Source organism: Pinus tabuliformis, chromosome 8 (assembly GCF_031772625.1).
Source record: "Pinus tabuliformis cultivar Carrire ecotype Pingquan chromosome 8, CPIR1, whole genome shotgun sequence".
NCBI classification, from domain to species: Eukaryota; Viridiplantae; Streptophyta; class Pinopsida; order Pinales; family Pinaceae; genus Pinus; species Pinus tabuliformis.
Genome location: NC_142294.1, coordinates 1008696180 through 1008768268, shown reverse-complemented (window position 1 = coordinate 1008768268; position 72089 = coordinate 1008696180).

Genomic DNA, 72089 nt, shown 5'->3' with positions numbered 1-72089 from the left:
AAAAAACCCAGAGCTGACTCACACCTCTGCAAATATCTATATATAGATCTCTCATCCCAGAGATCCAGAGGTGGGAGGCTGGAATTTTGTATCTTGTAAGGAAGTGCTATTGTTTTCTTGGTGCAATATCATAGTGTTGGGTGATCTAAGCTTTTCATGAGGTGAAGAAGGGATTTCTTGCTAAGAGGATGATGCTGGGTCAGAACAATTGGTTGTAATCCTCTTTTCTCTTTCTTGATTACCAATAAAGCTATTCAAGTTTTCCTCCACATTCTTGTATGATTGATGTTATATGCATTTGTGTGGTCAATATATATCTGGTCCTATATTGTTTATGATAATAGATCTATGTTCTTGGATAGTGTTATGCTGCTTTTATTCTACAGGTGCTCTTTGAAGCTGGGTAGACGGGGAAGCGAGTGGCAAAGATCTATCAGAAGGGAGAGGAATCGAGCGAGGAACCAAGCGCAAGACAGAGGTTGGTATCCATATTCCCCTCTTATCTATTTCTCATAAAGGAAAATGAAAGTAGTTTTAGTTTATTTGTTTCTAAGGTAGCTACCAGCCTTAGTGGGACTAGCAGCTCTGCATAGACACTATTTTTCCCGATAACAAAATGGCGACTTCGGTGGGGAGTGAATAGATTGTTTGTTTGTCTATATTTGTTTACTTTATAAACTTACAGACGAATCCTGAAGTCAAGCCAGCTAGCCTTCGAACTGCATTTTCTATGCAAGTGAAAAGTAGATCAATGTTGCTTCAGTTTATCTCCGGTTTTTGTTTATAAACTGAACAATCGATTTACAAGCTCTCTAATTGCCCTTGTGGTGGCTCTAGTAACCTCTTTAGATCTACCCCTGTGATTTATTTACTGATTACCACTTGGTCAGCCTAAATCCCTGAACTGTGCTGCAAATTGTGATCAAGAACTGGATCAAAAGTCTCGCACTGTACCATCGCACCCTCTCTTCAAGGATCTCAGTATGCGTCGCACTTCCCGTGTGTTGTAGGTGGGATGCATACTGGAATCCCTATGTAACAGGTGCGCTGATCAGAAAGGGCTAATTTTGCATTCAGACTTTGGTTTTTTCACTCTTTTAAGCTCTATTCAGGAGTTTTGTTGTCTGTAATCAGTATACCTCTGTTGGAAACCCCCTTCCTTGCCATTATTCCGCCTCCATTGTGCAAAGAACTGTAAATGTTTTTATGTATTGTGAGCCATTTTCAGTTCTCTTTTACAAAGAAGTAGCATAATTAAACTGTCGTTTCTTGATTTGAAAGTATCGCAAGTGTCGTTTTCAGTCATAGAAGAGAATCCGATTGTTCTTGATAGTCGATTACACTGTTACTCTTGTATTTGATTTGAATTAGTAGTTTTTTCAAGTGTCAAAAGTAATTTTTCAATTCCAAAGAACAAAGTGTCATCATTGTCTTCATTTTGTCTTGAAAAGAAACTTGTTAGTAATGTCACTTTGAAAAATAATTCAGATTTGTGCTTAGCTTTCTTTTTATCGTTCACACATTAAGAAGGCTGAAAAACAAATACATGCATGTGCATTTGCATTTAGACTGTTTGTTGGTTTGATTTAGGACAGTGCATATAGTGTGTGCTCTCTGCTCTATGTTGAAAGAATATCGTCTCTCTTTCCTTAGTAGCTAGGATTTTCAATGCAAAAATAAGATTAAAAGATTGCTTATCATCTTAGATTGCATTTTAGGAATTGTATATCTGCATCACGCAGTGAACCTGAAAGGAAAATTTCTTAAGCAAGATCAATTGTAAAATAAATTTAATGAATCTAAAAACGCTTTGGAACCTAACGCACAACATTTAGAAATCTAGGCTAGAGACGTATTACGACGTCGTAAAGCCTGGTAATTGTTGTTTTCATTGCTGGTTGGGTGATTCCTCCACTTTGAGACGATAAGTTCCAGTACAGACTTGTGCTCCCACGTACCGTCGAGTATATATTGGGAGACCACAATAGGCTTTATCCTTTATCCATAGGAAGCCATGTCTACCGCCCTATCGATCGCAATGCACTGAACACAGCATTCGGGAAGATTTACTGCCGTACCGTAAAAAGTATTCTGCAGTTTTGCGATTGGTTTGGTAATCCCTTTGTCTAGATTTCTAGATCAGTCTCTTTCGTTCCTTTTCAGACTCCTTAAAGGAAAAGGTCCATCTGAGCACTTGTCACTTCAAGCTCATTAAAATCGAAGGCGACTAGAGTCATCTTTTGTTTTTTCTCGACTCTTAAAAATTGAAAAAACAAGTTGTGTCAAAGCGTCTAAAATTCATTTAATTCGGAATCATTTTCCCCTTTATTTTGAGTTGATCAAGTAATCCACAATCGTGGAAGAAAGTCAATCGAAATCGCTAGAAAATCTTTTAGATAGACTAGATATGTCTGAACAACCGTCGACATCCAGGACTGTGTCATCTGACGCAGCAGCGACAGAGCCTCCTGCTGCTACTCCAACGATGTTCACCGGTATACCATCTGTCCCGGCAAGTTATCAACAACCATATTATAATGGTTATGCCCATCAATCTTATCAAAGTTACCAACATCAAATACATTATGCTAGTATGCAAAGACCCACTGCTCAGGCGATTCCATCTTATCCTGGGTATGCTTCGCCTAACCTGAATCAACAGTTGCCCTTTGTAGCAACTCTAGAATTACCATATCTAAACCGACTGACAAATGATCCAATTGCTTATGCCCCTTGGTGGCCAACAATTCCGCATAAACTTTCGTCAGATATTCCTAAATTTAATGGAAATCCGGGTGAAGACCCGTCGAATCATGTGATGACCTTTCATCTGTGGTGTTCATCTAACACTCTAAATGATGATTCAATTAACACTCTAACTGGTCCGGCAGCAAAATGGTATATCGAATTGCCTAGAGCTTCATTCGATAACTTCAACACCCTAGCCACAACCTTTTTAACCCATTTTTAGTTACCAATAAGGTATGAAACAAGAACAAATCTTCTTACCAATTTCAAACAGACAATGGCCACTCACATATCTGATCATATTCCAGAGTGGCGACGTCGTCGCAGAATGGTAAAAACATATGTTCCTGATCAGCTGCTATCTGAATGGTTTATTAAGTCATTATTACCTTCTATCACAGAAGATGTGGCAAAGGGAGGAGTCATCACTGAAGAGCAAGTTATTTCTCGTGCACAATATCTATACTTGATCTATACTCAATGTAGCACACTCTACGATAAAATACCTGATGCTCCTAGACCAAAATTTTCTGTTCCTCCCCCTCCTAAATCAAACAAAGACTCTCATGCTGGCGATGGCGTGATAGGTACGACAAGCACAAAATTGACAAAGGCTACATCTAAGAAAGCCCGTAAGATTTCTTATCAAAATGCAAATGAAGAACTTCTCGCCTCGGAGGTAAATTCCGTGTCGATTGACAATGGCAAACAACTGGAGCAACCAGGGGGCAAGAAGAAAAAGAAATGGAGAAAAAAGAAGCAGGATGATTCATCTCTTGAAAAACATTCTGCAAACCCTTCTGGGCAAAGGAAACCCCCTGTGGGGTGTCAGATATGTAATGAGGATCATCGGATGAGAGATTGTCCACATAAAGCTGAAGTTAAGAAACTCTTTAAGAGTTCAAAAAGCTGAGCAGTATTGACTGATCCGTTTCCAAACGCGAGAGCCAAACTGGTTGCTAATCAAAATGCTTCCCGATCCCAAGTTCTTATGTTGTCTATCTCAAAGCAATAAAATGATGCTTTGACAAGGAATAAAGATTACGAGAATCCACAGCTGTCGAATAACAAGGCTAATGAACAACCTAGTAGTTCGACAACAACTTTGACCGAAGTTGTGCCACCCATCATTCCTGAACCAATGATAAAGCCGCCAAAGGGAGTAGTACACAAATCGACATTTAATCCCCGTGTCAAAGTAGCATAGAACTATAATATAGTAGAGGACCTGGCCCAATAGCCGTCCGCTATGTCGACACTTGAGGTACCACAAAATTGCCTCTCCCAAAAGCAGGATCTATTATCAGTAATAGGTGGGATTGACCCAACGGATTCCAATCTTGTATCCTTTAATCACAAAGGATATGACCCTCAGTTACCAGCTCAACTAGCTTTCCTTATTCAAGTGAAAGCCCTCAAAAAACTGTTCATCGAACAATTATTGATGAGGGGGCATCTACATGTATTGTGTCAATGAGTTGCTAGAAAAATTTAGGCTCACCACCATTGTCGCGATCGTCAACGATGTTAAAAGCATTTGATGGACGAACATATACCCCATACGGGATTTTAAGTAACTTGCAAGTTGAACTAGGGGGCAAAAAAGTAGAAATTGATGTTGAAGTAATCGACAGAAACCTCGATTACAACATCCTACTGGGAAGGCCCTGGATATATGCCATGGCCACAATTGTGTCAACCTACTTTAGGAAGATTTCATTTCCCTTTCAAGGAGGAATTACAATCGTCGACCAACAAACATTTCTCCCCAACAGTTCACAAGTTACGGGAAGCATTCCAATGATCCATGGAAGCAATCATTCGCTTCAAAATATTGGAGTAGGCCTCCTAAAAGACCCTGCCTTAATGGGTACTTTTTCCCTACTGCCTCCGAGTAATCTGGTGGAAGTGGCCACAGTGGAAACCTGCAATATCAAATCTTCTATATCTAATGGATTCAGAAGATTCCTAAACATTTTGTCAGCATGGATCATCGCCATTTTAGAAATATTGTAGCAATCAATTTTCTTGGCCTGGGGGGCAAACCCAAATCAACACTCATCGAGTGTTTGGATAGATAGGTCTAAGGAATATGGTACCTCTTCAGATCCTTGGTCAGATGTACATTCTACAGACAAAGGAATCATTCAGTCAATGATGTTAGGAGAGGCACCATGGGAAGATTACCACCATTGTTCCCATCTTCAGGATTACAATGAAGATTATTCCAATGACCTTAATCATCCTTCAGTTTTTTATTTTCTATCAAATACTGTAAATACGGTGGATTTCTCAGGACAGTTCTTATCTCTTGTCGACCTCGTTAAAAAATGAAACAAGAGTCATGAGGATAGTTCTTTTACTGTGTCAACCTCATTAAAAAATGAAACGTCTCCCTTTCCAAATCGAGTCTTTGATTACGATCTCGTAAAATCAAAGTCGAGTCTTTCGAAGATCTCGAAGGTAAACCTTCATTGCAACCACCGAGATGAATGCAATGAAGCTTGGGGGGCATGCACCTCGATTTGCGTTATTATGCTGGGGGCATGCAAACTTATCACGAGCAGTGTTACTGCAAGGTTCAAGCTCGTTAAAAAATAAACCCACCTCGAGCAGTTTTAATGCAGAATTCAAGCTCGTTAAAAAATAAACATAAGCAATGAGCAAATTTTCCCCCAAAGTTTAATCTCATTAAAAAATGAACCAATTTCCAGTAAATAACCATCGTGAATGTATTATCATCAGCCTTTGAAGCCTTGGTCGTGTTCTCATCATCACCTCCACTCTGTATTGGCCGATCATTCACCTCCATTTGATTGTTTACCCTTTTTTAGGAACAGCTGCGAAGAGTGATCCTGTTAGCCATCCTTGTGACGCTGCCGTGATTGGAAAATTCCAAACCTTGCCTGGAATTAGCTGCTACCCGAATTTATCACTCGTTCCTCAAAAAACGAGTCTCCTTTAAGCTCTTTTCAACTGACTCGTAAAATATGAAAAGATTGCCGAGAAATTGGCCTCTCCTGCTCGTTAAAGTGGCCGGAAGTGTTATCCCTCCTTTAGATTTTAATCTTTTTGGACTTGAGGGATTATTACACAAAAAGATCGAGCGCTTGTTTTGTTCGGCTCATTAAAAGTACCGAAAATTCATCCCTTTTGTATTGTTTTATACTTTTTCGGACTCAAGGGATTATATAACGAAAAATGACTATTGGAGTTTTCTTTACATCCCTTTTCAGACTTTCTAAAATTGAAAAGGACTGAGTTATATTTGTCGTTAAACTCGTTAAAACCGAATAGCGACAAACTTTTCCATACAGACAAGAACGAGTTTCACTATCGCTAGGCTCGTTAAAACATAGTGATGGGTTTGCCCGAAGGGCAAATTATAGAACAAGCATATGTTATCCTCCTCAAGCTTGACAAAATAAAGAGGTACTGGTCAGCAATGACTGGGGAAAAATTTGGAAGAAAACTTGAAGAAACTTTATCGGTAGCAAGTCGCTCTTGAACATGACAGTTTCACTCTGCATCCGAGTCGAGTTGGGTTGTTCCATTCACTGGTCACATCACCATGGTTCCATCACACCATCCATATTTGGGGTTAATGTTACCGATCCATCATGTCAGTGTCACCGATATGTTCAAGAGAAGTCGCTCAGAGAATTCGCCTGTGTCTCACCCACTGCAATACATTTACGCTCCATTCTTTCATGACCGCCACCCTGAACCTTATATCACCAGATCGTTTTCACCTCCATTAAAATCATTTGCTCCGCTCCGTGTCATTGATGTGGGATTCAATAAGGCCCCCCTATGACAGATCGCTTCTTGTCGACATCAGCTCATTATCCAAGAAGTCGATCTAGGAACAACCCTTTCAGTACTTTGAAGCTTGCATGCCTCAATGGCAAGTTTCTCACTTGCGGCGACAGGTTTACATCAATGGCCTTCAACCGAGAGAATTTGCGTGGTGTTCGACACCAAGTCCCTTATTCACACCACGTGAATTGTACTGTAGTACCTTGAGGGTCATCATCATTATCGGTGATTCCTCTCGTGCCTGTTAATAGCTTACATCATTGGCTGGTAATCAGGCGATGTCTTTCCATGTTCGACTCCAGAACATCTCTCACATGGATCGACTTGTACTTTGAGTGAAGATCGAACGAGACTGAAGACCCCGGATCCAGTTTCATCCATCTGGGCTGCGATATATATTCAGGAAAATAAAGACATCAAATGTACATCATTACTGCACAGATAATCATCCAATCCAAGGGATGATGGCTCTACCAGAATCATCAGTCTGCACTCAGACGATTGTCTGTCTTATGTACATGAAAATGAATTTATAATGTTGAGCATGGGAATGCCCGCCTCAGCTAGATCATGAAAATATTATGAAGATAATGTATTGTATTGTATCTTATTACAGGTCACCTTCCAGCTCGAAAGAACTTCGGATCCTCATGATAAAGCATTTCACCCGACATCAAAAGATTAACGACCTCATGCTTTAGGGGCAACTGGTATAGACATTTTTGGGCACTGCAACCCAAATCATATATGTCCATAAACCAAGGGCTCCTAAGTCCCTAAAAGTGTTGTTCCATACCTTAAAAGAACAAGGTCAGCTGATTACATCATCTCCCAGAAGTTCTCCATGAAAAACTGCTCAGAACTGGTCAAAACTGGACCATCCCACCTGCTCCATGGTCAAAGTGCGATGCATCCCACCTAATGCACATGGGAGGTGAGATGCATACTGAAAATCCCTTCTATGGGGTGCGATGGATGAGAATACACAAGTGGCGGAGACAGTTTGCGAGGTGGATGATCATGGAATCTTCCAGAAACTTCTCCTATGACACTTGCCTCTCAGAATCGCCCAAGGATGAGTAAGAGATCAATGAGATCTCCAAGTGGAATCAAGAACTATTAGAGAGAAGACACTAATCAAAAACCCAGAGCAGACTCACACCTCTGCAAATATCTATATATAGATCTCTCATCCCAGAGATCCAGAGATGGGAGGCTGGAATTTTGTATCTTGTAAGGAAGTGTTGTTGTTTTCTTGGTGCAATATCATAGTGTTGGGTGATCTAAGCTTTTCATGAGATGAAGAAGGGCTTTCTTGCTAAGAGGATGATGCTGGGTCAGAACAATTGGTTGTAATCCTCTTTGCTCTTTCTTGATTATCAATAAAGCTATTCAAGTTTTCCTCCACATTCTTGTATGATTGATGTTATATGAATTTGTGTGGCCAATATATATTTGGTCCTATATTGTTTATGATAATAGATCTATGTTCTTGGATAGTGTTATGCTTCTTTGATTCTACAGGTGCTCTTTGAAGCTGGGTAGACGAGGAAGCGAGTGGCAAAGATCTATCAGAAGGGAGAGGAATCGAGTGAGGAACCAAGCGCAAGACAGAGGTTGGTCTCCTTATTCCCCTCTTATCTATTTCTCATAAAGGAAAACGAAAGTAGTTTTAGTTTGTTTGTTTCTAAGGTAGCTACCAGCCTTAGTGGGACTAACAGCTCTGCATAGACACTAGTTTTCCCAATAACAGATGGTTCGCTCCTAGGTGATTCATGCATCCCAAAAGTGAAGGAGCTAATCCCTTGATGAGAGGAGCTATCCCTTTGAAGGAGGGCTTTATCCCTTTGAAGGTGGACCTAGTAACTTCCCTCCATTGCACTATAAATTAAGGCATTGGGCTAGTTGCTAGAGAGGTTAGAAGCTGAACATTTTTTACGGTAAATGCTGGTGGAATTGAGACTTCCTAGTTAAACTTGGGAGGAGAGATCACATACCTTTTGGCTTTATTGGGAAGAGAGTGAAACTTTTTAAAGTAGAGGAGACTTCTTGATGGACCCTGGGAGGAGCTTGTACAGCATCAAGGCATAGGTTGTAAAGTTCTTCTTTGATTTAAATTAATACAATCACATTCATTTTTCTCAACAAATTGTCTTATGTGATTTGTTTCATGAATTCCTTGATCATCATGATAAGTATGCTTTATTATATTGGCTTTTCAGGTGCTATTTAATTTGTGTTCTTGTTTGTGTTTGCAGATTCTCTACGAGGGAGCTCATTTGGATCAACGGAGTGAGGCTTCCACAAACTTGCATTGGACCCAAGGTAGGCCTAAAACACTTGTTTGCCTTTGTTTATAAATTGCATATTTAGAGAAAGATAGAATTTGATTGGTTTGCTTGTCGCTAGATATCATTAGATACTAGGGAGGTCGGTCTTGTCAGTGAGAACGACTCATTTCATGTGACAAAATGGTGACTCCACTGGGAACTTGGTTTTTTTATTTTCTTTACTTTGACTTGAGAAACTGTGTTTTTGTTTCTTTTTTTGTCTTGTTGTGTGTGGAATTGGGTAGGTTTAGTAGATCTTGGATTATTTTTTGTTTTTCATACTTTTGGGAGAGGACCGCACCCTCTGCTTGTAACACAGTGCGGACCTGTCCGCACTTTTTCTTTACACAAAGAGCGGTACTGCACCTGTGTGGATTGCGGGCCTGCGGACCCTGTCAAAATTTTGAAAAACTTAAGATTTTCTCTTTCAGTCAGCTTAGGATTATTTTTAGGTGTTTTTGCCTCTTCCCAGACCTGCATGTGACTTGTCAGGAACTTTTCTTAGGTTAATTCCATTGGCATTAGGGTTTTAGGTGAAATTCCTAGAAGTTTTGGTTGTCAGGCTTGGTTTTCATTTTGGTCTTGTAGTAGCTTAGAGCTTAGAAGCCTTAGAAGCCTCATATCACCTTGGTTTTTTCTGACCTTCTTATGAATCTGACCGTTTGCAGAATCTACCTTTGTTGAGGAATCCATCTTGTGTTTCTCTTTGCGAAACTTCGAAAGGACTTGTATTAAAAGTTTTGAATTTCATTTTTAGAAAAGAAAACAAAAATTGGTTTTTTTTTTTACTGATTTGTGATTCTGGACAAATTAGTCCTTAGTTTTCTTATAGCTAAGTAAAACATCCTTGAAAAGAAATCTTGTAAGCTTTTACTTCAAATAGTTTTAGAATTTATAGATCTCAAGATTAGATTTTTCCATAGTTTTGAGTGTTTTATGAAAAAAATAAAAAATAACAAAAAAATCTCTTTTGGAAAAGTTTGTTTTTGTAGTATTTGAGTGTTTGAAAGAAAAAGGAAATTTTCGTGAGCATAACTAGTTGTCTCGTTTTTGAGTGCATTGGAAAAGACAAAAACCTCTTCTTTTGATTTGTTTGTTAAGAAAAAGATTTGTTTTTACAAGCATTTGCATTCTCAACTCTTTCCTAGCTAGAAATTCATTGAAGGGAAAAGATTGCTTATCATCTTAAGTGCATTTTTTAGTGATTTGGAGTCGAGTCTTCATACCATAAGTTTCATCTCCGCACCTTTTGACTTAAGAAAAAACCAATAAAAATAATGCTTAAAATAAAATCTATCTAGTAATCTTTCTATTTCTAGGGCTCTATATCACCAACATAGCTTAGGCTAGTATCTTGGAGTAGGGAGTAATTAACTCTCCAAGATAGTAAAACAAACAAGTAGTTGTATCTTGCGATAGGAGATAAAATCCAATTGTTACATTTATGCTCTAGGAAATATCCTCTTAAAGGAGAAGCACGAGATCATATCTGAACCAGTGTGGGAATCAATCCTTCCTCATTGGAAATGATAGAAGATATTCACGTATTAAAAACGGTAAACCTCATATTAACCATTGTCGAGGAGCCTGGGGTCACTTGTTGGTAAACCTTGGATTATGTCAAGGAGCCTTCAAGGGGATTAAGCTTGTTACTCTGCCCTTGCGTGCGTATCGGATCGTAGACTGTTCCTCCAGGTATATTTGTTTCTGTTGGTAACCATAGTGACCATATTCTATAGGATTCTTTCCTAAGGTGACGGTAGAGGGAAGATCCCACTGTACCTGGAGCAGACGTCGGCTAGACCCACTTGGATTTTCTAGGGGGTTCTCTTCACTTGAGACGGTCTAGTGGAGAAACTTGTGCCAGTCTATTCATTAAGAAGGTTGCTGAGGTAACTGTTCCAACCGCCATTTCTGTATTGAACTCTGCGACGTTGGATTTCATCACCAACTAGTGTTTTCAGTACGGAAAGTTATTGTTTGTGTGTGGTTTGATCTCCTAGATTCTTTAGGCGTGTGATTCAAAATTGTTTGGTTCTTTAGAGGCTTTAGGTGGTTTTCATTGAGATTTTTCTTTGTTTGCGTGTGAAGTAGTTAAAATATTTAATCGTGGCTGAATTACCGAGGAAGTCTCGTAGACTTCGGGGCCAACCTCCTGAATTTTCACCGAGCCAGCCGGAAGGGTTACGAGCCCTTGTAACTCCTAGAGACAGTAGAGTTGGGCCACCTGAAGAAGGAGAGTCTTCTTTAGTGGTACATCCTGATTATCAAGCTCTAGTAGCAGATTATAATCCACAATCTGTTTCTATTTCCGAAGTTACTGGTAGTTTTTCATCTACTAGTGATTTAGGTGAGGAACCTGAAATATCTGAACCTGAAACTGAATTTGCTGCTACGCCAACATCGGGATTTGCCTCTCCAACTTCTAGTGGTCCTGGTTCACCCAGGGTAGAAAGAATAATTACCCAAAATCTTCCTTCTGGACTTATAGCTATTGAAGAACTTGCTACTCCGGAAGAAGAAGGTATCCCTATCCCTGAAAATCAACTAGTTATAGAACTTAGGGAGTGTGAATCAATCTTTTACAGTCCACCTAGGAGCAACGCTTGGTATCTTTCATTGACCAATTTTTTGGAAAACCCGGGACTAAGTTTTTCACCACCTCGCATTCCTTTTCACCCAACACCTAGGGGTTATTATCCTCCGTTAAATATGTCAAGGCAGTCATCCATGTTTTCTCAATCTCCAGAAACCTTTTTATACGGCGGTCCTTCTGTTCCCTCTGGGTATGAGTCACTTACTGGTACTTTTTCGGGAGCATCTCCTCAACCTATTGAACAAGGGTTATTAACTGGAAATAATGGAACTAAGTCGTTGAGTGTAGAATATATTCTTATGATGTCAGGTACTATTCCTAATCCTCAACCTCAAGGTGGCCAGTTATCGCCTGGGGGGCACCCTCAAAGTCCTTAATTATCGCATGGGGGGCAACCTCAAGGTACCCAATTTCCGCCTAGGGGGCAACCTCAAGGACAGTACATACCTACGGGATAGTACGTTCCTCAAGGTCAACCCCAGACTCAGTATGTACCTCAAGGTCAACCCCAGTATCAATATGTACCTCAAGGTCAACCCCAGTATCAGTACGTGCCTCAAGGTTATCAACCTCAAGGTCAGTACCCAACCCAAGGTTTCCAACCACCTTCCGGTCAATCATTTGTCCAAGGAGCTGGAAATGTACCTTTGAATTATCAACCCTACCCTCAACCCGGTTATGGTCCTCAATATTCTCAACCTCTTATGGGTCTGTACCCCGGAATGAACTTAGTTTGGGATCCATATCAAACTCAACAGATCTTGCAACCGAATGTGCAGTTGTCATCTCAAACTGGACAACCCTTGGTTTTTGGTTCACCCCAGCAACCTGTCCAGTCTACTATTCAAACTTTTGCACCTTCTGTAGTTTCTTAGTCTGGGCCTAGTACGCCTCGTACTCCGCCTCAAACGACTGTTGCAACTGCTGCAACATCTGTTCAATCTACCCCACCTACTTCTGGAGTATTGACAACTCTGGTTTCTACTGTTCCTGTATCAACTCCTCAGACATCTTTACCTCAGTCTGGATCCACAATTCAGACTTCGGTTCAAATGCCTGTAGGACAACCTGGTCCAAGTACGGTTGTCACAAGTCAACCTCAATTTACTTATCAACCATACCAGGGACAGTACCAATTCGGTCCCGCTGTGCAGCAGCCAGTCTATCAATATCGACCATACCCTGGGTATACATATCAACAACCTCAACAACCCCAGTACGGACCGGTTAATCCTAGTTTTCCGGTAGGATATAATATCCCAAATGCAATTCCAATTCCTAGTTATCCTGGACATCCTCCTCCTGGGGCTGGTCTTATGACCCAGGGTTTCAGGGACCCTAATCGTCAGTTATCGTTTATTGCAACTTTTGACTTGCCTGACTTGTCGCGCCTTACGAACGATCCAATTAACTATCTTCCGTTTTGGCCGCTAATGCCGAATAAGTTGCCTAGTGATATTCCTAAGTTTGAAGGCAAATCAGGAGAGGACCCGTCGAACCATGTGATGACTTATCACCTCTGGTGTGCGTCTAATTCCATTTCAGATGATTCAATCCATTTAAGGCTTTTCCAATGCACTCTAATTCATCTTGCGGCCAAGTGGTACATTGAGTTACCACGAGCCACTTTTTATAACTTTAGTCAGTTAGCTACTTCGTTTTTAACTCATTTTCAGTTGCCAGTCAGATATGACAATGGCACGGAATTATTAAATTCATTAAACCAGTCAACGTCCACTTACATTTCATATCACATTCATGAATGGAGACATCGATGGCATTTAGTTAAGGTTTTTATTCTGGATCAGATCTTAGTTGAATGGTTTGTAAAATATTTATTGCCGAAGATCACTGAGGATGTAGCTAAGGCAGGAGTTGTTACTGAGGAGCAAGTAATTTCTCAAGCTCAGTACTTTGAATTAGTTTATACGCAGTCAGGTACGTTACATGAGAAAATCCCTGACCTTCCTAAACAAAATCAAATAATTGCAGCTCCTTCAGGGTCTCATGCTGCTGATGGTATGATTGGTACGGTTAATACCAAAAGTAAGAAGAAATCTTCCAAGAATTCTTCTCCTATCATAACTTTACCAGATTCCCCGACAGGAGATTCTTCCGCGGAAATCTCTGCCGATATTCATGTTGTAGAGTCATCTACAGCCAAATCAAAATCTGGCAGTAAGAAGAAAGGGAAGAAGAAAAATAAAACAGGCAAAAATTCGAAAGAGAAACCAAAAAAAAAAAAGGAATCAACTGATGAGAAATGAAAACCTCGTTATCCTTGTCTCATTTGTGACGAAGAGCATTTTACAAGAGACTTCCCTCATCGTGCAGAGGTTGCGAAAATTGTCAAAGGTTCCCAAACGCCTATTGTTTTGAAGGATCCTTTTCCTAGTCAAGACAGTAACATGATAGGTTCTTCCTAAAATGCCTCCGAAGAACCCATAATTATGATGTCCCATGTTAGGATTGCGACTCGATCGCATGATTATGGAAGTAAAAGTCCTGTTGATGGTAAAGAAGCAGAATCTTCTCATTCGAACCCATCAACTTCAACTCTCGGTTCCGATCCACTACAGATCGAGAAACCTAACCCAGATTTAGTAATCAAACCGCCCACCAAGGGTATACTTCGAAACTCAGCTTTCAATCCACATGCGAGAGCGGCTCAGAACTATAACATTGTTGAAGATTTGGTTTCACCTTCAGCAATGTCGGCTTTGGAAGTGTTGCAATCATGCCCAGCACAGCATAAATTTCTATTGTCGACTATAGGAGTTGTTGACATTCAGGACTCGAACCTTATAATTTTTTATCGAGAAAATAGTACACCATGCTTACCTCATCAAATGGCTTTCCAGATCCCAGTGTTAGTCAAAAACAGACCTTGTTATAGGACTTTGATTGATGAGGGAGCCTCAATGTGTATTATGTCAATACAGTGTTGGAGATTGCTTGGTTCTCCTACGCTAAATCAATCCCCGACGATTCTAAAGGCCTTTGATGGTCGTGGGTTTCATCCTTTTGGCATTCTATAGGATTTACCTATAGGGGTTGAAGGCAAAATTGTTAATCTAGATGTGGAGGTGGTTGATGCCCCTCTAGATTACAACCTTCTCTTGGGTCGTAGTTGGTCTTACGTTATGACAGCTATCGGTTCATCAGTCTTTCGGCTTATAAAGTTCCCTCATAATGGAAAGATCGTAACTATAGACCAGCTGACTTACTTTTCATCCGACCCAGCCTCTTCTGAAAGTATTCAGCATGTCGGCAAAACAACTATCCCGTATAAGGATGTTGGTGTAGGACTAGTTAAAGATTCTGGTTTACTAGGAACTTTTCCTTTTCCTCCTATCAACGCATCATCTTCTACTGCAACCATTCATATGATTTCATCAGACACTATTGTTTATGATGATCCTTGGATCATACCTTCCGAATCTGAGATAGACTCATTTGGTGATGTTATGCCTTTGAGTCCATATGAAATTGCATATCAGGCCACGCAGTCGTTTTCCGACCCTTCTTCAACCAAAATTGACTTAATGAATGTGGTCCATGAGGAATCACTTTCAACATCAAACTCGGATACAACAACATTTTCTGAACTTGTTCACACTGATGAGCAAATTTGTGAAATCCTATGTGTCGATGATTTACCATGGGAAGATCTTCATCATAGATCTTCGTTTTTACCTGAGATTGATCATTTTGAAAATGATTTTTCATCTATTTTTATGACTGAATATGTCAAGGAACCTCAGAATCCAATGAAAAATCCTGATTCAGAGTTAAATTTGGGAAACATTTCTCGAACTATTCCTATTGATATTTTGGTTAAGCCTGGAATTGTTGAAAACATTCATATAGGTGCCTCGTGTACAGAAAATGAAATTCAAACATATAAGGCCCTATTTCAAGAATTTTGCGACGTGTTTGCCTGGTCATATGAGGAAATGCCAGGGATTGACCCAGCAATTGTTGTTCATGAAATCAAAACTTACCCGGATGCTAAACCCGTCAACGTTTGCGTCAGATCCACCCGCGAAAAGCTGTTGCTATTAAAGCAGAAGTTGAAAAATTACTCAAAGTAGGTTTCATTTATCTGATTCCGTTAACAGATTAGGTATCGAATATTGTTCCTGTTAACAAAAAGTAAGGGACAATAAGAATATGTATCGATTATAGGGACATTAATTGAGCGTTGTCCAAAAGACAATTACCCAACTCCCTATATCAATCAAATCATTGATGATTGTGCCGGCAGTGAAATATTCTCCTTCATGGATGGTTTTCCGGATACAACCAAATAAATATTCTACCTGCTGATCAACCAAAAACGGCTTTCATTTGTCCATGGGGGACATTTTCTTATTGCAAATTACCTTTTTGGCTCAAGAACACCGGGGCAATTTTTTAAAGAGCCATGTCTTACGCGTTTCATGACATCAAGCACATTGTGCAACCCTATCTCAATGATTTACCTGCTCATTCATCGAGTTGATCATCTCATCCATTTACGAGCAATCTTTATAAGGTGTAGGCATTATCAAATTAGGTTGAATCCACACAAGTGTGTTTTCTGTATAGAAACGGGTCAGTTACTGGGGTTTGTTGTTTTGAAAGCCGGCATTCACGTCGATCCCTCGAAGGTTGAAGCTATTGTCAAATTGCCTCCTCCTTCGAGTCTTCACCAACTCCAAATTTTGCAAGGGAAAGCAAACTTTCAACGTCGATTCATTCCTAATTAGGCCAAGATCACAAAGGGTTTTACCCGGTTGTTGAAACAGAATACTTCATTCTTTTGGGATGAGATAGCTGATAAATCTTTTGATGCACTAAAACACGCGTTGACCCATGCACCGTTGTTATAGACATTTTTGTGCCTCGCGACATGGAGCATGAAATGTCAATAATTACAGGGATCCTCAGTCCCTAAACATGTTGTTCTTACCCCTAAAAGAACAAGGTCATCAAACAACAGCACTTCCAATCAGTTCTCCACCTGAAAACACTTCAAAACAGGCTAATTTTGGATCATGTCAGCTGCTCCACTGAGCATCTACGCTGGAATGCAACTGCTCCTCCTTGTACCTGCGCTGGAAGTCAAATCTAATGAAGGCTGCCTGCGCTGGGCGAGATTGGCCAAGTGGCACAGTCATTCTGCAAGGTGTCAACTGCCCAGGAAGCTTCCAAACTGACACTTGGTTCATGAGATTCGCCCTGTGATGAGTAAGAGGTACTTGATCACCATGTGTAAGCAAGGATCTCCAAGTGGACTCAAGAACTGAAGATTAACTGAAGAGGGAGAGGACACAAGGCAGCTTTATGTCAGTCTCAAGCTGACTCATCCTTTCTTCTTCTATCCTATATATAGAGCTCTTCTATGAGGTCTAAGGAGGCTGGAATTTTGTGTAAAGCAAGGAGGTGTTGTTGGTTTACAGTTAGAGCTATTGGGTGATTGTTTTATTAGAGGTGAAGAGGAGAGTTCTTGCTGCTGGGGAGGTGCTGCTGGATTGGAGCCATCATTGGTTGTAACCTTCTCAGAACCCTGTTACTTCTATCAATAAAGTTTTGCATGTTCTCCTATATACTTGTATTGCATTGATGTATTGTATTTACATGTATATTTGATTCACTCTAATCCATGCATCAGTTATGAGTACTTGTATCTTGTAGTTTCCTCTCTTGTTTGTGCAGGATCTATGTGTAGCTGGACCGGCAAAGAGAGCAAGGAGCTGGGAACAAGAGACAAAGAGAGAGGATAAGGATCGACTAAGCGAAAGACACCAGGTTGGTTAATCTCTTCTTCCTTCTCTCTGTACTTTCATAAAGGAAAACATCAAAGCTTTACTTTCAGTTGTTGCTAAAGACTGTCACCTTTAGAGTAGGGATAGGGTCATCCGCGTCGGATACTTTTCCCCACAACAAACTAGCGACTCCGCTGGGGAGCCTAGTATCTTGTTGGTGTTTGTAGTATTTTGCCATTCATTTCTTGAAGGAAAGAGTACCAAATCGAAAAGCTTTTGACTATATCAAAAGCGAAGTAGAGGGACTGCTACTCTTGCTCATTTGCTGAGCAAATTCAAGATTTGAAGAGCTGATCTACAAAAGACTCTTTACTCTTTGTGATAGCTTTTCATCCTCTTGATCATCCCTTAGCCTGTACTTGACCTATAGCTTTTTATTTCAGCAAAAACAGTGCATTTTTGAGCTTTTTATGACCCGGAAAACTTTGTAGACGTAACTCTCGTGTCCCAGAGCAGGCTGTCCACAGGCAGTCTGCATTACAGCGCAGGTACTCCCTTCGGGAACTGCGCTGAGAGTCAAACTGACAGACCAGAGCCTGCGCTGGTCCAGTTAGCCTTTGTCTTGCTCAGTTTTCCCATTGTGTCTTGGCCCTGTTTTCACTGATTTTTTGCTGATTGCTGGCTGGTCATTGTACTTGCTGTAAACCACTCTCCTTGACATTATTCCGCCTCAGTTGTGTGATGAAACTGTGAATGTTCTTTCAGTATTTCTTGTTTCAGTTACAGTTTCCCATTGTGAAGAGCGAACCAGTATAGTTGTGGCCTCTTAGATCCTGAACTGTAAAAGTGTCTTTGAGATCTTAAGAGCTAGTTTTATTACTGTTCATGGCTGTTTGAGTTTGTTTGTTTTTCATTTTATGGTTTGGATCTATACATTTCCTGTGTTTAAACAAGTCGATCATAAGGTGTCTTTTTTATTTTGGACAAGCTTGTTTATTTCTACTTGAAATTAGATTCAAAATTATACAACAGTTTCCTTTCTGTCTTACATCAACATTAAGGATAACGAAAAGAAATACATGCATTGTGCATTTTGCATTTGACTGTGTGTTTGACGATTTAGGAAAATGTGCATTTTAGTGTGTGTTCTATGATCTGTGGAAAAAGTTGTGTCTTTCTTTTCCCTCAGTAGATTAAGGTTTTCAAAGTTGAAAGATTGAAAAGATTTGCTTCTCATCTTAGATTGCATATAGGAAGTTGTATATATACATCTCGTGGCGACCCTGAAAGGCAAACTGTTAAGCAAGATCAACATTAAAATAAACCCAATTTACATAACAACGCTTTGTAACATAACGCAAACATCTAGAGGTCTAGGTAGAGACGTGTTCCGGCGTCGTTAAACATAGTGACTGTCGATCTCTACGAAGGTGGGTGATTCCTCCTGAGAGTCGGTGGCACTAACACGGACTTGTGCTCCCGCGTACCGTCGCGTATATTGGGAGACCCCTATAGGCTTTTATCCTTTATCCTTAGGAAACCGTGTCGGCCGCCCTACTGATCGCGATGCAGTGAACACAGCATTCACGAAGATCGACCACCCATACCGTAAAACGTATTCTGTGGTTTCGCGAAAGGTTTGGCACACCCTCTGCCTAGATCTCCAGAGCAGTTTCTTTTGGCCTTTTTCAAACTCTATAACTGAAAAAGTCCAACCGAGCATTTGTCACTTCGGGCTCGTTAATACATCGAAGGCGACTAGAGTCATCTTTAGCTTTTTCTCGACTCTTAAAACATGAAAAAGCAAGTTTGTGTCTAAAAGCGTCGTTAATAAAATTTATTTTAAGCGGAACATAATCACCTGTTATTCCCACGTTGATCTTTCAGTTGAAAAGTATGGAGCCCACCAACCAAGGAAGTAACCTTGGCGGAAGTCCAAATCCCTTCTCCTCTTGGGGAGATGTTGGTGCGCCTCATATGGCTACATTGTCACTTCCAGGATTGACAATTGGCCTACCTGTATGGCTCTTTTCAACTAATGTAGTCCAGATCGCCACTAATCTTGAGCAATCGAATCAACAGTCAGAACAATCTAGAACTACCCACCAGCCTTCCACTTCTTATGATACTTCCTCTGATCCTTCATCTTCGCAAGGTAGAGCTGGCAAAAGTCAGCCTCCCAAGGAGAAGAAGGAAAAGAAGAAGAGAGAAAAGAAGCAAAAGGAGCCTCTGGCGAAGGCGACTGGGGGCAAGCAGAAGAAAGCTGACAAAAACCCACACACTGCACCGACCGGGCCTAAATCGCCATGTGTCATTTGCAAAGGGATCCACTTCCATCGTGATTGTCCTTGTATTCCCCGGATACTAAGGGACTGGTCCCCAAGGTTGCACAATCCGGTAGCATCAACCTCTGGTTGTCATGTTGATTGCATTCCGTCAACTAGCGAGAGTGAAGGACGAAGAAGGGGACCAAGATCACCCTGTCTATTGTGTGAAGGCAATCATGCCATCCACAAATGTTCATTCTTAGATGAGGCAAAGAGAGTTTTGGAAGATCGTCCGGTATCACCGTTACGACTTCCTCCTGGATACCAAAAACTCGTGCCTAATCCCTCGATAGTTGAAAATCCAGCTGGCCCGCTCAAGTGGTCAGCTGAAGTGTCGGTCATTGAGAATGAACCTACTGAATCCAGACCAGACGAAAGTCTAAAGGTCGAAACGACAGTTGACCCGGTTCTTCCTTCAGAGGTTCTATCGTCCAATGACTCCGTCATTGAAGACCCGTCTTCAAATGACACCGTCGCCGAAGAGTCGTCTTCATGCGACACCCTCACTGAAGAGAATAAGGATGACACCATCCAGGTTCTTTTCATCAGCACCGACTCCGATGAGCGTCAGGGCAATGCGCCCATTCCATTATCGCAGGAAGGAACATCATCAGAGTCATATCCGGCCGTATATTCGGTCCCACCACCAAGCAACCTGGTTGTATCCTTTGATTGGAATCAACTAGGCAGACCCCGGTTACCAGCCAGTGTACCATTCAGAATCATTGTCCAGATCTATAGAATGATCATGGCTGGTACTATCATTGATGAAGGGGCGTCTGTGAGTATCCTTTCCTCTGTTGCTTAGAAAGCACTGGGTTCCCCAGCGCTTTTACCTGAGTTGAGAAATCTCTCAGGTTTTGATAAAGGAACCAGTCGACCATTAGGAATCCTCCCCAATGTACCTGTTACATTGAAAGGGAAGACCGTTAATTTGAACGTGATGGTCGTCCAAGGACCCTTGGATTATAACCTACTCCTTGGACGTGACTATATTTATTGCATGGGAGCGATAGTCTCCTCACTCTTTAGAGTAATGTGTTTTCCACACGAAGGAAGGGTGGTCAAGCTCGTAGACCAACTTTCGTTTCCGGGATCTCGCATCGCAAATAGTCAAATACCATTCCTAAATGGTCTGTTCACTCAAGATTCGCCTCCACCCCCAGTCCTCCTTCCCGATGAGTGCGAGTGATTCGGAAAGAAAGACTAGGACCCAGGGGGCATGCACCCTGGTCTGCGTCGGGCAGAAGAAACCCTGGGTATAAGGAAGAATTTCCGCAGAAGAATATGACTAGTCCGTACCCCGTCCGTGGAAGGAAGTGGGGTTGTTCTGGAATAGTGTTCTTTTGTTAAAGTTATGTGTTTGGCAAAAGAGTCATTCACCTTTGTCTAAAAAAGTGGGCAATGCCCAAGTAGGAATTCCCTTATCGCAACGAATAGTAACCATCTTTGAATTCAAGCCTCGCCCATTAAAACATAGGTTTTGAAGGATAAGCAGGGGCAGCCTACAAAGTAGGAGACTATATTGTTGTGACAGAGGGTAACCATCTTTGGACAACCCAATGATAGACACCGCCGAAGAAAGAGATTGATTTGCGGCAGCAAATAGAACCCTCTTCGGATAATAAGAAAGAGGCAAACCTCGTTGATAAAGGGGCAGCCTCGAAATTCTATCCTATACCTGGGGGCATGCAAACTTTTGGAATGCAAGCAAGGGACGACTATTTATTTTTTAAATTTTTAGGTCCTCCCTTTAAACCTGTAGGTCTAACCCTTTAAACTCGTAAGATTAGCCGTTTCCGACCTTGCATGAAGAAAGCCTGTGGGGCAAAAGTAAAAATTTGCCAAAAAAAAATTGGAGCATAGTTTTGTGAGATAAAGCTCCTTAAAAAATAGTTATCTCATAGGAGGCGTTCTTATTATGACTGGTATATCGAGCAGTTTTAGCATATAGTTCATGCTCGTTAAAAAATAAACGCAAAATTCGAGCAGTTTTATGACTGAATTTATGCTCGTTAAAAAATAGAAAAGTGTGAGCAAAAGTTTCCCCCAGAGTTCAAGCTCATGGAAAAAATGAACCTATCCCGGTAAATAACCTTTTGAGATTGTAAATTCATCAGCCATAAGAACCTTGATCGTGTTTTCATCCATCACCTCCATTGTTCATTTGGCCGATCATTCACTTCCATTTGTGTGTTTACCTCTTTTGAGAAACAGCTGCGAAGAGTGATTTCACCTAGCCATCCTTGTGACACTGCCGTGATTGGAAAATTCCAACCTGTACCTGGAATCTGCTGCTATCCCTGTTTATCACTCGTTTCTCAAAAGACGAGTCTTCTTTGAGCTCTTTTCACTGACTCGTAAAATATGAAAAGTTTGCCGAGTTTTGGCCTTCCAGCTCGTTAAATGACCGGAACGCTATCCCTCCTCTAAATTTTAATCTTTTTGGACCTGAGGGATTATTACACAAAAAGATCGAGCGCTTGTCTTGTTCGGCTCGTTAAAAGTACCGAACACCCATCCCTTCTGTATTGTTTTATACTTTTTCGAACTTAAGGGATTAGATGACGAAAAAGGAATTATGGAGTTGACTTTCTGTACCTTTTCAGACTCTCTAAAAATGAAAAGGACCGAGTTTTCTTTGTCGTTAGACTCGTTAAAATGATTAAATAGCGACAAACTTGTCTTTAGACGAGAACGAGTTTCCCTATCGCTAGGCTCGTTAAATCTTAGCGATGGGCTTGCCCGAAGGGCAGGTTATAGAACAAGCATATGTTATCCTCCTCAAGCTTGACAAAAATAAAGAGGTACTGGTCAGAAATGACTGGGGAAAAATTGGGAGAACATCAAAGTTTAATGGTAGCAAGTCACTCTTGAACATGACACTTTTCCTCCGTACCACATCGGGTTGGGTTGTTTCATTCACCGGTCTCATCGCCATGGTCCTCGCCAAACCATCCACATTTGGGGTAATGCTACCGATCCATCGCATCAGTGTCGTTATATGTTCAAGAGGGGTCATTCTGAAAGTGTCAACCGTGTCCCATCCACTGCCATACATTATCCTTCATCCATTCATGATCGCCACCCTGAATCATATGTCACAGTTTGTTTTCACCTCCACTAAAATCATTAGCTCCGTTCCGTGTCATTGATGTGGGATTCATTAAGGCCCTCCTTTGACAGATCGCTTCTTGTCGACTTCAGCTCATTATCCAAGAAGTTGATCTAGGAACAACCCCCATCAGTACTTTGAAGCTTGCATGCCTCAATGGCAAGTTTCTCACTTCCGGCGACAGGTATACATCAATGACCTTCGACCAGAAGATTTTGCGTGGCGTTCGACGCCAAGTCCTTTATTCACGCCACGTGAATTGTACTGCAGTACCTTGAGGGTCATTATCATTATCGGTGATTCCTCTCGCGCTTGTTAACGGTTTTCATCATTGACCGGTAATCAAGCGATGTCTTTCCATGTTCGACTTCAGCGAAATTCTCACATGGATCGACTTGTACTTAGAGTGAAGATCGAACGAGTTTGAAGACCCCGGATCTAGTTTCATCCATCCAGGCTGCGATACATATTCAGGAAATATAAAAGCATTTGTCATGTACATCATTGCAGCAGATGATCATCCTATTCAAAGGATGATAATTTCAGCAGAGAATTATCAGTCTACTATCAAACGATCGTCTGTTCTATGTACCAAAATGTATTTATAAAGCTGAGCATGGGAATGCCCGCCTCAGCTAGATCATGAAAACAGAATGAAAAATAATGTATTGTATTGTATTGTATTACAGGGCGCCTCCTCAGCACTGGAATGAACTTCGGACCCTCTAGATAAAGCATTTCACCCGATAAACGGCCTCATACTTTAGGGGGCAACTGTTATAGACATTTTTGTGCCTCGCGACATGGAGCATGAAATGTCAATAATTACAGGGATCCTCAGTCCCTAAACATGTTGTTCTTACCCCTAAAAGAACAAGGTCATCAAACAACAGCACTTCCAATCAGTTCTCCACCTGAAAACACTTCAAAACAGGCTAATTTTGGATCATGTCAGCTGCTCCACTGAGCATCTGCGCTGGAATGCAACTGCTCCTCCTTGTACCTGCGCTGGAAGTCAAATCTAATGAAGGCTACCTGCGCTGGGCGAGATTGGCCAAGTGGCACAGTCATTCTGCAAGGTGTCAACTGCCCAGGAAGCTTCCAAACTGACACTTGGTTCATGAGATTCGCCCTGTGATGAGTAAGAGGTACTTGATCACCATGTGTAAGCAAGGATCTCCAAGTGGACTCAAGAACTGAAGATTAACTGAAGAGGGAGAGGACACAAGGCAGCTTTATATCAGTCTCAAGCTGACTCATCCTTTCTTCTTCTATCCTATATATAGAGCTCTTCTATGAGGTCTAAGGAGGCTGGAATTTTGTGTAAAGCAAGGAGGTGCTGTTGGTTTACAGTTAGAGCTATTGGGTGATTGTTTTATTAGAGGTGAAGAGGAGAGTTCTTGCTGCTGGGGAGGTGCTGCTGGATTGGAGCCATCATTGGTTGTAACCTTCTCAGAACCCTGTTACTTCTATCAATAAAGTTTTGCATGTTCTCCTATATACTTGTATTGCATTGATGTATTGTATTTACATGTATATTTGATTCACTCTAATCCATGCATCAGTTATGAGTACTTGTATCTTGTAGTTTCCTCTCTTGTTTGTGCAGGATCTGTGTGTAGCTGGACCGGCAAGAGAGCAAGGAGCTGGGAACAAGAGACAAAGAGAGAGGATAAGGATCGACTAAACGAAAGACACCAGGTTGGTTAATCTCTTCTTCCTTCTCTCTGTACTTTCATAAAGGAAAACATCAAAGCTTTACTTTCAGTTGTTGCTAAAGACTGTCACCTTTAGAGTAGGGATAGGGTCATCCGCGTCGGATACTTTTCCCCACAACAACCGTTATTGCATCCTCCCAACTACAACCAGGACTACTTCTTATATCTCGCCGCCTCGCATTCCACCATTGGAATGGTGTTAGTTCAGGAAGATGAATTTGGTACTGAACATGTGATATATTACCTTAGTCGCACTTTAAATCCAACTGAGCTGAAATACTCACATGTGGAGAAATTGGCATTGGCAGTTGTTCAAGCTGTCCAACGTTTTCGTCATTACATTTTACTACGTAAAAATACAGTAATTTCTGATTGCAACCCTATGATCTATATTTTGACCAAACAATTTCTAGGGGGCAAGTACTCCAAATGGATTGTGATCCTGCAGGAGTTCGACTTGGAATTTGAAAAGTCTAAGTCAAAGAAATCTTTAGTTTTTGTGGAGTTAATGTGTGACTTCCCGCGTGCTGAAACGGAAACTGTGGCGGAGGAGCCCATTGCAAACGAATCCTTGTTTCTAATCAGCACTTTAGATCCATGGTATGGGGATATCATCGTTTATCTCCAGACCCAATCCTTTCGACCAGAAATTTCAAGGTCAGAACGTCGAAAAATACGATTCCAGTCCCAACAATTCAAAATTATTGGAGATACACTTTATTGTCGTGGGGCGGACTCTGTTTTTCGACGTTGTTTAACTCATGAGGAAGCTGAAAGGGTTCTAAATGACTGTCACTCTGGAGCGTGTGGCGGTCATATGTCTGGGTTTTCCACAGCCCAAAAGATATTGCGTGCTGGCTACTTTTGGCCGTCTTTGTTTAAAGATTGTATTAACACGGTCTGAAAATGCCACAACTGCCAAATTTTTTATCGAAAGATGCGCGCTCCACCTGCTCCTCTCCACCATATAATTATCGTCGGTCCTTTTGCGAAATGGGGTATTGATTTTATTACATGTAACCCTCACTCGGCCGGGGGCATGCGTATATCATCCTTGCGGTATATTATTTTACCAAGTGGGCCGAGGTGATGCCTACATTTGAGGCAGACGACAAAACTGCTGCGATTTTCATGTTCAAACATATAATTGCTAGGTTTGGTGTTCCACAAGCGATTATCATTGATCTTGGTCATCATTTTCGAAACATTATGATGACTGAACTTACAGACCAACTTGGCTTGCGTCACGATAGTTCAACTCCGTATTATCCATAGGCTAATGGTCTGGTTGAAGCCATCAACAAAGTTCTAGTCATCATGATCCGACGAATCATTGGGATTCATAGGTCGAATTGGCATAACATGCTATTTTTAGCACTTTGGGCGTATCGAACCTCAGTAAAAACGTCAACCGGGTTCACTCCTTTCCAACTAGTTTATGGTCTGGAAGTTGTGTTACCCATTGAATGCGAAATCCTGTCATTGCAAATGGCCATCGAATTACTTCCAGCCACTTTCGAAGAGGAAAAACGTTTGTTATACTTGGCTCAGCTAGATGAGAATCGAAGTGATGCTGCATTAACGATCAAAACTCATGCCAAACGTATTAAAACTCAGTATGATCGAAATGTTACCCCTCGAAATTTTTCGAAAGGAGACCTAGTCTTATTGTACGATCAAGCAAATGATAAATTAAGCGCTGGAAAATCATACCTATGTGGCATGTTCCTTATGTTGTTAAGCGAAATCTAGAAAAAGGGGCCTATGAATTGGTAGACTTTGACAGGGTCTCTTTAGGTAAACCCAGAAATGGTCTTTACCTGAAGAGGTATTATGCTTAAATCTGGGTGTGGAGATTTTTAGTTAGGTTAGTTTTCTTTCTAGCTGGTGTGGTTTAGTTTAAAAGTGTGCTTAGCTTAGAGAGTGTTTTTCATCATTATTCCTGCTTATCTTGGTTTTACTCTTAATATTGAAGATGTCGACGCCTCTCCAAACATACATTGGTTTTGCTGATGGTGCTTGTCGTAATACACGGAACATTTCTTCCGCAGCTTGGGTTATCTATTCGCCCTCTGGCAAGTTGGTATCTATGCATGGGGTAAGCCTCGGTCAAACAAAAAACAACATTGCAGAGTATAGTGCAGTGATTGAGTTATTATCTGAATCTATTTCATTTGGGATTCGGAGTTTGATAGTGAGGTTAGATTCTAAACTCATTGTATTATAGCTTAATAGAGTATATGCCATTAGAAGTCCAGTGTTATTAACATTATTTTTTAGAGTTCGTCTCTTGGAATGTGAATTTGACTATATTGAATATCAGCATATTCCAAGATATTTAAATACATTAGCAGATGCAATTGCTTCTCGGATGTTAAGTAGACATTTGCAATAATCATACAAGTAATTTTAAAAACATTCCATAACATGTTTTACAATATAAGCCGGTAATAGTGATATAGTATAGCATAGGAGTGTGTCAAATATACATCGTCTTTGATCATAGGTTGAAAAACACCTTATGATCGGCAAAAATGATAGTACAAAAAGCAAAAAATGTCATGTGTCTACAACAGGCGATCATCCTATCATTGGTGATGATCTCAATAACAAACCACTGTACGGGCCACCCTACAAAGGAACCTCCTGAAAGGTCCTGGGACCCCAATCACATAGCGTTGTAGCCTAAAAGGAATGTCATCTATGCTGGTCTCCGAAATTTCTATTGTCAATCGCTCTAGATGACTCTCCAATTCGGCTAAGGTCTCTGCTGATTCATCCTGTGGGGTTGGTGCCGCTGCAGCTGGTTGTTTCCTCTTATAGGGCCAGAGAGTAGCTGGTCGCAGTGGACCTACATCTGCATTTGGAACTTTTACTATCAATTTTGGGACAAGATAAAAACAAAAAACAAAAAAAATTAGAAAATGTTGAAAATGATTTTACCAGAATCATCCCATTGCTCTCCTAGTGGAGGAGCCATGTCTGGGTCACCACGAAAATCTACCCTAGCGTAAGGAAAGTCCTGAATAGCAAAAACTTGGTTCTCCAACCAATGGAAATACTCAGGAGTGAATCGAATGATTTTTGTCCCCTCCTCAGGATGACGGGCCATAACTGCAACCCATCGCATCAGTTTGGGCTCTCGGGGAAGTCCAGCTCCAACAGTGAGATGTTGTGGGACCAACATTGGAACCCTCTCTAGAACAAAGCTCATGACTAAAGCACCATATCCAAAGGTCTTCAGCTGTCTGTTCTTTTCTCTAGTCAGTTGGCCTTTTATATTAGCCAACACAGCATCGCACCAATTGAAGATGGTGCCTCGAAAGCAGTCTACTGCCATCCGCATCTGGGATCCAATGGCTATATGTAGTGTTGCACTAACGCAGAGCCTGGTAACAGTAAACGCAATCACTTTCAGTTCAAGAAGGGATATGATTTTGATATCTATCCCTTTGTCTCTAGTCTGGTCGTTGCAAAACTCTAGCCGAAGGCTATCGACAGACTGGCCACCTGGCCTAGTCCCAAATAGAGTCAAGTGTTCACCTCTCTTAGGCAAACCAGTCAAAAAGTAAATGTCTGCCGGCTCCATTTCGAGCTGGTGACCACCAATAAAGAAGCATTGGTCCTGTATGCTCCGCCTATCTACCAGCCACTACAAAAAGTCCACCTGGGCCCTCATTCCAGGTATGGCCCAGAATTTGTATAAGACGCATGCCTTCAATGCATCAATCGAAGGTTGATGATTTATTGCGGCGAGATCTACATCCTCATGCTCCCATTCTCGCCAATCAAGCATGATGTATACCCTACATTCAATAAAAAGTCAAATTAGAATATCTAAAAGCAAATTTTTTGGGTGAATTTTGAGAAATTTAGGTTTAAAAACCCTTGCTGCGGGGTGCGGGGACTGCACCCTCTCTGTTAATGACAGTGCGTGGGTCCGCACTTTGCCTTCACGGCAGGTTTGGACCCTTGACTTTTTTCCCTTTACGAAAAAGTCGGGGTCCACAGGTTACCTGTGTTATACCTGCGGACCCCCACACGCGGGTTTCTAACCTACAAATCCCTTAAAAAATGAAATCAAAGCCTAAAACCAAATTTGAAACGGATAAAATGAAAGAGTAGGATAATGTAGATTACCTGGAGGAGACGATGTTCGATTCCAACGGACGGATTTTCCGCAATCTTCACGGGAAGTTTCTGACCAAAAGCTTTATTTTCTCACCCATAACTCAAACGGTAAAAATGGATTTACAAAAACCCTTTTTATAAGTTTTTTGAATAAATGAGTTTTTAATTTGTTTATGTTTCACTTTAAAGAGGTAACTTTTGAAGCATTTTTATCCATTTTAAACAGGTATGAGTAAAGTTTGAGTTTTTGTTTAGGATAATGGATTTTTCAGGCGAAATCGGTCATTTTCGACGAAAAAACATTAGAGTCACCTTTAAGCTCTTTTCTGACTCCTAAAACATGAAAAAATCGCAGAGTTTTTCTTTTTAAACTCGTTAAAATGGAACTAAAAAGACGGTCCACTTACAGCTCTTTTCTGACCGTAAAAACATGAAAAGATTGTCGGATTTTTGTCGTTTCAAATTCGATATTGGTTATGAAACGACGTGTCATTGATCACTTTTTTACTTTTTCGGATCAGAGACACTAATTATGAAAAGCACTCCTTGGTCGTAATGATCAAGCGGTTCTCTCAAGTATTATTTTATACTTTTTCGGGCTTGGGAGACATAAATTTACGAAAAAGGACAACCATGGAGTCTTCTTAAGTTTTTTCAGACTCTCTAAAATTGAAAAACGCCGAGTTTCTCCTATATTGGACTCGTTAAAATTTAACAGTAAAGGACCCGTTCAATTACAAACAGGAATGGACCACTCCTTCTTAGGGTTCGAATTTAAACTAAGTTGGACTCATCCGAAGGATGAGCTTATAATCAAGCAAATGTTATCCTCCTCAAGCTTGTCAAAAATAAAGAGGTACTTGCCAGAAATGGTGGGGGAAAAGAGAGAAAAATGAGCCTGTTTGTCATACTTTGTAACCACTCATGAAAACGACACTTTTATTCACTTGGGTTGGGAAATCCTTTGCCTAACAGTTGATCAAACCATATTGAAAGCCTTTAGCCGGTTTCTGGGTATTAACTTTGGGTCAATTGTCACCAAACCATCTGCTGTGTCGTTATGTGTTTAAGAGGTCAGTGCAAATAAACCATTCATCTGCAAAATATCTGTCATCCATCTTGACCATCCCTGAGTCGATCCTTGCAACTAAATTTCTTCAAACTTGATCTATGATTTCGTGTTGTGGGCTTGCCTGCGACGGATTGCTTTCTATCGACTTTAGCTCATTATCTAGAAAGATGATCTAGAAATCGTCGGTACCTTGGGATCTGCATGCCTCAATGGCAGGTTTATCGCCTTCAACGATAGGTTGCATCATTGACCTTCGATCAAAGGATTCTGTGTCATGTTCGACATCAACACATCTATTCACATCTCATGGATTGTACTGAGTACTTTGAGAGCCATTGACATTACTGGTGGTTTCTCTCACACTTGTTAACAGTTTACATCATTGACTAGTAATCAAGTGGTTTCTACCATGTTCGACTTCGACACATTCATTCACATGGTTAGAATCGTACTATTTCGGGAAGTAGAAATCAAGACCCTGGATCTAGTTTCCACCATCCAGGCTGCGAGGAATTTTGTATTCATTATACAGTGGACTATTCATAAACAAATGGCTACATCCATACTGTGTCTACATGTGTCTATACTTGTGATGTATTACAAGATCATTCCTATATCAGAGCAGTAGTTAGTTTTCTAGTCAGTTTTGATCTGAGTATGGGAATGCCTACCTCAGCGATGATATGATCTCATATATATATTTTGCATTGAATGTCTTTTTACAGGTTCTAACCGGGCTCTCCACAAGATGATCCTCGAAATGATAAAGTACTTCACTCTTCTTAGATGATAAATGAAATCCTCATCTACTACAGACTTCGCACTTTAGGGGGAAATCTGTTACACAAAATATTGTCACCATGACTATTTGCAGTCAATATGGGTCTATCATCATTCATACTGTCCTCCTAAGCAAGTCTCAAACCTCAGCTCTTCATATCAAGCTTTGAAAATGAGAGAAAGACCTTAAAAATCAATAAAGCTCTGGTTCCACACTTTCTCTCACTGTTGCCTGCGGTCCCGCACCCTTTGTTCATGTTACTTGTGGACCTGCCCGCTCTGTCTCTAAAGGAGTGGGTGTGGACCCCTGTGAAAGTAAAAAAGGTGCGAGTTTATTCTTAAAAACTCACTTTGGGTTAATTCTAGATGATTCTAGAAGGAATCTTGACGTGGATGGTTCGCTCCTAGGTGGTTCATGCATCCCAAAAGTGAAGGAGCTAATCCCTTGATGAGAGGAGCTATCCCTTTGAATGAGGGCTTTATCCCTTTGAAGGTGTACCTAGTAACTTCCCTCCATTGCACTATAAATTAAGGCATTGGGCTGGTTGCTAGAGAGGTTAGAAGCTGAACATTTTTTAGGGTAAATGCTGGTGGAATTGAGACTTCCTAGTTAAGCTTGAGAGGAGAGATCACATACCTTTTGGCTTCATTGGGAAAAAAGTGAAACTTGTCAAAGTAGAGGAGACTTCTTGATGGACCCTGGGAGGAGCTTGTACATCATCAAGGCACAGGTTTTAAAGTTCTTCTTTGATTTAAATTAATACAATCAGATTCATTTTTCTCAACAAATTGTCTTATGTTATTTGTTTCATGAATTCCTTGATCATCATGATAAGTATGTTTTATTATATTGGCTTTTCAGGTGCTATTTAATTTGTGTGCTTGTTTGTGTTTGCAGATTCTCTACGAGGGAGCTCATTTGGATCAACGGAGCAAGGCTTCCACAAACTTGCATTGGACCCAAGGTAGGCCTAAAATACTTGTTTGCCTTTGTTTATAAATTGCATATTTAGAGAAAGATAGAATTTGATTGGTTTGCTTGTCGCTAGATATCATTAGATACTAGAGAGGTCGGTCTTGTCCGCAAGAATGACTCATTCTGTGTGACATTATTAATCAGGAAATATGATTCCAAGGATAACGGAATAGGTAAGTCATGTTATCGTGGGAAGTTAAATTTTAGAACTTAGAAATAAGAAACAAATAAAAAAAGGTGTACTAGGTAAGAGGGCTTACCAAGTATCTGTGAACCACAATATACACCTTAGCCAAAACCAAGGACTTAACGTACGGTGGCTAATCTCCCCGAATGTTGTGTTCAGTGTATCATGTCTACAAGGAGGTTGAATCAGTTACCTATGGCTAAAGGATAGCAACCTAGTGGGGTCTCCCAATATATAATGGACAGTATGGGGAGCACAAGTCCGTGTTAACGTTGTGTTAGGGTCCTATATTTTATAGGATGACTGACTATTTGCTGTTGATTTTTGTATATTAGATGTTGTAAATAATCTTTCATTCCTCAAAAAAAATGAAGAAAAAAATATATATGTGAAAAGAATAAAAAATCAAAAAATTAGAAAAAAGAATGAAAAATACCCAAAAAAAAGAGTAAGTGAGAAAACCTAAATCCCACTCAAAAAAATGAAAAATTAATTAGTAACATCATAGAAATTTTGAATAAATGTGTTGCTAGTCAAAACGCCACAAGAGAAGTAGATTAGTTATTCTAATCACATTGTTTAAGCGTGATTAGGATGGATTAAATAAAACTAGTGTAGGTTAGTGAATAATCAACCACAAAGTGTAATCATGGTGGAGTTAGATTAGTTAGAATAAAAGTAATGAACCACAGTGTTTAAGTGTGGCTGATTAAGATTTAATGTTAAGCTTGATTGCTAAGTTAAACGCAATTTCTAAATTATAAATAAAGTGTTTTTATCAGACACATTTTGTCGCCACATGATAAATTGGGCACATGAGTTAATAACCACGATCCACCCTGCCCATATCAACAACGGGGGATCATATTCGGCCCCCCTAAGCCCCTCTGATGTTTAATCACAAGGGACGGGGGGGTCCAAAAGGAAAAAATTGTTTGCAACGTGGCGGCTTCTATGCATTTCGCACCCTCCCCCCCTCCGAAAACTACCATCCCGCCTTCCCGCTCTCGCTGACTATTGACTCTGTCTGCTCCCATATCACATGCCTCCCACCAAGTGGACCTCTCATCCCCACCTTGCTCCTACATCACTTCCTATTCTCCCACTCCCTATCTGCCACCTCACACCTGTAGACCCCACTTCCCTTCCGCCAAGGCGACCTCCCACCATTAATTTTCCCCCAATATGATGTTGCCATCTAGAACTCTCGCCAACACGTTAGAAGACCATTGAAAAATAAATTCTATCCACTCCCGCCACAATGGAACCGCTCCGTTGTAACGGTAAACCTGTATTTTCTATATAATACACCATAGCCCATTCAATCGCCTCCTTTCACCATTTCATGATAACAGGAAATCAGGAGTTGTAGTGCACAACCGATCAGAAAACGCCCATCCAGTGATCCATGCCATCTGTTTAATCAATTTAGCATCCTAAATTGCTACATAAATTATCAATCTGGGTGTCGTAAACTAATGAAGTGTAGTGCAATATATGTGCTAGATAACCCTCTCTTACCTCACTATTTTCAAGTTTATGTTGTTTTGGGGTTTTTTTCTTTTGACCTCCTAAAGTTCTGCATTGTAATTGAAATCTTAATCTACTGCTGAAGTGGGAGTTTAAAAGTGCTTTTTAGGTCAAGTTTGGAAGTGGAGTTTTCAAGAAGATGAAGACAAAGCTTATTTTCTTGCTATTATAGTGGTTTCCAAAATATGAGCTTAAAAGACTCTTAAAACTGTTATCTACAAAATTAAAACTTGAATGATAAAATGGAAGTGCAGCTATCTATATCAAACTAAGAATGAAGTACTAGAAGCAAAAACTACTACTTCTGATGTCTATTCTATTTGCAAAATTAAAATCTAATGAACTATTGCAATTAAACTAAAGGCAAAAGTAAAACTTGAAGCTAATTTTAAACTAATGATCAACCAATAATCTCATCCATAAACATAACACTTCGCCAATTAGCTTGAAAATCAGTCATCAACTAAAGGCTCCGGAAATATTAGCTTATAATATGAGAAAATGACATTAAAACTATCTAACTCTAAACTAATGAATAGCAAGTAAACTCATTTATAAACATAACACTTTGCCAATTAGCTTGAATTCATCAACTAAAGGCTCCGGAAATATTAGCTTATAACATGAGTGACTATATTAAGAAAGAAAAGGTACTGAACAACAAGAAAATCTCATTCATAAACTCCATATTTCGCCAATTAGCTTTGAAGGTAAACCATCAACTAAAGGCTACGCAAACATGTACTTATGTAATGAGTATCTATCCTATTGAGCAAAAGCATAAAACAACTTGAACTTGGAAACTAAAGAACAGCAGAAGAAGTGAGTCTAAAAATGCTACTTGATGCAATTTCAAAACTACAACTAAGAAGCTCGAGCATAAACAAATTTAAAGAACTACTGCTACTCTGAAATGCATCTATCAGGGTTAGTAAAAACAAGTGACAAGCTGCAATATGTATACAATGTTAAAACGATTATGGACATAAACGAAACACACGAAATATATAGTTGAACGAAAGTTAAACAACAAATATAAATACACAGAAACAAAAAGGAACCTCAACCACGCAGGGGCCCTCTGCACGGCCTTGGATTAGCAACGCAAATCTACTTCACACGCTCAGGCAGCCATATAAGAAAATAAAGTTTTTGTATTATAAAACAAAGGATTGGATTTCTCTGGATTACAAATGAAAATCACACTACTGTAGTAGTAAAAAAAAAATCTTGTCTGCGTTCCAAATGCTTGAATTTATAGGAGAAATTCATAACTGTTTCTAAGAGGAAAATCTTCTATGGTAGACACGTGAACAAGTCATTCATCCGGGGATTCAACCTTCCGGTTGGCATAAACAGTAAATCTCTACATAGTGGGTGTTGGATTTGGTTATGCAGGTGGCAAAATGAATCCTCGGCTTCAGGAATAGGCCTCGGACTCAATTACGTGCCAAAACAGAGTTCTAACTGCTATAGAACTTCTTCGTTGTCTCCCCTTTGACCGTGGTCTTTTCCCTCGAATCTAATCAAATGAATAGGACTCTATCCATGTGTTGACATTTCCTGAGCTACCCATTTGGCTCGTTCCTCTTCTCGACACTTGTAACCTACAAAAGTATGAAGATGGCTGTGGAATTGCCAATTAGCTGCGGAAAGTGGCTACATTCCGTAGTTGAAAAACAAAACCAGATCCAAATAACACACATAATAATATAATTTGAAAATCACTAAAATGTACTCCTAGAATCAACATGCAATGACTTTTGATGGTTTAGGATGCACTGGCATGGGAAAGCAGAGGAAGAAGGGTGAAGAAATTGCTTGAAAGAGAGGCAGTTTTGGAGCTCAACATACCCCCACTGTGAAGTTGTTGCATGTCCTCATGCAACCAAAATTGTAACAATCCTTCTTCTACTGCATCTGCTCTGAAACCTCTGCTAGAACATCCAACCTTTTCTTGTTTTTCCTTGCTGCCACTGCCATTCTAGGCTTCCTCATAAGGCATCTATATTTAAGGTTGATGAGGGCCATGTTTAGCTTCCTATTTTTCCTCTTCAATTTTTTGTTTTTCTTATGCCATAATCCCAAATGAAGCATGGTATTGTCATGAATGATTTTTTCCAACTTGTTTTGCTCCTTCAAAGCTTCATTTTCCCTCTGGATATGCCTGTTTAATACCTCTAATTCATATATTTCTTGCTTTAGTGAATGAATCAGAGTTTCATGTGATGTAACTGGCTGGTTAGATGAAGTCCCATGTTCTGTTGTTGTGTTCTTTTGCTCCAATGATTCAATATAATCATAGATCTGCTGTTGAGCTTGGTCAATCTCTGGAGATGCTTTTCTTGGACTACTTTCAAAGTCTAGTTGAGGAGAAGGAGAATATTGTGGACTTTGCTCAAATGAGGTGTTATCTGGTGATTGAGTTGGAGTCTCCCCTCCCAAGTCTATGAATTGAGCTTCTTTTGTTTGTGTTTTCTTCATTTTGCCTTTAAGCCTAGAGCTTCTTCTTAGACTTTGTGAGCTTATATTCTCTTTTCTATAACATGTCTCCTCTTTCCTTTTTCTTTTGCTTTCTTGGACTGTTCTTTAATGTGGACTAATTTTTCAGAGAGCAATTGTTCCTCTTCTGATGAAGGCTCAAGAGTTTGATAGATTTCCTCAACTTTTCTTTTTCCTCTCTGTTTTGTTTGCTTCATGATTTCAGTTAGAGTTTTAGAGGGCAGTTCTTCCTCACTGTTTTCTTTTGCTGAACTGGTAGGAGTATTTTGAATTGTTAGAGTTTCTCTTCTCCTCCTACTCTTCTTTACTGAACTCCCTTCAGGTAACTCAGGTGGATCTTGGAAAAAGTTCCTGATCAGGAAGTTTTCCCATGTGTCTCCTATATCCTTCAAGTGATTTTCAACTAAGATTTTTATGAGACCATGGTGGTAAAGATGAGGTTCTATATCTTCTATCTTCTTTTGAATAGTGGTAGACATCTTTCTTAAGCTATTCAATAGAAAGTAAGGGAGATTGATGGTCTCATTTTCCAAAAAGTTCATCAACAACCTTATGTGATACATGTACATTGAGCCATATCTACCCTCACACGTGATAAATTTCTGAATAATCAAGAGCAAACTACTCCATTTATCCTTTAATGTTGAGATAGGAATTCCTCTTTTGAAAATTGAGATATCCATACCTGGTTTTCGAAGAATAACTCTCCAAGCCTTCTCATCGAAGTCCTTATTTTTGAACCGCCTTTATCCATCTTTTGGAAGTTCTGTTGTTGATGTAATGGAAGATTCAGTCACTGAAAACCTTATATCTCCAATTTCCACTTCTACTCCATTAAAAGATCTTGCAAATGTTTTGGTGAATTCCTTGTGATGGCCATTGAATTTCTTGATAAACTTCAGCTAGCCAACCTTCTTCAATGTCCCCTTCAACTGAGGGTATCCCTCCATAAACTTGACTCCTATGGGCTCTGTCCTTACAATGAGACCCATTCTGCTTTTCTTCACTGTGTAGAAACTTCTGTAAATGGCGGTTATATGGAAACAGAACGGTTATAGGGACGAAACTGGAAGAAGACCGTAGAGAAAATCAATGGGTATGAAACTGGGAAAAATGATGAGCATGAGGTTGAATTATGGAGAGTTACGAAGTAGGAAAACTGTGTGCACAGGAACAGTATGGAGGTTGTGAGGTCCAATGCACACATAGACTGCGTGGAGGCAGAGTATTACTCATGCACAGAACTGAAAATCTGAATGGAGTCTGAGTGCTTTGCGTTCATAAGAAGGTTGCGGGAGTAAGAAAATGAAAAACTCGGTGGGTGAAAGAGCCATATTCAACTAGATTACGTTCACATAATTAGTCGTTTAAACAGGTGGAGTAAGGATGTACGATGAAGTATGAGTTAAAGTCGAAGACAAATCATGATACCGTTAAGGATTAAATCGGAGGGCATGGTGGAGTTATGACAACAATCAATCACATCATGACATGTTAAGGAGTAGTGATTATTCAAACTATACAACTTATGCTTTTATAGTGCTATTTGAAATGGGTTTTATTCTCACCTTTGGAATCATACCTTTTCCATTTGCTAACCTTTGATTGTTTTCTTTTGTAGGTGCTTTAGGTGCTGATGTGTCTTCAAAATATTTCTCCTTCAATACCTGCATCTGGATTTTATTTTTTTATTTTGGCTAATAATCCAGTTGTTACTGCAGAGTAACAGGATTAGCTGTGAAATCAGAAAACAGCTGCATAATGTAACACAGTGAATGAAATATGACTTGATGAATGAATGAAAATAGAAAATGACTGTATGGATGAAACATGGTAGAGTGGATATGAAGAAATACTGGAAAAAAAAATTATTGATGGAATGTGGTGGTGAAATGGAGCGAATTTTACAGAAATGAAATGGAATGGAATAAAACAAGTCATGGATAAAATGAAAGACCTTCTTCTTTTTTGGAAAATATAGGGTGTCAGAGTCTTTTGATTTTCACCCTGTATTTTCTGTGTAAGAATGCCAATCAGTGATTGGTTTTCAAGCTTATACATTTTTTTCCTTCAATGATGAAAAGAACAAAGACTAAGTTGGTGGAGAAGAATGGTTCTTCTTCACCAACTTCATTTCAGAATTATTTTGAAAGATCTTGATAAAATCCTCCTTTGAGATTGGCTTCTGATAAATCTTCAATCTATGACCATTCACAAGAAGAGGAGTTTGATGCTCATCTATGGTTCTGATTCTTACTGCTCCATTACTGAAAACGTTTTCAATTTCATATGGCCCAAGCCAATGAGTTTGAAATTTACCTTGAAAATCCTTGAACTTTGAATCAAATAGCAATGCCCAATCTCCTTGAAACCTTTTGTCCTTGATGTACTTGTCATGCCACTTAGCTCTCTACTGCTGAACTAGACCAGTTCTTTGAACTGCTTCTTGTCTGATTTCATCAAGTTCGTTCAACTACTTTAGTCTATGCTTTTGAGCTTATGATAGATCCATTCCCAACTGAACTGCCATCTTGAAAGTTTTAACTTGGAACTCAATGGGGAACATAACTTTCTTTCCATAAATAAGTTCATAAGGTGTATGTCCCGTTGTGTTCCTCCATCTAGTTCTGTAGGCCTACAAGGCTTCAAGAAGCCTCTCTGCCCAATCTCTTTTATGTAGATGCACAGTCTGGGTAATGATTCCTTCAATCACTTTATTTGTGGACTCCACTTGACCATTTGCTTGTGGATGATACAGAGTGGATTTCCCATGCTTGATCTTGTACTCTTCCATAAGCTTCTCCATCATTTTGGATGTGAATTGAGCTCCCTGATCTGTCACAATTTCTCTTGGAATACCAAAGCGAGTAAAAATATCCTTGAAAAGAAAATTAACTACTGTCTTTTCGTTAGCAAAAAATAATTCTTTGGCTTCTACCCATTTAGTGACATAATCAGTACATACCAATATATACTTTTTATGCTTGGATGGAGGATTAATAGGTCAAATAAAGTCTAAAGCCCATTTTTCAAAGGGTTCGATAAGTACCTGAGGTTGTAATGGCATCTCATTTGAGGGAGCAGGTTTCCCTACCCTTTGGAAGTCGTCACACCTTTTGAGATATTCTCTTGCATGTTTGAAGATGGATGGCCAATAATATCCTAAAGAAAGGATTTTATAGGTTGTCCTCCTGTCAGCAAAGTGTCCAACACACGGCTCATTATGACATGCTTTAAGAATATCAGGCATTTCATCTTCCCTGACACATCTTCTGATCACAAAGTCTAGCCTTGTTTTATACAATTCGTTAGAGATCCATGACTATCTTGAACTATCCTGAATAATCATTCTTTTCTCTCTATGAAATAAATGTGAAGGTAACTAACCTGTAACCAAATAGTTAGCAACATCTGCAAACCAAGGAGTTTGAGTAGTTATTGCAAATAAGTATTCATCAGGAAACTTATCCTCAACCGAAGAGTCTTCTTTGATATTCTGAATCCTAGACAAGAAATCAGAAATTGTGTTTTGTTTTATAGGTCTATCTAGCACAGTAATATTAAATTCTTGCAAAAGTACAAGCAATCTTGTAACTCTGCCATTAGTAATAGGTTTATTCATCAAATATCTAATTGCAAAGTGATCAGTATGAACAAAATTTTCATAGCCTGTTATATAATGTCTAAACTTGTTAATTGCATGAACAACAGCTAAGAACTCTTTTTCTGTCACGGTATAATTCAACTCAGTGGGAGTCAAATTCTTACTTTTATAGTAAATGGCATAAGGAATCAAGTCTTTTTTTCCCAGTACAGCTCCTAGAGCTGTATCTGAAGCATCTGTAGAGATATGGAAAGGAAGTTTTCAGTTTGGTCCTCTTAAGATAGGTGCTTCAGATATTTTTGTTTTCAAGGCTTCAAATTCTAGTTGGCAATCAGGATTCCACTTGAATTCACAATATTTTGTAAGCAATTTGAAGAGTGGAGATGCTATTTTGGTAAAGTTTTCTATGAATCTTCTGTAATATCCTGTAAATCCTAGAAAACTTCTAACACTTTTTTGGCAATTTGGAATTGGTAACCTGGGGATGACTTCAACTTTAGATTTGTCTACTTTAATCCCATCTCCTGAAATGTGATGTCCTAAAACAATACCTTCCGTAAACATCATAAAGCATTTTTCATGGCTTAATGAAAGGTTCATTTCTTTACATCTTTTAAAGACCTTTTCCAAATTTTCCAAGGCTTCTTCAAATGTGTTACCATAGACTGTAAAATCATCCATATATACCTCTACACAATCATGTATTAGATCAGAAAAGATTCCTAGTACTGCTCTTTGGAATGTTGCAGGTGTATTACAAAATCCAAAAGGAAGCACTCTGTAGGCAAAAGTTCCCCATGGATAGGTAAATGTGGTCTTATCCTGATCTTCAGGTGCTACCTGAATTTGATTATAACCACTAAAACCATCCAAAAATGAAAAGTACTTTTTACCTGCTAATGTATCTAATACTTGATCTATAAAGGGCAAGGGAAAGTGATCCTTCAAGGTTTCTTTATTCAATTCTCTATAATCATTGCACACCCTCCATTTACCATTCTTTTTAGGCACAATTACCAAGGGAGAAACCCATTGGCTATCTAAGATTAGGCAAATGAATTTTACATTGAGTAATTTTGGAGCTCTTCTTTCAAAATCTCCATAAGATTTGGGTTCATCCTTCTCTGAGGTTGTCTGATTGGCCTACTATTTTTCTCAATATAGATATGATGGATACCAGTCTTAGGGTCAATACCTTTCATATCAGTATACTCCCATGCAAATGCAGCAGAATGTCTTTGTAAGATTTTGGTTAGCTCCTCTTGTTGTAATTTCTCCAAGTTTTTGTTTATATTCAATGTTCTACCTAGAAAAATTTCAATTGCAGAGCTACCAAACTCTTCCATGGAATAAAGAGACATCTGTCTAGATGACAAGTACTCAATATTAGAATCTAACTGAAATTGTGTATGATCATATTCTGAAGATGTTTCAAAATTTTCTAATGTGTTCAGAATTTGAATATCCTCACTAATTTCTGATATAGTAAATATAGGTCGTATAACATCTTCATCATCGACCCATTCATTGTCATCTATTTCTATAATTGCTTTTGCTGGAGGATAGAAAGTAAATTTCTTTGTTGAACTACCATCAGAAATGTACATGTCACCAGATCTACAACTAATAAAAGCATCAGTTGTGGCCAGCCAAGGTCTTCCTAAGATAAGTGGGTGTCCTCCTAGATTATTCTTGGGAGTTAAAATCATGAAATCCACAGGATATTCCCAAGAATATAAGGAGACTGAAATGTCTTCTAGCACACCATCTGGTTTGATTACTAATCTATCTGCAAATTGTAGTAAGGTAGGCGTGTGAAGAAGATTAGGAAGTTTAAGTTGTTCCATAGTTTGTCTACTCATAATGTTTATAGCTGCCCCTAAGTCAATCAATGCATTTGATATTTCAATCCCATTTATGTGTGTCTTGACAATTGGACTTCTTGGATCCACATATTTCTGCATGGTAATCTTTCCCATCATGATATCTGCTATTTTTCCTACCAGGTGAATTCTTTTTGTGTCTCTTGGTTTTCTACCTGGTCTTTTGATACTCAACTCCTTTATTGTTTTTGCTAGAATAGGAATTTCTCTAATGGCTTGTAACAAGGGGATCTTGATATAGACATTCTTTAATTCATTTAGGAAATCATAATTGGGCAACAATATTCCACTCCTCTATCAATTTTTAATCTCTCAAGAAAAGGAGGTGTGGAAGTAGATGCAGGTTGCTCAACTATAGGAGTTGTGTTGATTGATTCTTTTTCTTTTTGAATGTTTTAATTTTGAAGGGATGTCTCCTCAAAACTTTTATTGACTTTTAGAGAGTCCTCCTTAGAAGCATCTTGCTCTTGAATATCTATAGAAGTTTTTTCCTTTTCTAAAATCCTACCAGATCTAAGATGAACATCATTAAGATCTAGAGGAACAATCATGTAAGTAGGAAATTGTTGTCCTTCTACCATGTAAGCATTCTGAGGGCTTTTATTATTGGGGTTTGGTAATGGTTGGGCTGGTAGTTGATTTGGATTTTGTTGAAATGGAAGTAAGAGTTGAGGATTTTGACTTTGTTGAGGAGATTGTTGTTGTGGAAATGGCAATGAAAGGTGAGGGATTTGATTTGGAAGTTGTGGTTGTTGATTTTGTTGTTGATTTTGTGGGGGAGGATAGCTCTAATAAGATGGAGGATATTGATAATATTGAGCAAATCTCCCATAAGGATTTTGTACCCCTTGTGCCCATGGTTGAGATTGATACTGATTTTGAGGTTGGGTCCAAGGTTGTTGCCAAGAATTCCAGTTTGGTGGGGGCCGAAAATTCATTGTATTGTTAAATCCTTAATTTTGTGCCCCTTGCCAAGGTCTTCTTGTAACAAAACAAAGAGGTTCTATAGAATTTGGGAATACTTCTTGAAAGAAAGCCTTAAGACCTGGGATTTAAGGACAATCTTTGGTCTCATGACTTTCTGAACAAATCATACAAGTTTTTACAACTTTCACATATAAAGGGCATTCCCTTAGAGCATGTTTCTTCTTGCATTTTGGACAAAATATGGCTAAAGCATCAGCTTCTGTTTTCTGCTTGTTTTGGATTTTGAGGGTGTCTAACTGCTCACTAAGGCTCCCCAAAATATCAGTTTTGAACTCATCAAGCATATTGCCAATTTCTGCCCTACTTACAGTTCCAGTTGTAGATTTGTTTTCTCTTATAAGAGAAGGATCTCTAGCTCCTTTCCCAGTTTTAGATTTCCCTCTTGAGAGATGGACACATAGTTCTGCTATGTCACTCAATGGAAGTTGAGAGATGTCTCCCTTCCCCGTCATGTTTAAGATATCTATCCATTCATGTCTAATGGCTTTCAACAAAAGGGCTTTCAAGGTCTCCTCAAATTGTAATTAAACCTCTCAATCAAATCCTCTAAGTTTTCATCTTCTTTTTGCATCATTTTGAATACCTCATCCTTATGATTGGTAGGCATACAGTAATCCAAGTATCTGTCCAAAAATGCCTGCCTCATATCATTCCAAGTCCTAATGGATTGACTGACTAATCCCATAAACCATTTCAAAGTAGCCCCTTTCAATGTTGAAGGGAACAATTTAAGTTTTTGATAGTCTTCTAAATAGTCATAAGTTCGGCATAAGACTTCAAACTCAAAAAAAAATGTTTCAGGATCCTCACTTCTCAACCCATAAAAGTTTGGGAGGACAGATGGTGAAATGTTTTTCATTGTTGTATGGGTTTCCTCATCTACTATAGGGAATCCAAATGATTCATCTCCTTCCCTATTTCCTCTACCTCCTCCATTGTTACCTCTACCTCCTCCATTGTTTCCTCTACCTCTACATCTACCCCCTCCTCCAAATAGTGAAAATTCTCCATCCTGCTCTTCTTCTGCCATGATAGTTTCCTCAAAATCTTCTGGTTCTTCTATTAATGGTTGATGAGAGAGTTTATATTTCTTCTTCTTCTCTAGGTATTGCTACTTCTTCAACTACAATAGGTTCCCCTGTAGAGGTGAAAAAGGGTTCCTCTCCTAGATCTGGTTTGGTAGATGAAGTGGGAGAATCTTCTAATTGAGTTGTTGCCCCTTGAATTCCAGGAATCCTAAGGCTGGGAGTATGAGTTTGGGATGGAGGTGTGTCCTTTCTAATCCTTGGTGGAGTAGTTGGAGTTGTGAAAATCGAACTTCTACCCCTAGCTATAAATCTACCCCTAGAATCTCTTTCTCTATGCATGTCATTTTTGTTGTTGTTGTTGTTTTTTATTTATTTTTAGTTGGAATAATAATTATTTTTCTGATCCTCCAGATCACACAAAGTGCAAGAGGAGAGCATACTCGAGAAATTATTAATTTTTTTTATGAATGTAAGAGATAGGCTACCTAGTTACACTTCCCCGGCAACGGCGCCAAAATGTTTAGTCAATTTAGTGTCCTAAATTGCTACATAAATTATCAATCTGGGTGTCGTAAACTAATGAAGTGTAGTGCACTATATGTGCTAGATAACCCTTTCTTACCTCACTATTTTCAAGTTTATGTTGTTTTGGGGTTTTGTTCTTTTAACCTCCTAAAGTTCTGCAATGTAATTGAAATCTTAATCTACTGTTGAAAAGGTGCTTTTAGGTCAAGTTTGGAAGTGGAGTTTTCAAGAAGATGAAGACAAAGCTTATTTTCTTGCTATTATAGTGGTTTCCAAAATATGAGCTTAAAAGACTCTTAAAACTGCTATCTACAAAATTAAAACTTGAATGAGAAAATGGAAGTGCAACTATCTATATCAAACTAAGAATGAAGTACTAGAAGCAAAAACTACTACTTCTGTTGTCTATTCTATTTGCAAAATTAAAATCTAATGAACTACTACAATTAAACTAAAGGCAAAAGTAAAACGTGAAGCTAATTTTAAACTAATGATCAGCCCGTAATATCATCCATAAACATAACACTTCGCCAATTAGCTTGAAAATCAGTCATCAACTAAAGGCTCCGGAAATATTAGCTTATAGCATGAGAGAATGACATTAAACTATCTAACTCTACACTAATGAACAGCAAGTAAACTCATTTATAAACATAACACTTCGCCAATTAGCTTGAATTCATCAACTAAAGGCTCCGGAAATATTAGCTTATAATATGATAAAATGACATTAAAACTATCTAACTCTAAACTAATGAACAGCAAGTAAACTCATTTATAAACATAACACTTCACCAATTAGCTTGAATTCATCAACTAAAGGCTCCGGAAATATTAGCTTATAACATGAGTGACTATATTAAGAAAGAAAGGGTACTTAACAACAAGAAAATCTCATTCATAAACTCCATATTTTGTCAATTAGCTTTGAAGGTAAACCATCAACTAAAGGCTACGGAAACATGTACTTATGTAATGAGTATCTATCCTATTGAGCAAAAGCATAAAACAACTTGAACTTGCGAACTAAAGAACAGCATAAGAAGTGAGTCTAAAAATGCTACTTGATGCAAGTTCAAAACTACAACTAAGAAGCTCGAGCATAAACAAATTTAAAGAACTACTGCTACTCTGAAATGCATCTATCAGGGTTATTAAAAACAAGTGAGAAGCTGCAATATGCATACAATGTTAAAACGATTATGGACATAAACTAAACACAAGAAATATACAGCTGAACGAAAGGTAAACAACAAATGTAAATACACAAAAACAGAAAGGAACCTCAACCACGCAGGGTCCCTCTACACGGCCTTGGATTAGCAACGCAAATCTACTTCACACGCTCAGGCAGCCATATAAGAAAACAAAGTTTGTGTATTATAAAAGAGATGACTAGATGTCTCTGGATTACAAACGAAAATCACGCTACTTCAACAGTAAAAACATTTTCTTGTTTGCTTTCCAAACGCTTGAATTTATAGGAGAAATTCATAACTGTTTCTAAGAGGAAAATCTTCTACTGTAGACACGTGTACAGGTCATGCATCTGAGGATTTAGCCTTCCAGTTGGCATAAATAGTAAATCTCTGCATATTGGTTGTTGGATTTGGTTATGCAGGTGGAAAAACGAATCCTCAGCTTCAGGAACAGGCGTCGGACTTAATTGCGTGCCAAAACTGAGTTCTAATTGTTGTAGAACTTCTTCATTGACTCCCCTTTGACTCGGGTCTTTTCCCTCGAATCTGATCAAATGAATGGGACTCTATCCATGTGTTGAAATTTCCTGAGCTACCCATGTTTCTCGTTCCTCTTCTCGACACCTGTAACCTGCAAAAGTATGAAGATGGCTGCGGAATTGCCAGTTAGCTGCAGAAAGTGGCTACATTTTGTAGATGAAAAAAAAAAAAACAAAACAAAACAAAACAAAACAAAAAAAACAAAAAACAAAAACAAAAAACAAAAAACAAAAACAAAAAACAAAAAGAAACAAAAAACAAAAAAACAAAACAAAACAAAACAAAACAAAAAAAGAAAAAAAAACAAAACAAAACCTTATCCAAATAACACACATAATAATATAATTTGAAAATCACTAAAATGTACTCCTGGAATCAACATGCAATGACTTTTGATGGTTTAGGATGCACTAGCATGGGAAAATAGAGGAAGAAGGGTGAAGAAATTGCTTGAAAAAGAGGCAATTTTGGAGCTCAACACCATCTTTGTGACCATTCAGCATAACCAGTCACTGTAACCAAGATCATAACCATCAATTTGCAAACTAGATACCAGTTTTCACCTATTTCCCTTGGTACTTCTAAATTTCATGTTCTTTCCTCTTCTATGATGACACCTAATGGAAAATCCAAGACCTCTGAGGACAATCATATGTTACCCCTTACCATAGATTTAGATCACCAACCACTGGTAGACCAAGACTACAAGATTTAAGAAACTATTTCTGAATTCGACCTATTCGAGCATCACAACTGGTTAAAACAGAATTTCTTGGACCAGAATGATGAACTAAACCTCTGGGATTCTCTCCTACCACAATTCATCTTTCCCCGGACATGCCACTTCCTTAAATTTGTCTCCTGGTGTCAATTCAAGTATATCCCAAGTCAGAGGGAAATTGTGGCCCAAATCAGTGATATCCTTTTCACCATCACTACAGAATCCATCTCCCAATTTCTCCAATTTCCAAATTCTAACTCTTTGCAACCACTTTATGTAGATTCCCTCATGGAATCCTACAAAAACCTAACCTTCCCATAGAGAGCCAAGATATTTGAGACTTTTCTCCCTGAGGATGCCAAATTTCCCAAGAAGAATCCCCCAACTCATCCTCTATGTTTCCTGAGATGACTAAACAAGTAGTTTCAATTATTTCATGCATACATGGCTATCAATCCGATTAGTGGGTTGATGAGGCCATTGTTGGTTTTTTATCAGTTTTTGCAACTAGTGAGAAACCCCTTATTTTCAATTATAGTGAGTTCATTGCGGATTAATTCATGACCAGTTCCTCAATTTTTCTAGTGAAGGGGCTTTTAAATATGCTTCTGTGTTAGTTTATTTGTTCCTTTATCATCAAATATACAATTTTCCATTTCCTTTGCAAAAATTAGACGAGCAGGGTAATCTACAGCCAATGATCCATTGGGTGAGGAGAAATTCTATTGAGTACAACTTCTTTGATTATGTTAATTAATTTTTAGACATAGTATCATGTTTATTAAACCACAATATAGAGCCTAGATACGACCAGAGACGCAAATAATTATGCATCTCAGTGAGCAGACTAGGGCAGGAGATTGGTACTTGTACCAAAATTATACCGAGATCAAAATTTACAAGCTGCCAAAATTTCTTCCTATGAGGATCTTCTTAATGGAATATATAAGGCAAATGATTCATATGGATGATCTTCATTTTATTCCAACCAAAAATAAGTCTCAGTTTAAAATCAAGGCACACGTTGGACCATTTATTTGTAACACCAGAACAACAGGTAAGGAGGCAGATTTTTTCCTCAAGCAGATGAACTTCAAGTTGAGTCTCACCTGGTCATATGACCCTTTTGGCATCATGTGTAACCTAAGAGTGAAGCAAAAATACCACTCCTTACACTCATACTCCTAGACCAGAGATAGAAAAGTTCATGAATCAAAGTCAATGGGAGGAGAATACACTACAAGAGGCATAAGGACAGGTGATATCCACAACTACTTCACAGACTCCAATACCTCAGGAAAAAAGGGACATGAGGCCAAGGGAGGATGATTGACAAAGATTGGAGTTAAGGAATTTATGATATACAAGAAGAAGCAAAAGACCAATTCTCGACCAGTTTTTCAGCAGGAGGATGGGGGGCAAGCCACCATAGTCTTAACAGGCCATCATGATTCTACAATAGGAGAAGATATCTTCATAGGATCTCCAGCTTCCTCAGCTTCCCAAGATCCCCCAAATACAACTAAAACATCAGAATTGGTTTAGGTACATGAGGAACCAAATATTTTTTCAAAATATAGAGAAATTAAGAAGAAGAAGAATGAGTAGCTCAAGGCCACTACATACACCCAGCTCTGGAAGCAAACAACCTTTTCACAGCACTGGATTCTTTCAGCCTTTGATATAGAAAAGGGGAAATCCAAATTGTGTTTCTTCAAGCACAGGTTCAATTTCAAAAGACACCAATTGATTACAAGAAGTCCATGTTTTTCTTTGATGCTGAGCATATTTACCCCATTGACCAAATAGACCTACATAAACAAACTGGTGAAATGTTGTACTCTACTTTAACCATTGCAGGCCTCACTCAACAACATACAATCACAATTGAAACTTGAAAAGATTCCATCTTTGGCTAAGGACACTAGGATCAAATCATTGGAGGGCCTGATAATTAAACTGGGGTATGACCCAAAATATGTAAAACAACAGAAGAAATTGTGAGAAGGAAAAATGCAGACATAGCAGCATTGAGGAAACATCTCAAACTTCACTCCATTAAGGATCCCCAAGCTAGGGAATTTGGGGAGTTTGAAAAAGAAAAAGAGAATGTGTTCAAGATAATAATTGAACAAAGTAGCCTGATTAAGGATATGGAAGTGAAGATGGAAAGAATTCTCAAGGAAAAGGAGCAATCATCACAACTAGCCATAGTTCCTCTAACATCAGTGCTTATTTTAGTAGTAGACACAACAAGAGCATCTACATCGACAACAACAGAAGCACAAACAGTAGATTCCTCAAATGAGTTGGTTAAAGCCATGGAAGACCTGTCCATCAGAGGGCAAGAAATTGAAAAATTAAAATCCCAAGTTAAAAATTTGTAGGATCATAAATTAAAGATAGGTAATTCATACATAGAAGAGATGTAGAAATATCATAGGTTAACCCAAAGGATTGATAATCTAGAGAACGAGTTTGTGATGGATCAAACACTAGCACAGGCTAAAGAATGCACATGGGTTGAGATAAATGAGGCCATCAGAGAAATTTGGCCTTCAATTGAGATAATATTTGAATAGGAGGACTTAGTGCAGAGATCAAAGGAGTTAATGGAAGGAGTCATAAGCAGCTTGGGACAGAGGCCAGGGGAAGCTAACACCTTAATTAAAATTTTGAATTCAAAAACCAAGGATGAGTTAGTAGATTTTGAAATTTCAAATAGGATGAAAACTATTTTGGAAGTCAAGAGAGTCCTTACTAAAAGAAACTTACTAGTACATTTGGAAAACAAGTTCCAGCACTTGGAGACCAACATCTAGAAGTTCCATAGGAAATTCAATGCATTACATTTGAAAGGACTACCAGGACTAAAGGGAATTGGAGACAAGCTAGTGCCCCTACCATATTATCAACAGAAATTGTACACAATAGCCCAGGACAAATCAAAGTTTTTGACTATCAAAGGCTAAATTATAGGAAAAGATTTCCTGGAGGCTTTGGAATTCAATCTGCATATCAGAGCTGAAACCAAGCATTTATTTATGGTCAAACCAACTTTCCAGAAATATACTAAGGTAGATGAGACTTACAGACAATTGGTAAAAATGCCAATTCTAGATGAAGACAGGTGGGAACAGCTATGTCAAATATTGGAGTAAAAACTATTTTACCTTCCGCAACAGAATAACACTTCTCCAAGCCCAGTCATCAACAACAAGCTTCGAAGATAGTCTGAGATCATTACAACTTTTCAGTTATCTATATTTGTGTTCTATTTTTACAAGCAATTTAAGATATTTTAGAAAAGATCTTAAGGTTTTCACTCAAGATATTTTTTGATAATTTTGTATAAGTACTTCCCAAGTCAAAGTGCAAATGTTGGAAATTGTAGCAAGAAAGGACTACCATTTGATGTAAAGTTGTTCATTGATCTAAAGTGATCATTTTTCATTAATACAGACAGTGTTCCGTGATTCATGTCTCAGGCTTAATTGGTGATGTTTATTATACTTGTAATTATGTAATATCTCTATTCTTTTTCATATGTGTTTCTTTCCTCTATTGTTTAAAAGAAAATTATGGGATGAACTTGTTTAATTACACTCTATCCTGGCTTTAAACAATATATGTGTTTTCCAGATGAAATTAAATATAGAATTCTTAATTGCTCCATGTTTAATTGATTCTGAACCTTTTTCCTCCTTATCATTCAATCAAGCTTTGAATATCCAATGGCCTGCCTACCTTTCCCTGTTATTTCTGATATGATATTTATGCACTTGATCACTCTAAGACTTTGACTCCATTGCCCGATGGCCTTACCGTGCAGCCTCAACCAAAAAATTCAAACAACCAAATTTTGAACCTTATATCTAGCCTAAAATCTTGCTATAAACAAATCTAAATCCGACATAGAGATCCCTCTCTAAGTTTAGAAGGACTAGATTATAAACTTAAAAGTGGTCCTGTGTTTACCTCTCGATTTCTTTCACACCCTTAAGAAATTATAGAGTGATAACATCCTGGCGACCATACTGGGGAACTTCGAACAAATCAACTGTATTAAATTTTTCCTTGGTAAATTTATGTTTCAAAACTTAAAGGTATTTCTAGGTTTTATGGGTCAGAAATAGATTTTGATGTAAGGTTTTTTTCCACTTCAAAAGTTGTATATATCTTATCTGTGAATACTTAATGGTAGATTTGGGTCCTAAAATAATTTACACTAGACCTAATCCAGATCCAAATCCACCGAAATTGTAGATAATCTAAAAAAATAATTACAAAGAAAATTGTACCTGAGAGTGAATCACGTGAAGGTCCTCTACCTAGGGTTAATTCCCTTCCAAAGAATTTTGTCACTTTAGAAGATATAGAATTTGATCTAGCTTTTGAACATAGTCTTTTTAGAAGTAAATCTGACAGTTTTGTGCCTAAAACTGTGATTGATGAAAGCTTGCTAAAACCCTACAAATTAGATTCTTTTGATGATGAACTCAAATAATTTGACAAGATTGAAGCTCTGGTTAGTCAATTAGATCGAGCGATGCTTAAATCCCTCCTTCATCTATCACCTAAACCTTCTTCTACTTTTGTTGCTTCCTCTCCATCCTCATAAATAATTCCACCTAGTTTTCCTATTCCTTTTGAAATTATTGTTGTTCATACTACCCCTTTAGAGATTCCTATTATTTCTACCCCTCTAGAGTTTCATGTTGTTTCTATTCCTCTATAAATTCCTTCTATTCCTACTGCACCTCTAATGATCACTCCCATTTTCATTACTCTCATTTCATATTCAACCATTACCAATTCTATATCAACACAACAAAGTGTAATTATACCGTGCTTCATACCTTCCATACCCACACCTATTGTAGTCCCATCTACATCTCAAACACCAATCATGGCAGCTCGATATGCTCCCTTGGTCTGGCCTCCACAACTCAATGCAATGCCTCAAGATTACCAGAGTAGGATTCCTCAATTTGATAAAATTGGACCCATAACTTCTCAGCAACATATTGATCAAATGAATGACTACTTAGACCTCCAAGAGATAGATGATGTGGATGTGAAAATGAGATTGCTTGTTCAAAGTCTTACTAGTGAGGTCAAAAAATGGTTTAAAGGGTTACCTCCAATTATATCCCGGCCCTTGCTCAATTTCATGACACCTTCCTCAAAAGATGGGAAGTGAAAAAGAACCCTTTACAAATTTTAGTAGAGTATGAAAGTATCAAAATAGCCCCAGGTGAATCAATCTGGGACTATTATATTAGATTTAACAATGTCTATAACTTTATCCCTACATCAATACAACCTCCTCTGGGGCTAGCCCTCATTAAATTCTCAGATTATTTTGACCCTAATATGTATTACCAACTAAGAGAAAGAAACCTTGCAACCCTTGAGGAAATGCAGATAAATGCAGTTAGTGTTGAAGCCAATCTGTTAGCAAAGAGAGTTAGACTAAAATCTGAAAGGACAGTTACTATAAAAGAGGAACATGCTTCTTCTTCCTCTGATGTTAATTTGGATACTTTAGTAAGAACAATGGAGAAAATGATGGAGAGAATTTCTATAACTGATACAACTCCTCCAAGGGGAAACCAAGGTGGTTCCCAAATTAGAAATCCAAATTTTAGTAAAAACCAACCTCGGATTAAACAAAGAGAGCAGAGAGACCAAAATGATTAGCGACATATTAGACCTCCATTTCAAGAAAATTATCCAGATGAGGAAGCTGACATACTTGAAGATCCTAAGGAAAATCAAATAAATTTGTTTGAGGAAACCGAAGTTGCGCACATTTTCCTGACTAAGGAAGAGCAAGACATTTTCTTACTCTCACAACCATAAGCCATCCCATTAGACTCTAAAGACTACAAACAAGGATATCATAACACAATTATGGAAGTACATAGATAATATAACTTAAGGATTAAAAAGACTCTGAAACTCCTCCCAGAAAGACTCCTAACACTACTCCCAAGAAGAACCAAAATGATACCCCTTCTACTAGTCAGCCTAAAGATGATTCTCGAAAGGAAACTTCTAAGAAACAAGATGTAGCTACTAAAGAAATAGAAAAACCTCCTACATATTTTAGAATTGAAAATGAACTGGCTAAAGTAAAAAAAAAATATTCCCCTCACTGAATTAATCAATACAAATGCATGTAGATCACAAGTCATAAAAGCCTTGAAGATAGGCGAAGGAACTGACACAGTCAATTTCGTTGATGATTGACCTAAGTTATTGTTTGGTCCTGAGGTCGAAGGAAAATCTCAAGATGTTACTGTACCCCATTTCTACATTAGCTTGAGCATTCATGATAAAATTCTACACAATGTTATGCTTGATTTTGGAGCCTCACATAATCTAATGCTTAGGGCTATTATGGAGAAACTAGGCTTAGATATAACGAGGCCCTACAAAGATCTATATTCATTTGATTCAAGTAAAGTAATATTGTTGTGGGGAAAAGTATCCGATGCGGATGACCCTATCCCTACTCTAAAGGTGACAGTCTTTAGCAACAACTGAAAGTAAAGCTTTGATGTTTTCCTTTATGAAAGTACAGAGAGGGGGAAGAAATGATCAACCAACCTGGTATCCTTCGCTTAGTCGATCTTGATCCTCTCTCTTTGTCTCTTGTTCCCAGCTCCTTGCTCTCTTTGCCGGTCCAGCTACACACAGATCCTGCACAAAACAAGAGAGGAAACTACAAGATACATGTACTCATAACTGATGCATGGATTAGAGTGAATCAAATATACATGTAAATACAATACATCAATGCAATACAAGTATATAGGAGAACATACAAAACTTTATTGATAGAAGTAACAGGGTTCTGAGAAGGTTACAACCAATGATGGCTCCAATCCAGCAGCACCTCCCCAGCAGCAAGAACTCTCCTCTTCACCTCTAGTAAAACAATCACCCAATAGCTCTAACTGTAATCCAACAGCACCTCCTTGCTTTACACAAAATTCCAGCCTCTTTAGACCTCATAGAAGAGCTCTATATATAGGAGAGAAGAAGAGAGGATGAGTCAGCTTGAGGCTGGCATAGAGCTGACTAGTGTCCTCTCCCTCTTCAGTTAATCTTCAGTTCTTGAGTCCACTTGGAGATCCTTGGTTACACATGGTGATCAAGTACCTCTTACTCATCACAAGGCGAATCTGATGAACCAAGTGTCAGTTTGGAAGCTTCCTGGGCAGTTGACACCTTGCAGGATGACTGTGCCACTTGGCCAATCTCGCCCAGCGCAGGTAGCCTTCATTACTTTTGACTTCCAGCGCAGGTACAGAGTGGGACAGTTGCATTTCAGCGCAGAAGCTCAGTTAAGCAGCTGACATGATCCAAAATAAGCCTGTTTTGAAGTGTTTTCAGGTGGAGAACTGATTGGAAGTGCTGTGGTTTGCTGACCTTGTTCCTCTAGGGGTAAGAACAACATGTTTAAGGACTTTGGATCCCTTTGATTATGGACATTTCATGCTCCATGTCGCGAGGCACAAAAATGTCTATAACAGTTGCCCCCTAAAGTATGAGGTTGTTTATCGGGTGAAATGCTTTATCTAGAGGGTCCGAAGTTCATTCCAGTGCTGAGGAGGTGCCCTGTAATACAATACAATACAATACATTATTTTTCATTCTATTTTCATGATCTAGCTGAGGCGGGCATTCCCATGCTCAGCTTTTATAAATACATTTTGGTACATATGACAGACGATCGTCTGAAGGTAGACTGATAATTTTCTGCTGAAATTATCATCCTTTAAATAGGATGATCATCTGCTGCAATGATATACATGGCAAATGCTTTTATATTTCCTGAATATATATCGCAGCCCGGATGGATGAAACTAGATCCGGGGTCTTCAAACTCGTTTGATCTTCACTCTAAGTACAAGTCGATCCATGTGAGAATTTCGCTGAAGTCGAACATGGAAAGACATCGCTTGATTACCGGTCAATAATGAAAACCGTTAACAAGCGCGAGAGGAATCACCAATAATGACGATGACCCTCAAGGTACTGCAGTACAATTCGCGTGGCGTGAATAAAGGACTTGGCGTCGAACGCCACGCAAAATCTTCTGGTCGAAGGTCATTGATGTATACCTGTCGCCGGAAGTGAGAAACTTGCCATTGAGGCATGCAAGCTTCAAAGTACTGATGGGGGGTGTTCCTAGGTCAACTTCTTGGATAATGAGCTGAAGTCGACAAGAAGTGATCCGTCAAAGGAGGGCCTTAATGAATCCCACATCAATGACACGGAACGGAGCTAATGATTTTAGTGGAGGTGAAAACAAACTGTGACATATGATTCAGGGTGGCGATCATGAGTGGATGAAGGATAATGTATGGCAGTGGATGGGACACGGTTGACACTTTCAGAATGACCCCTCTTGAACATATAACGACACTGATGCGATGGATCGGTAGCATTACCCCAAATGTGGATGGTTTGGCGAGGACCATGGTGATGAGACCGGTGAATGAAACAACCCAACCCGATGTGGTACGGAGGAAAAGTGTCATGTTCAAGAGTGACTTGCTACCTTTAAACTTTGATGTTCTCCCAATTTTTCCCCAGTCATTTCTGACCAGTACCTCTTTATTTTTGTCAAGCTTGAGGAGGATAACATATGCTTGTTCTATAACCTGCCCTTCGGGCAAGCCCATCGCTATGATTTAACGAGCCTAGCGATAGGGAAACTCGTTCTCGTCTAAAGACAAGTTTGTCGCTATTTGATGAATTTAACGAGTCTAACGACAAGGATAACTCAGTCCTTTTCATTTTTAGAGAGTCTGAAAAGGTACAGAAAGTTAACTCCATGATTCCTTTTTCGTCATCTAATCCCTTAAGTCCAAAAAAGTATAAAACAATACAGAAGGGATGAATTTTCGATTACTTTAACGAGCCGAACAAAATAAGCGCTCGACCTTTTTGTGCAATAATCCCTCAGGTCCAAAAAGATTAAAATCTAGAGGAGGGATAGCGTTCCGGTCGTTTAACGAGCTGGAAGGCCAAAACTCGGCAAACTTTTCATATTTTACGAGTCAGTGAAAAGAGCTCAAAGAAGACTCGTCTTTTGAGGAACGAGTGATAAACAGGGATAGCAGCAGATTCCAGGTACAGGTTGGAATTTTCCAATCACGGCAGTGTCACAAGGATGGCTAAGTGAAATCACTCTTCGCAGCTGTTCCTCAAAATGGGTAAACAAACATATGGAGGTGAACGATTGGCCAAATGAACAGATGGAGGTGATGGCATATAAACACGACCAAGGGCTTTTAATATGGCTTTCAAAGGTTACATTTCTTGAGGTTGTTTACTGGTTCATTTTTCTAGATGAGCTTGAACTGCTAGGGAAAGATTGCTCACAATTTACGTTTATTTTTTAACGAGCATGAACTTCTGCACAAAAACTGCTCGATGATTTTGCATGCCCCCAGCATCATAATGACGCATGTCAAAGGAGGGTGCCCCCCAAGCTTTATTGCATTCATCTTGGTGGTTGGAATGAAGGTTTTCCTCGGGGATTTGTTTCATTTTTTAATGAGGTTGACACAAGATTAGAACCGTCCTCAGGACTCCTTATTTCATTTTTTAACGAGGTTGACATGAGTTAGGAACTATCCTCGAGACTCCTTATTTCATTTTTTAACGAGGTTGACATGAGTTAGGAACTATCCTCGACGCCGACAAAATATCTAGGAATCTTCCGAATCCAACCAGAAGATTGGATTAGATTTCATGTTGTAGGTTTCCACAGTGGCCACTTCCGCCAGATTACTCGGAGGCGGTAGGGCGAAAGTACCCATTAAGGCAGGGTCTTTTAGGAAACCTACTCCGATATCTTGGAAAAAATGATTCCTTGCATGGATCATCGGAATGCTTCCTGTAACTTGTGAACTGTTGGGGAGAAAAGTTTGTTGCTCGACGATTGTAATTCCTTCTTGTGAGGGAAATGCAATCCTCCTGAAATAGGTCGACACAACCGCGGCCATGGCATAGATCCAGGGCCTCCCTAGTAGGATGTTGTAATCGAGGTTTCCATCAATTACTTCAACATCAATTCCTACTGTTTTGCCCCCCAGTTCAACTTGCAAGTTACTTAAAATCCCGTATGGAGTGTATGATCGTCCATCGAATGCTTTTAACGTCGTTGACGATTTTGACAAGGGTGGTGAGCCTAATTCTTTCCAGCAACTCATCGACATAAGACATGTAGATGCCCCCTCATCAATAATTGTTCGATGAACAGTTTTGTTGAGGGATTTCACTTGAATAAGGAAAGCTAGTTGAGCTGGTAATTGTGGGTCATATCCTTTATGATCAAAGGCCACAAGATTGGAATCCATTGGGCCAATCCCACCTATTGCTGATAATAAAGCTTGCTCTTGGGAGGGGTGATTTTGTGGTACCTCAAGTGTCGACATAGCGGACGACGATTGAGCCAGGTCCTCTATTATATTATAATCCTGTGTTACTTTGGCACGAGGATTAAATGTCGATTTGTGTACTACTCCCTTTGGCAGCTTTATCATTGGCTCAAGAACGATGGGTGGCACAACTTCGTTCACAGTTGTTGTTGAACTACTAGGTCGTTCATTAACCTTGTTGTTCGACAGCTTTGGATTCCTGTAATCTTTACTCCTTGTCAAAGCATTATTCTGTTGCTTCGAGGTAGACAACATAAGCACTTGGGATCCGGAAGCATTTTGATTAGCAACCATATTTTGACCTGGATTAGGAAACGGATCAGTCAATACTGCTGGGTTTTTTGAACTCGTGAAGAGTTTCTTAACTTCAGCTATATGTGGACAATCTTTCGTCCAATGATCCTCATCGCATATATGACACCCTGTCGGGGGTCTCCCTTTCCTTTTCTTTATCTTCTTGCCCCCTGGTTGCTTCAGTTGTTTGCCCTTGTCGGTCGACATGGCATTTACTTCTGAGGCAAGAAGTCGCTCATTTGCATTTTGACTAGAATTTTTGCGTTTGCCAGTCACGCCATTACTGGTGTGAGAGTTAGTATTCGATCCAGGAGGGGAGGAATTGAAAATTCAGGTCTAGGGGCGTCAGGTATTTTGTCGTAGAGCGTGCCCGACTGAGTATATACTAAGTCTAAATATTGAGCACGAGCAATGACTTGCTCCTCTGTTATGACTCCTCCCTTGGCCACATCTTCCGTTATAGCCGGAAGTAATGACTTTATAAACCATTCAGCTAACAATTGATCGGGAACGTAAGTTTTCACCATCCTACGACGACGTCGCCACTCATGTATATGATCAGATATGTGAGTGGCCGTTGTCTGTTTAAAGTTGGTGAGTAGTTTTGTCCCTGTTTCATACCTTATTGGTAATTGAAAATGGGTTAAGAAAGTCGTGGCTAAGGAGCTGAAATTGTCGAAAGAGGCTCTTGGCAATTCAATGTACCATTTAGCCGCTGGACCTGTCAATGTCCTCTGGAAGAGGCGAAGTCTTATCGAATCATCATTCAGGGTGTTTGATGAACACCACAGATGGAATGTCATCACGTGATTCGATGGGTCTTCACCCGGATTTCCATTAAATTTAGGAATATCTGACGGAAGTTTATGTGGAATCACTGGCCACCAAGGGGCATAAGCAATTGGATCATTCGTCAACCGTTTTAGATCTGGTAGTTCTAGAGTTGCTACAAAGGGCAACTGTTGGTTCAGGTTAGGCGAAGCATATCCAGGATAAGATGGTATCGCCTGAGCAATGGGTCTTTGCAGACCAGCATTATGCTGACAACTTAGACAAGGTTGATGGGCATAACCATTATAGTATAGTTGCCCATTACTTACAAAGACTTGTTGCTCAGGTCCTTGATATGATTGCTGGAATGGCGGTTGTTGAGTTTGAAACAGCTCTGGTTGTTGGACCATTTGCTGTTGACCAATACTGGATGATTGACCAGGATGAGTAGTCACAGTACTTGTTTGAGCCTGAGTCGCTCCAGATAAGGAGGCACTACCCTGAGATTGTGATTGAGTCGCTGAGCCAAGAGGTTGTTGTATTACAACAGGTGGCGCTTGTACTTGCGACACATTCGCCATACCAGGTATAGTGGCAACATTCGACACAGGGTGGACTGGTTGCATAGAATATACAACTCCTGGTTGTTGAGGCAGTATTGGTACCCAACTGCTGGACGTAATTCCAGTTTGACCTGAACTTTGTTGTGAACTCACGGATGGGCATCCTCCCGAAGGAGGTAATGAAAAGGCATACTGCCCCCCATATGGCATCAATCCAGAACTCAAAGGGATCGATTGCCTAGGTTGACCTCCAAATGGATCAATTTGGCGAGTTTCAACATAAGAAATACCAGATGATAATCCGGACGAAGAAATAGGAACTAACCATGTCATCGTCCCTGATGGGACTCCGGCTTGTTGTTGACAACTTGCCGGGACAGATGGTATACCAGCGAACATCGTTGGAGTAGCAGTAGTAGCCTCTGCTGCTGCTGTGTCGGACGACACAGTCCTAGATGTCGACGGTTGTTCAGACATATCTAGCCTATCCAAAAGATTTCTTAGCGATTTTACAGGAACTTCCACTTGTGGTGGACTAACTTCGAAGATCAACGAGGGAAGGGTGATGATTATTCTGCTTAAAATAAATTTTATAACGACGCTTTAGACACAACTTGCTTTTTCATGTTTTAAGAGTCGAGAAAAAGCTAAAGATGACTCTAGTCGCCTTCGATGTATTAACGAGCCCGAAGTGACAAATGCTCGGTTGGACTTTTTCAGTTATAGAGTTTGAAAAAGGCCAAAAGAAACTGCTCTGGAGATCTAGGCAGAGGGTGTGCCAAACCTTTCGCGAAACCACAGAATACGTTTTACGGTACGGGTGGTCGATCTTCGTGAATGCTGTGTTCACTGCATCGCGATCAGTAGGGCGGCCGACACGGTTTCCTAAGGATAAAGGATAAAAGCCTATAGGGGTCTCCCAATATACGCGACGGTACGCGGGAGCACAAGTCCGTGTTAGTGCCACCGACTCTCAGGAGGAATCACCCACCTTCGTAGAGATCGACAGTCACTATGTTTAACGACGCCGGAACACGTCTCTACCTAGACCTCTAGATGTTTGCGTTATGTTACAAAGCGTTGTTATGTAAATTGAGTTTATTTTAATGTTGATCTTGCTTAACAGTTTGTCTTTCAGGATCACCACGAGATGTACAGGTACAAATTCCTAAATGCAGCTAAAATGATAAGCAAGCTTTAAAATCTTTTTAACTTTGAAAATCCTAACTACTGAGGGGAGAAAAAAACATTATCTTTCCACACAGAGTACAAAGCACAAACTAATGCACTTTCTCCTAGATCAATCACGCAAACTCATCAAAATGCAAATGCAAGATGCATGTATTTCTTTTCTTTTCCCTTAATGTTGATGTAGACAAAAGGAAACTGTTGTATAATTTTCGAATTCAATTTGAAGCGTAAACAAACAAGTTTTGTCTAAAATGAAAAGACACCTTACAGGTACTTGTTTCGACACTAAAAATATATGAATTCAAACCATAAGATGAAAAACAAACAAACTCAAACAGCCATGAATAGTAATAAAACTAGCTCTTAAGATCACAAAGACACTTTTACAGTTCAGGATCTAAGAGGTCACAGCTAAACTGGTTCGCTTTTCACAATGGGAAACTGGAACTGAAACAAGAAATACTGAAAGAACATTCACAGTTTCATCACACAACTGAGGCGGAATAATGTCAAGGAGAAGTGGTCTACAGCAAGTACAATGACCAGCAAGCAATCAGCAAGAAATCAGTGAAAACAGGGCTCAGACACAATGGGAAACCTCAGGAGGACATAGCCTAACTGGATCAGCGCAGGCTCTGGTCTGTCAATTTGACTTTCAGCGCAGTTCCCGAAGGGAGTACCTGCGCTGAAATGTAGACTGCCTTTGGACAGCCTGCACTGAGACACGAGAGTTGCGTTTACAAGGGTTTCCGGGTCATAAAAAGCTCAAAAATGCACTGTTTTTGCTGAAATAAAAAGCTATAGGTCAAGTACAGGCTAAGGGATGATCAAGAGAATGAAAAGCTATCACAAAGAGTAAAGAGTCTTTTGTAGATAAGCTCTTCAAATCTTGAATTTGCTCAGCAAATGAGCAAGAGTAGCAGTCCCTCTACTTCGCTTTTGATATAGTCAAAAGCTTTTCGATTTGGTACTCTTTTCTTCAAGAAATGAATAGCAAAATACTACAAACACCAACAAGATACTAGGCTCCCCAGCGGAGTCGCCAGTTTGTTGTGGGGAAAAGTATCCGATGCGGATGACCCTATCCCTACTCTAAAGGTGACAGTCTTTAGCAACAACTGAAAGTAAAGCTTTGATGTTTTCCTTTATGAAAGTACAGAGAGGGGGAAGAAATGATCAACCAACCTGGTATCCTTCGCTTAGTCGATCTTGATCCTCTCTCTTTGTCTCTTGTTCCCAGCTCCTTGCTCTCTTTGCCGGTCCAGCTACACACAGATCCTGCACAAAACAAGAGAGGAAACTACAAGATACATGTACTCATAACTGATGCATGGATTAGAGTGAATCAAATATACATGTAAATACAATACATCAATGCAATACAAGTATATAGGAGAACATACAAAACTTTATTGATAGAAGTAACAGGGTTCTGAGAAGGTTACAACCAATGATGGCTCCAATCCAGCAGCACCTCCCCAGCAGCAAGAACTCTCCTCTTCACCTCTAGTAAAACAATCACCCAATAGCTCTAACTGTAATCCAACAGCACCTCCTTGCTTTACACAAAATTCCAGCCTCTTTAGACCTCATAGAAGAGCTCTATATATAGGAGAGAAGAAGAGAGGATGAGTCAGCTTGAGGCTGGCATAGAGCTGACTAGTGTCCTCTCCCTCTTCAGTTAATCTTCAGTTCTTGAGTCCACTTGGAGATCCTTGGTTACACATGGTGATCAAGTACCTCTTACTCATCACAAGGCGAATCTGATGAACCAAGTGTCAGTTTGGAAGCTTCCTGGGCAGTTGACACCTTGCAGGATGACTGTGCCACTTGGCCAATCTCGCCCAGCGCAGGTAGCCTTCATTACTTTTGACTTCCAGCGCAGGTACAGAGTGGGACAGTTGCATTTCAGCGCAGAAGCTCAGTTAAGCAGCTGACATGATCCAAAATAAGCCTGTTTTGAAGTGTTTTCAGGTGGAGAACTGATTGGAAGTGCTGTGGTTTGCTGACCTTGTTCCTCTAGGGGTAAGAAAAACATGTTTAAGGACTTTGGATCCCTTTGATTATGGACATTTCATGCTCCATGTCGCGAGGCACAAAAATGTCTATAACAAATATGCTTAGGATTAATCAAAGATTTATGTGTTACTCTAGTCCAAATACTAGCAAAGAGCTTGGTAATGGACATTGTAGTAGCAGACATACCTCCTAAGTATGGAATGTTGCTCTCTAGATCTTGGGGAGAAAAATTACAAGGTACTTTACAAATGGATATGACTTATGCTACCATTCTAGTGTTTGGTCAGCCAAGAAGATTATACAAGAAAACACTAATGAAGTACATGGTTAGTAGTCAAGACAAACCCAACAATTACCCCCTGTATTAGTACATCCAAACATGGATTCATTTATCTTGTACAATAATGAATGTGTATAAATGAAGTTTCACACTTAGAAGTTGAGACCAGTAATACGAAAGAAATAAAATTGGATATTGAAGAAAAATAAATTGAGGGAGAGGCTCTTTGGAATATGGATATCGATGGGGCTATCAGTAGGATGGCGCAGGGGCAAGTGTTTTCATTGTAATTCATCCACAAATATGGCAAAAGGACATGGTTACAAACTTAATTTTCAGTGCACTAATAACACAACTGAATATGAGGCACTGATCTTAGGGTTGCAAATTTTAAATAGATTACGAGCAAAATAGATTTTTGTGCATGGGGATTCTGAGCTAATAATCAATCAAATTAAGGGTGAATATGTTATTAAACACCCTAGACTAAGAGCCTATAGAAATGCAGTCTTATATTTTTTGTAATGCTTTTCTGAATATGATTTTTCTGATATCCCTAAAAGCCAAAATATTTTAGCTAATGCCTTGGTTGTTTCAACTAGCACTTGCAAAATGCCTTTTCATCCAAATAGGAAATATGTGGTGGAAGTAAAACACATGTGAGTTGTACCTGATAATGTAAGATATTGGCAGGTTTTCGGTAATGATAAACAAATAGAGAACTTTTTACAAATGAAAGATGAGTTTGAGTCTGTAAATATTGATATTGAAAATGAAAAAGAAATATTGTTCAGTGAAATTGATGATAATCAAGAAGAAATTGAGGTTCTACGATTAAAGGACAATGTGCTACCACGAGGATTGATACCATTGGAAGAGCTTTTTGACTTTGATGATGTATCCAGGAAGCCAAAAATAAAACTTGTAGGAGCTGAGGTAGAGGATTGTAACATAGGAACTGCAGAGAACCCCAAAATTGTCAAACTGTCTAAATCCTTACCTCCTAAAGAAAAACAAAAATACATTGAGCTTTTTAAATAATTCTCTAATGTGTTTGCCTGTAGCTATGAAGAATTAAAATATTATGATACAAGTATCATTTATCACACCATTCCCATCAAGGAATATCAAAAGCGGTTAAACAGAAGTTGAGAAGAATAAACCCAACCTAACTGCCTTTGATAGAGAAGGAAGTCAAGAAGATTTTCAATGCAAAGATCATTGTACCCCTCAGATTTTCAAATGGGTCTCAAATCTAGTACCAACTAGGAAGAAAATAGGTGAAATTAGGCTTTGTATAGATTTTAGAAATATTAACAAGGTTTCTCTTAAAGATAACTATCCCCTGCCCAAAATGGATCATATCATACAAAATGTAATTGGTTCTAGCAAAATTTCACTGTTGGATGGTTTCTCAAGTGATCTGAAATCACTCATAAATGACCTCGGGGGATTAATGAAGGTATTACAGACTCGTGTGGTGGGGTGTGCCTATGTTATTTTATGCAACAGATCGATAAGATTGCAAAATACACAGACACAGAAGTAGTAGAGAAACACGGTAAGCAAACACATAAACACAACAAAATTAATAAGGATTTCACCCAATCCTCCTGGGCTACGACTCCTGGTCTAGCCTTTAGTGGTGACCTTTTCTATTGTGTCATAAAGCAGATTTTTTACAATAAGGAGTTCAATTCGAGTCTCCCTTAACAGATGATGTTCAGTAGGATGGTACTTAGATTCCCCAAGTCTCTAGAGTGCACAGACTCTCCTTACTGAATCTCGACCTCAACTGGTCTTAGTGGTATGAGCCCAATTTGGTACTCAATACCTGACATGTATATACAGAAGAGTTGCTTGAACCTCTCAAGCCTTCTCTGGAGTACACAGACTCTCAGACTCTCTATGTCCCTGTCTAGCTTGATGTTGCCTCTGATCTGCAAGTCAGCTCGGCTTCTCTGTTCTCCGTGTTTCACTTCTTTCTTGCCTCTCATCTTTTTGCTACTCTCTCTTTCTACTTGCTTTACTCTCTGTATGTTCGTGGCTTAAAACCAATCCGCTCCCCGACTATTCATTTCCGCTTCCCGGCTCCCTAGATCTCCTGCCTATGTCCACTTGAATTCCCCTTATCTGTGTCATCATCACTGTAACGCTTCACAGAGAGGTGGCCACCTGTTTCCCCATGAACTGAGTGTCAATTCTCTTTGAACGATCATTATTTCCATTGCTCCAAGATTTCCCGCAAAACTAATTCCTCTGCCAAGTCAGTGGTCATGTTGAACCTCAAATCTCATATGAATCAGCCTATTTCCCCGTCGAATCTGATCAGCCATCGGATCATTTCTCCTCCGCTGATTTGGAGCCTCCAGATCCTACGATCTCCGTACATATCGCGCAGATAAGTAGTATGACCTTTACCCGTGCGATGAGAGAGGTTTTCTCTCTCATCCGCCGAACATGCATCACCCAGTGTATGGCATCAGGTGGAACTCGACCAAACCCACTTACCGCTTGAAGCCCTTCCGATATCCTATCGGTTTTAGCATGGGTCCCGCCTTCTCATGGAATCGGCGATTTCCGTATGGTTTTATGCTTTCCTCATGACCAAGTGCTTAGGGGATTTCCTTCACTAAGGGGGGCGCCCTGCAATATGTGATTAGCGCTTAGCACTAATCGCATATCAAAAATTGCCTCTGTTTCGAGATTTGACCTCCTGTTTACCAATTTTGTGCCAGCGCGGTTACCATGGGCCAACGGTCTACGCGCTTTGACCGAGGGTCCTTGTTGCTCCGTGTTGACCACAAATTGTCATTGTTCAAAGGTTATTTCTGATAAGCTCGACATCCACAAGACTTTGAACTTTGGCATGAGTTTTACAGAGTTCGGGTAACTTTAAGAGAGTTTAAGGATCCAACTCGGATCACGGCCTCCCCACTGAAAAATCTTTTGGACCACCAAAAGTTGGTTTTCAAGCATCGACTAAGTGAGGGTATAGATGTCTCACTTGTCCAATCTCTATCCATTTTGCATTGCTTGGCTTTCAACCCTTGAGTCCAATCCTGAGGTACTCAACATCTCCCCTGCACATCATCCTCGCCTTCTTGTCAAGAAATGTGTCTTCCTGCAATTCATTGAGATATTCAGGTAACAGATCATCAATAGAAGGCAATTGACTCTGCTCTTCGGGATCTTCGACTAATGAAGGTTCAAATAGTCTCAAGCTATCTACATTAACGACTGAGTAGATGTGCATGTAAGCTTGTAAATCAAGGCGAAAAGAATTCTCACCAATTTTCTCAAGTATCTTGAAAGGTCCATACCTTATTGGCTTTATATTTTTACCTTCACCTTGCATTCTGTATTTGTTGATATACAACCAGATTTGATCACCAACTTGGAAACCATGCTCCATCTGATGCTTTTCATGCCTTGCCTTGTATTTAGCTTGGCTCTTTTCCAGCTGTTCTTGTACTACCTGGTGAATCTCTTGGATTTGTTCAATGAACTTGGTTGCCTTGTCCACATCATTGTGTCCATCAACTGCTATGTCTTTACCAAATACAAAATCCAAGGGAGACCTTGGTGTGAAACCAAAACAGGTCACAAAAGGAGATCTCTATGTGGAAGAATGTTTTGCTCGGTTGTAAGCATGTTGCACATAACACAAATGTTCATCCCAAAGTTTGGATTGCTTGTTGCAATAGCCTCTGAGAAACTGGATCATTGTCCTATTGACCACTTCTATCTGGCCATCTATTTGGGGATGAAAGGTTGTGCTTTTCTTCAGTTTGGTGTCCATCAGTTCCCACAGACTCGACCAAAACTTCCCAAAAAATCGGGTGTCTCGATCAAATATAATGGAAGTGGGTAATCCAAAATGAACCCATACATGCTCAAAGAACAGTTTTTTAGTTTGTTCAACTGTAATCTGTTTATTACAAGGTATCAAAATACACATTTTGTTGAACCTATCCACAACAACATATAAATAGTCATGACCTTTCCTAGATTTAGGCAGTCCTCCAACAAAGTCCATGGAAACACTTTCCCAAGGATGAGAAGGAACTGGTAGTGGAGTGTACAAGCCTATTTTTCTATTGTTGGGCTTGCTCTTAGCACACATGGTACACCCTCTTACATATCTAGAAACTGTCTCATTCATTTTTGGCCAATAACAAAATCTTTGCACTTGTGCAACTGTTTTACTTACACCAAAGTGACCTAATATTAGAGAAACGTGGGCTTCTCGAATTACCTTTACTCTTTCATTTTGTGGAATGCATAGCTTCCCACAATGATACAAGAGATGGTCCTTAATGTGGTAATCCAATTCTTCTACTCATTTGCCTTGACTTAAAGTTGCATATACATCTTTAAAATCTATATCTTGAGCATATTGTTCAATGTAGCTCTCATGCAATACTGAATTATGCTTAAGTATAGTAGATGCATTTAAAATTGGTCTAGAAAACATGTCTGCAACTTTATTGTGTATGCCCTTTTTATATTTGATGACTAAATGAAACTGTTGTAGAAAGCACATCCATCTACAGTGTCTTGATTGCTGCAACTTAGTTTGGGAGTGTAGATATTGAAGTGGTTGATGATCAGTATGTATAATTGTCTCTTTGCCCATTAAGTAATGTTTCCACTTTTTCACACTTTGTACTAATGCATACCATTCTTTATCATATGTGGGATAGTTAACTACTGCAGAATTAAATGTCTCAGAATGATAACATATGGGTTTACCGTGTTGTATCAACACTACTCCCATGGCATAGTCACTGGCATCTGTTTGGATCTCAAATGGTCTTTGAACATCAGGCAGTGCTAGTACTAGTGTTGTACTAATCTTTTCTTTCAAGGTGTCGAAGGCTTTCTGTTGTTTGCCTCCCCACTAAAACACATTGTTCAATCTTATTAAAGCATGTAAGGGAGCCGCAAATAAGGAAAAGTTAGAGATAAACTTTATCCAATATTGTGCTGCTCCTAAGAAGCGTCTAACTTCTGTAGCAGAATTGGGTTTAGGCCAGTTTATAATGACTGCAACCTTAGAGGGGTTTATCTTCAATTCACCACCCCCTACTATATGTCCCAAATAATTTAAAGTTGTTTTGCCAAATTCACATTTTGAGAGTTTAACATAAAGATTTTCTCTTTTTCAAAACATCTAGGGTCTGCTTAACATGCTTTAAATGTTCTTCCCACGTTTTTCTAAATATAAGAACGTCATCCAAATATACAACAACAAAATCATCAAGAAAAGGTTGGAACACATCATTCATTACTCTCATGAAAGTAGCAAGAGCATTAGTTAAGGCAAAAGGCATAACTAGCGATTCATACAATCCCTACTTTGTTTTGAAAGCAGTCTTCCATGCATCTTGCTCTGCAACTCTGACCTAATGATATCCACTATGCAAGTCTAACTTGGAAAAATAACTAACTTCTTTCAATTGATCTAATAGATCATCTATGCGAGGAAGGGGATAACGATTTTTTATCGTTATCTTGTTCAATGCTCGGTAATCAATGCACATTCTCCACGAGCCATCTTTTTTTTCACCAAGGCAATTGGAGACCCACATGGTGATGCCCTAGGTCTGATGAACCCCTTCTCGAGCAACTCCTGCACCTGCTTCTTGATTTTTGCATTCTCTAAAGCGGACAACCTGTACATTCCAATGTTAGGCAATGGAGCATCTTGCTGCAAATTAATATCATGCACTATTTCCTTTTTGGGTGGTAGACCTTTAGGTTCTTGAAACAAGATATCATATTCTGAAACAACTTTTTCTAAATCATCTTGCTGCTTAGCATCACAGCCCTCAAATACATTGGTTTTATCAGGTTGCTTTTCCTTTACAACCATCAGTAAAAATTGTTTGCATGAATTTACAATTCATTTCATCTGCCCTAAGTTTATGAGAGTATAATTATTCTTGAGCTTATGAGCTCTTACAATATATTCGATCCCATCTTTAACGAGTAGATACTTGTTCTCAGCTTTATAGAAAATAGCTTTTCTATCATACAAGTAAGGACCTCCTAAAACAATTCCACATATATCCAAAGGAACTATATCTAACTCAACCTCATCTACAAATGCTGACCCAAAAGAAAACTTAAGTTTACATTGTCTAGTCACTTGTAGTTGTGCTTTATCACTTAACCAACCTAATGGGTATGGTTTCTTGTGAGGTGTAGTCAGTAATCCCAACGTCTTTACAATTGCTTCAGAAATTAAATTTACTTGTGATCCACTATCAAACAAAGTATCAATCTTTTGATGCTTAGAAATAACTCGAAAAAACGATGGTTGCGTCGGCTGCAGGCGACCCTCCTTCCCGCGTCCGTCTGGTCGCGCTCCCCAGGCTCTGCCTGGCAGGTTCCTGCCCTGCTGCCACCCTCCTGCACGCTACACTCTCTTCCTCGGGCCTCCTCCATGCTGGGGCCCATCCCTGTTCTCGCCCTCTTGAAGCTAGCTTCTCAGTCTTGAATGGCTGGGAATGCCCCCCCCCCCCTCCCCCCCCTGATCCTGAGAACCATGCAGAGCTCTTCGCCTCCCTGATCCCCGATTCCGCCTCTACAAAGTCTCATCCCTTTGCCTCTAAATTTATCAAGAAACTGGATGAAATCCCCGAGGTATCTCTTCCTCCCTCTTTGCCAAGGAAATCTGCAATCGCCCTCGCTGAAAGAGGCCTCGTAGGTCAGTTCACTGGCCTCTGGCCTTCCCCAAGATCTGTTCAAAAATGGGTGGAGCGCAACTGGGCTGCAATGACACAAGGGAAAATAGCTATCAGGTTTTGCGGAAGGGGCGATTATACATTCATCTTCGAATCAAAAGAGGACAGGAACCTCATATTTAGAAACGGCCCCTACTTCATGGACTCAAGAGGCCTCTATTTGAACAGATGGACTCCAGATTTTGATCCGGAGATGGACATCCCAAACGCAGTCCCGGTCTGGGTCCGCCTACCTCACCTGCCGCTCCACTGTTGGGGAGATGAATCAGTAAAGGCAATAGGGAATGTGGTCGGCAAATACATTGACAGATCTGAGCCAAGGGAGAACATGCATGTGTGCGCCAGGATCTGTGTAGAGGTGGATCTCGGGAAAGGCCTACCAGAAGCAATCAAGATCAAGGTCGACCAATGGACGCACATCCAACAGCTGGACTACGAGCAACTGCCCTTCAAATGCAAGGTATGTCACGAATACGGTCACTTTGCAAATAGATGCAGTAAATTAAAACCAAATGAATCCACTGAAAACGAAGAACCTTCGGAGGGTCAATGGGAACAAGTAAAAAAAAAAAATCCGCGGCCTCTCAAGGGCCTAGCTCTAAGCCCCCCCTGGAAACCCCCCCCCCCCTCCCCCCCTTCCCTCTCCCATCTCAGCTCCTTCTTTTCCCTCTACCTCCAATCCCTTTGAATCCTTGGAATATGAAGACCCCTCCTCTCCTCCTCCTTCCCCTCTCACCAACTCTCTAGCTGTCATCTCTTCACCTTCAATCCCTCTGCCCTCCCCTCCCCCAACAATAGAGAGAATACTCACCAGAAATAAACTGAAAGAATCCAGCCTCCCCTTAGATCCCCCAAAAAAGGCAGGAAGAAAGTCAAACAAGGAACTTAGGGACGAGGCTGCAGCAAAAGAAATGGCTACTGGAGCACAGCAACCAATGGATTCATATCTAGACAGGCAAAAAGGGAGTGGAGACAAAGCCAAGGAAAGAAACGGGACTCACCCAAAAAATGGTAAATGATGAATCTGGTCTCTTGGAATTGTAGGGGGATGGGCTCCTCCTCAAAAATAAATTCAGTCCGGGACTTAATAAACCAGGAGCAGCCAGACATTGTCCTCATCCAAGAGACCAAAATCTCAGATCCAGATTTCCAAAAGCAAGTAAAACGATTCAAAAATTTTGAAGGTCACTCAATAGGATCAGAAGGAGCATCAGGAGGTATAGGAACACTCTGGAACAAGAATAAATGGACACACACCAACCTTCAATCTTGCAATTGGTGGATAAAAACAGATCTCAGAAACAAAGCCTCTCAAGAAGTCTACAACATATACAACATCTATGCCCCAAACCGTTACAGGGACAAATCAAAGTGCTGGGACTCTCTAACTTTAGAATTACAGTCCTCCCACGATAGCAACATAATTCTGGGAGGAGATCTGAATCTCATTAGAAATGTGGATGAAAAGCTAGGAGGAAATTTTCATTCGAACCCCTCAAGAGAAGCGCTGGAGGCGATAATACAGTCTCATAATCTGCTTGATATACCCCCCTTCAACGGGAAATACACATGGAGTAACAAAAGGACAGGCTGCCACAATATCAAGGAAAGGTTAGATAGATTTCTGGTGCACGAAAGAATCGCAGCAAGCTTCTCTACCATCAAGAGCAAAATCATTCAAGCCTCGGCCTCTGATCACAAACCGGTGGTGATGAGTATGGAGAAAGGGAGAAATCTGGGGGCCCTCCCCTTCAAATACAACAAAGTATGGGATTACAAAGAAGACTTTCACTCTCTCGTCCAAAATCAGTGGGCAAAGGAAGTGTGGGGATCGCCTCACTACGTTTGGGAAACCAAATTAAAATCTCTAAGAACAGTCATTAAACAATGGGCCAAGGAATATGCAGCAAAGGAGAAGAGGAACAAAATGGATTTGCAACATCAAATGGAACAGTGGAATAAAGACAAGGAGAATCAAATGTACAGGGAGCTATATAGACAAAACCGAGCCGAGGAAGAAGAACAAAGGCAAAAATCAAGGTGCCTATGGCTGAGAGCGGGCAATAAAAATACCTCCTTCTTCCACAACAGCATTAAGCTTAGGCGCGCAGGGAATCAGATAGATAAAATTGAGGCAGAAGGGCACGTTTACAGTGACCAAGAAGAAATTAAGGAGGCGGCCTTCAACCACTTTAAATCTCTTCTAGCAGCAGTCCCGCAGCAGTCGGACAGCTCTGACTTCCTTAGCGCTGTCGAGAACAAAGTCTCAGAACATCAAAACAGAGAGCTAGATCAGGAGGTTACAGAAGAGGAAATCAGGGAGGCAGTATTTAGTATGCAACATGACAAGGCTTCGAGCCCAGACGGTTTCACGGTGGCTTTTTACCGAAACCACTGGGAATCCATCAAAAAAGACTTTGTGCAGATGGTCAAAAATGTTTTCAAAAACCACAAGATGGGAGACAACACAAAATCCTCTCATTGAGCTCTCATCCCTAAGGAAGTCAACCCTCGTTCTTTCGACCGCTTCCGGCCCATATCCCTCTGCAATGTATCCTATAAGATAATAACCAAAATTCTAGCCGATAGGCTCAAAAAGCTCCTCCCCTATTTAATATCAGGGAATCAAGGGGGATTTGTTCCACAAAGGCAAATCACAGATAATGTCATACTTATCCAAGAGGCAATTCACAGCAGCATCAGCAGGAAGGAACGAGGAATGATAATCAAACTTGATATGGCAAACGCTTTCGACAGAGTCGACCACCACTTCTTAACTGCAGTTCTCAAAAAGTTCGGGATTTCAAACAACTTCATAAGCATTATCTCTGGTTGCATCTCCAACCCTTGGACTGCCCCTCTGATCAACGGTCGCCCAAGCAGGTATTTTAGAAGCACCAGGGGATTGAGGCAAGGCTGCCCTCTCTCCCCATTCCTATACATCATAATGGCAGAAACTCTGAGTATACACTTAGAAAAACTCTGCAAACAAAAAGAGATCACTGGAATTGGTATAGGAAGAGGGACTAAAGAGATCAATCATTCGCTTTTCGCGGATGATACCCTCCTCATTGGGGGAGCTTCAAGCCTTATGGCAAAAAGATTCAAGAAAGTTTTGGATGCCTTCCTAGCGGCCTCTGGAGGGATGCTGAACAACAAAAAATGCAAGATCTATACCTGGAATGTCCCTGAACAAATAAGGCAAAGAATCTCTCTGATCCTGGATATCCCAATGCAGAGGAACTGGAGTTATTTCTCTTACCTTGGTCTGCCTTTAGCCAAAGAAACAGTTAAGGCTGAGATATGGGCCAAACACATAGAAAAGATGAGAGGTCTCCTCCAAAGTTGGGGAGTTTCTTGGCTAAATCTGGCTGGCAGATTGACCCTAATAAAGGTTGTTCTCTCTACTCTCCCTATCTATCAATATGCGGTCACATTGGCTCCCGCCGGCATACACAAGCACATGGAATTATTAATGAGAAGTTTTCTCTGGCAGGGGGGAAACCAAGAAACCAAGAAATTCAGCCTTGTCAAATGGGAACAAGTCATCCTTCCCTATGACAAAGGTGGGCTCGCCATCAAAATTCCGAGCTTCGCCAACAGGGCTATGGGCTTTAAACTAATTTGGAGAATCCTCACTGGAAAAGGCTCCTGGTGGGCGGAAGTATTAAAGAGGAAATATTTGAAT